We start from the raw sequence: 72,089 nt of genomic DNA on the forward strand, positions 1-72,089 counted from the left end.
AGCCCCTGATTGCGGCCTGTCTTTAATCCTTAAAGGGGATAGTCAGCACTTTTTGCTCTAGCAAACGCATGTACCGGAAAGCCTCATCTTCGCCTTCGAAAATGAAGAAGAGACGGGCAGCATTTCATCAGGCCGTGCCTTCTGAGCGGAGAGCAGTCTGGTTATGGTGGTGGTGATGATGATGATGATGATGGTGATGATGATGATGTCCTCAATGTTTTTTGCCCGTACCAACAATAGGGGATTCGCAAGGGCTAAATCACTTAGTGCAATTCGTTAGGACTTTAATCTAGTAATTTTTTTTCGGAAAGAAAGAGTCTGCGATTCGTCCTCGCCTTCCTTGTCGTCGTTGGCAGCGACAGGTTCTGGGCTTCTGACCTACGATCTGATGCCCTCAATACAGATCAAGGTCGTCTCGTAGGCGTTGTGAAATCCCTCCCCCCCCCCTACCCCGAGACGTCCGCCGTGAGAGCAGTCTGTCTTGATTTTGCCTAACCGGTCAAACCGCTTCCGCTCACTGACTAGCCAGACTTACTGTTAATTATTGATAGTGACGCTGGCTAGTGAGTGAGCGGAAGCGGTTTGACCGGTTAGGCAAAATCAAGACAGACTAATCACTTGCAGTTGCGAAACGACACCAGCTAGGATTGCTGTACTGGACGGAACAAGTCTGTCTTGATTTTACCTAACCGGCCAAACCGCTTCCGCTCACTCACTAGCCAGCGTCACTATCAATAATTAACAGTGACTCTAGCTAGTCAGTGAGCGGAAGCGGTCTGGCCGGTTAGGCAAAATCAAGACAGACTGCTCTCGCGGCGGCCGTCTCGGGGTAGGGGGAGGGGGGGGGGAGATTTCACAACGCCTACGAGGCACCAGCCTTCCAACTGGCCGAAGATGCCGCTCGCGCCCAACGGCTGCAGGCCGCCATCTGAGGGGGAGAAATTCAGGAAGGCTCCCACTTCCCCTTCCTCCTTTCACCCAGTTTTGAGCAATCTAAAGTTATCATCATCATCGTCGTCGTCGTCATTTGTCAGCGCTCAACATATACCCCTGTACTCGTGTCCTCATCGACTGAGTTCGAAAAAAAAATCGCCTTTCAAAACGCCCGTCATACAGGAAGTAGACTGGTTTTACCCTATTTTGCCTCCTCCGTTCAACACAGCCTTGTGTGTAAGCACAAGGTGCGTTACTCTGGCCGTGTGCCAAGCGCCAAGGCCGAAATACGGCGCGTAGTTCTAAATATTCGTGGCCCCATGGACTACTCGGGTTGTAATTAACGGGCTCCTTTATCAATCAATCAATCAATCAATCAATCAATGTTTATTATAGTGCCCAGGAACAGCGGAGGCCTTCGTGCTGGAGCACTCAGAGGGGAAAATGCAGCACTGTAGTACATCAACAATTTCCTAATAAACACTCAGTGAGCAAAAAAAAAAATGAGAAAAAAAGACAGAAAGACTTACAAAAAACGGCAAAGAAGATTAGTAATAAAATAGTGCAATCCAACCGACTTTACACAATCAAGTCATGCTGGCGCACAGAAAAGGTATAAGACAGCAATGAAATGCATCAACAGCTGGCAAAAGAACAGTGAGCGAGCAAAAAATATGAAGAAGCTACAACTTCAAAGAAGAATAAAAATACCATATTGTAATTTTAGGCAACATTACACAATCAATAGAAACTGTAATGTCTGGTCAATTGCAAGAATACATCTTACAATAAGCGTAACTATACGGAAGGGTGAGTGAAAAGAAGAAAGTAGACTTATAATAAAACTTCGCCGTTCGAATTATCCGGACATTCGAATTATTGAACTTCGAATCAACGAGCCTTCACTGTATTGCGAATAAGGAGCAGGAAGATAAAGCGGCGTTTCATTGCATGCTGCAGCCGCGAGGCCGCTATTTCTAGTGTAGGTATCGATGTCAGCAGCTGTATATTGCGTTATCTTGTCTCGATAAACGTTTCTTTGTTCACAACTTGAAATAAGTATGGCAATGTTTTGAATACAGTCGAGTCCACTTATAACAATATTGAGGTGCCATGAAAATATCATTGTTATAACCGATTATTGTATAAGCGGGTTATGCCGAAAATAACAAAGAAAACGTGACAAACAAGAGCATTTAATGAGGGGAACATGATAAACAAGAGCACTTAATGAGGGGGAAGTTGCTTAAACTTTTCAGTTTTTAGCAGGTAGAAAACCGTATGCAGTCAGCTTCGACTGCTTACTGGCCATCTTATTGACATCTTTTTGCAAAGCGTCCAACTGCTGCCCGTGGCCGAGCGGAAGGTTTTTAGCAAACACAAAATCGCGCAGGGAGTCGATCATTTGCAACGCTTGCTGATGCGACACAACCTGCATGGGTTCCGGTTCCTCCTCGTCGTCACTGCTGTCGTCTTCCGCGCCGGTGACCGCAGCGACGATCGCCTCGTCGGTGAGGGCCTCATTTGTTGCTACTGCGTCGTCGGCGTTCAAAAACTCCTCAAGTCCCGACGCGTCTCCATCACCACCGTTCACCGACGACCAAAGTTCGGTTGGGGTGGCATTGTCGCAGCGTTTTTGCATTTTTGTTTCGTTCAAGGTTGGTTCCAGTGCCCACATTTAATTGTTACAACCGATATTGCATCATGACAGCATTGTTATAAGCGGTTTATTTTGCCATAGAATACAATGAAAAGCTGACGGTGCCGTGGCTGTCCATTGTTATATCCGATATATTGTTAAAACCGGTATTGTTATAAGTGGACTCGACTGTATTTGTCTTTCGTATTTTTCTACTTACAGTTTTTATAGATAACGGCAGTGATGACAAATAAAACGCACGTTAGTTTCAAAGTTCTGTAGTACCAATATTTTGGAACCCTCGTAATATCACGGTGGTAGATTATGCTTAAATGATTAATCTGACTTGAAAAACGTTCATATATTCAAACTTGTTACACTAGAAGCTCGTTAATTCGATCTCGGAGGGAACCGTGAAATTGTTCGAATTAAGCGGAGTTGGAATTAGCGGGCGGGCGCTAGAATGAAGGGACACCGCGACACCCTCCGCGGGTAGAACGCGAAGAAGCCACCTCTGCACTCATTATCGTGAATTAGGCGTTACTACACGTTTGTGGCAGGTGATTTCGTGTACTATAATGTTCATAGAGCTCGAAGAGCGAACGAAATTAATTGGTGAGTTAGTTATAAGCCATATACAGGCACTGACATGCATTAATGTGAGCAACAAGCCGTAATGTAGAAATAAAGATGCTCCTTATGCTCGAAAACACGTTTATTTACATGGCAGAGTCGATATGCAACACAGTAATCACTGTGGACCGACGTATTCTGCACGGAGCGATGGAAACCAGGGAATTTCAGTTCGATTAACTGTTCTGAATACCGAAGTGTTCGAATTATCGGGAGTTTTCTCCCATCGAACTATACAGGGCTGTGCCGGCACAAGGGCCTCAGTTCGAATGAACTGTGAGTTCGAATTAAACGAATTCAAATTAACCACCTTTCATTGTACTCATTTGTGTGCAGCAGAAGTAGGTTAATGAATACAGGTATGAAACACTTCTTTAATTATTCACAAAGATAGTTCTCCATGCCGCAGAGCTTCATCTCTTCCTCACTTTTTTTTCTTAGGATTGCCGTTTATTGTTTCATCATTATTCTTGTTGCAGCAATTCTGGAACAAAATATTTGTACCACATTAAAACACTGGCTTTTTGCGAGTTCGCACTTGTGTTCATCTTACGATTGTGTACAAAACTCGAGTGAAAATTTTCAGTGGTGCATACGCGGAAGTTTATGTTTACAACTACGATTGATAATAATTCATGATATCGGCTAAGGTAAAACTCCCCACAGTTATAATTAAGTCGTTTGAGCAGTCACACGCCCCCTAATTCATGTCGAGGTAATATCTGTAACGCAGAAATCACAGCCACTTTATGTAACCGTGATACTCCCATACAATCCCTTGTATGAACAGGAGGCGGGAATTCTGAACTGCTTACACCTCCAGGGTAAACTTATTAACACAAGTAAAAGAAGTACGGCGTAATGACAGAGCCGTCTTAGAGGACAGTTGCAGTACGGTTTATTTCCTAGACTGACAACTACAAAACATTCGCGAGAAGGTTGGCTTTGCCGCAAAGCGTACTCTGCTGACGCATTACTATTAACCTTGTCGGTGAGAAGTGGAAGTGTCATCATTTCCCTTTCGCATGTCGTTGTATACGAGTATCCGCACAACCCAAGGTTGTCGCGGGAAGTGCCTAAATTTTGTGTTGCATCTGACGCGTAAGAACAGCCCCTTACATCTTATGGTCTGTATTTCCAATCATGTTTCATGAGCAACGTACAACAAATATAATTGCCGCGTTGCACTTTATGACGTAAACATCACACGCAATGACGTTGAACCAGTGCAGGCGTTCAAATGTTGCACAGAATTAGTGAAACGAGGCACGCAGTTTTTACCGCGAGGTTGTTCATGGCTATAGGGTCTCGTGAATTTCATCTTTGCGTCATCAAACACGATTCGCGGCCAAGTCAGCTTTAGGGCAAATGCTCAGCAAAAAAAAAACGGCTCCAACTTTTGTTTTTATCAAACCATCCCCCCAAACAATCGTATAATCCTATAACAATTTGCCGCAGCGATGACTGCGTTATTATTCTGAGTTTTGTTTTACATGTCATGGTTAGTTAGTTTCCAGTGACGTTGTAAACGTCACACATTTTCCGTGTGCTGTCAATACATAGGCTTCTACGGGATGAGCAAAGTTGCAGAAAGCGGCTCTAAAGTTTGTTTTATCGAAACTATCCCGCAAAAAAAGTAGGCCGCAAATGTCAACGAAGGCTACTATATCATTACGCCGCGTCTTACTTACTTTATTTCTCAAAATTGGCTAATTCACAGTGAAGTTCTAAACGTTGCAGAGTTTCCGTCGGCTTTCAATACATGCGCTTCGGCGGAAGGAAAACAGACAGCCCCATGTTTGCTGTCTACGGTAAAACAGGCGCCCCTCAAAGTTTCATGAAGCAATTACAAATCTCTAGCCACTAGCGTTGCCAGATAATAAGAAGCATAAATCCGTGCACATTCTCTAACCATGTGCGGGATCTGCATTTTATTCACCTTCACTACCTTTCACTTCCAAGGGGTACAATGGCTTGTAATTTCTTGTTACACAAGCAGTTAGTTTGAATGCATGTAGATTGATTACACCCTGCAAAGGCAGCTCGTACGCTACGCCTAGTAGCAGCCGCTAAATATCCTTAACCACGCCGCTTGCCTAACGACATTGAATTGCGCCATCCTTTAACGTGTTCAAGATCAGCAAAATAGGGGACGAAGTACGAGAACCTCGATAATCGAGAGCGGACAGACGGCCTACCAGCCTTGCGACTTGTCCTTGGAGTCGATGGTAAGGGACATTGTGTAGCTTCCGGGTCACACAGGTCAGACCTCCTCCCCGGAGAATCGCGGAACCGGTAGAAGCTTTTATCCACGTGCGGGTTATACGCAAGGACCTCACCACGTTTTTTTTTTTTTTTCATGCCTGCACATCACTTGCGTGCGGCCTTGCGCCTTGACCTCGCGCAGCCGATGTGCACGCGTGCCGAGATCGTGAGCGCTATGGCTACCTTGTCTAGATCGTGTGTCGCGCCACCGGTTATGTGCGCCAACTGGCATAAAAGCAGACTTGCCTTTATATTATAGCCCTCCCGCTCGCGTGCAAACAGGCAGCGAAGAAAAAATGAACATTTTTGTGTGTTATCAGTGCTCACTAAGGCCGTGCAGGTTATCACAAGCAGGTTGTACGGAACTTTTGTGTTCGTAAAAAACTGGTCCCGGATGTTGTCTTTTTTCCGTGTTGATTGGAAAATAGTGTCTGCATAGACGTGAAGTGGTAGTGTTTTAAAACTTAGCGGGAAAAAAAAACGTGGGGAGCCGATGAATAGCTTTCTAGTGGCTCACCTCAATCCCACTCAGGTTCCGCGATGCCGAAGCAAACAACGAAGGCGTTAAATAGCGAAGGCTGCCCATTTTAAACAACGTTGATGCAAAGTAGAGCGCTAAGAAAACAGCCTCAAACCATTTTGTCTTTCATTTCTGCGGTTAAAATTTTATCCAGCTAAGTGGCAACTGTTAAAGCAATATTTAAAAAATAAGCATTTGCGGAAACACACGAGACTTGCATGATACCTGTGAAGTTTTCCTTCCCACATGTTGCTACTAATATTCTGGTATCAGGTTCAATTCTACGCAAGCGTTCTTTTGTTCACTTCAAAATTACGTTTGCGGGGGATCGACTCGATGGCCATCTCGAATTACTGCGGGCACCGCGGCTGTGACAACGTCTGTGCTATTTTTATTATTACTTTAGGATTATTTATGTGATATCTCAGTGCCTTGCGGTATTAAATGGGGAGGGGGGGACGATACATACACGCACAAAAAACATTTGTGATATACAACAGCATATATTGCAAGGTAGACATAATTGTGACACAAACACAACCAAATATAAGCATAAAAACCATTAGTAGTGGGCCATAAATGCTTAAAAATATACAGCATTGTTGCTGTTTAAAAAAGAAAAGGTCCCTGTTGAATATGTATATATAATATATATATATATACACCCGTGTTTACACGCAAACACTCATTGATACATTTATACAGGCCAGGCCACGGCTGCAATAAATGTACACTGGTTCAAATATAAGGCATACATATTTCCATAGCTTATAGTGTTCCTCGCTAGTATTTTCCACTATCTATATGTTCCACTAGATGTGTTCCATTAGTTTAGTATGCTCCACTAACCATAGGTTAGCGTACCGTTGTGCTATAAAATTGTTTTTATGTACGACTCCTTAGCAAATTTGAGTGAAATGAAGCGATAACCGCCATCGCGGAAACAGAGCAAGATGAAGAAATACACTGGCTATACCTGGTGCATACTTCTCCGTCCCAGTGTGTGTGTTCGCTATCAGTTCCATAAATTTCAGTGGACTCCAGTCAACCCCGTCAGACTTGGTATCCAGGATTCCAGTCATATCTACGGTTTTTGCTGCAACTGTGGCACTTGTTAATTTTGCGGTCCCTCTTCTTCCATCCAGTTTGCGTTCCGATCAAACTGCGACCTGCGTCAATCATCTTGCGACTGCCCCGCCAGCATCTTTCATAGGCTGCCTTTGTGGCTTCGTGGTGGTTGGCACGTGGTTGCGGGTTAGCTGTTTTACTCGGTGGAGATGGTGGAAGCCACACGGCCTTGCGGTGCTCCATTCCAATGAATAATGACTCATAAACCCTCTTCAAAAGGAAATGTCGCAAGTTAACAACACCATAGGTTCCAGAGTTCACGTTTCTGCTCATTTCATGCGCTAACGTTCATCGGCTTTTGATGAGAGGCAAATTTACGCTATCGATCAGCATTTTGAGCGAATGTCTGAAATCTAGTAAAACCCATGTAAACTACGGACAACCATGTTTTTAAGGCCAGCGTCTGGTCGTGGTCATAGTTATGTTTACTAAATTCTGTAAAGTGGGGGCAACACCAACTAGCCAAAATTTTATCTTTAAAAAAGATTTAGCCCCCTCCCAAGGCTAGGAACCGCTAGGATACCGAATAACGCAGTGATCACCTGCTGTTTCTTCTCCTGTTTATAAAACAAAAACCGTAAAAAACGACGAAGTGCGTCATTTGGATGCATTATGAATGTAGCTAGCCAATCCTTAATACCAATTAAATGTGTAATAGGCGTCTATAAGTTTCTGACGTCGCAAAATTACTCTCCACGTGGGAACAATTCTGATATACCCGGGTCTTGCTACCGTTGATCATAGGTGTTTGGTTGTGTGCTCTCCGCGCAGGACTTGCTTGCAGCCTGCGCAATGCCCCCGACTGCACTCAGAACTACCGTCGTTAGGCTGCATTCTACGTCCTCGCTTTTATGTACGATTTTTTTGTGCACTTGGTTTCAACGCGTGAGGGATCCATTTGCAGCGGAAAATTCCCGCCCCATGTATCCGATTCCCTGTTCCGCTGTGAGTAGGCCGACCGGCGGATGTCGTGTGCTATTTAAGCGATTTGCGCAGATGGTTCCGTGTCGTTTTTGGTTGTTATTTAAAACTAGCTGTGCATGACCGTTGTTGTTCCTTCTCTATTTTGTGGATACGCCTAGTCTTGTAACAATTCATTCCCGTTTGAGGCTGCTTTTCTATGTACAAGGCTGTCTCCCAATAGCACCCTCAAGAGCACTAGGCTCCCAATAGCCGTGTAGCACGGATGTAACGAATTGATGGGTGATCGTAAGACGTTCCATGTCTCGATAATTCGATGCGCAAAATCTCCCTAGTGTCAACAAGAAATCCTTGGGTATCCCGTGTCATTTAGTATAAATAGAGAGAGAGAGAGAGAACAGACTTTATTGTCATCCCTTTTAAGACGAATGTACCGTGCGGAAAAGTCCGGTATCTTCGTCCCATTAAACGGCGGTCAGGAACCCGTGGTCCCTGGCGGCGTCCTCTGCCAGTTGGATGACAGCAGCTTGTATAACGGGAAGAGATCTGAGCAGTGCGGCCTCCCACTGCTCACTACTTTATGCCGGTACTGCCACCAATGTGATGGACTTCGAAGCGCCTACCTCATCCGAAGCTGTGAAGCGTCGTCACTCACGGAAGTACGCCCCAGAAGAATATGCAAGGCAACGCAAAAATGCCGCACTGAGAGCAGAGAGGCAGTCGCTCGCTGCAGAAAAAAGCACCACCGGTTAAAATAACCACCATAAAGCGTTTCGGAGTGACGATTATACGCCAGACAGATACCCCTCTCGTGACAATAAGTCTCTCTCTCTCTCTCTCTCTCTCTCTCTCTCTCTCTCTCTCTCTCTCTCTCTCTCTCTCTCTCTCTCTCTCTCTCTCTCTCTCTCTCTCTCTCTCTCTCTCTCTCTGGTGACGAAGACATTGCTGCAACAAAAGAGGACTTAGTCGCGCCAGACTTACCGTTAGCCATAGAGGGTTGCATAGCTTGAAATAAAAAGTAATGTTTTCGCGGTTCCGTACGCAAAGCACTCTTAAGGGTCTCCCGGATTTTAAAGAAGATAGTCTTCCTTGGTCTACTTAAACCCAGAAATTTTGGTCTGTCTGTATGTCTGTCTGTCTGTGACTCGATTCAGCCACCCGGCCAAAGCAAAACAGTGCCTGCGCAATAGTCTTATATAGTCACAGCTAAATCTACCCGCTTATGTCCGGTGTAATGTTCATACTTGTCAACATTTTGGCAGAAGAACAAGACATTACGCAAATATGAGACAACAAATCAATACAGAAGTGATATTTGCAGTGTTCCTTTATAAAAAATTGGCCGCGTATTTGCTCCTTTCGTTGCAAATGCCGTCAAAAGACGATAGCCTTTATCGGCTATTGCGAAGTAAATGCCTCCCTTTGCTTTGCCGCTCACCTCTCATGTTTTTCCTCTTGCGTCGCGCTCCTCCCAAGGTAAAGACGCCAAAGGTTTGCTTAAATCCTTTTAAATTTCCCGCGTTCCATTGCTCCAAACCGGGTGTCTCGATTCGAACGCTGCTGTACGGCGGAGACGCGCGTTAATCGAGGCGCCCTACTTCAATGTTTATAGAACCGCGTTTCCCTACTCCACGTGCGTTGCAAGCAGAACGTGGAATCTATCTAGTGGAACCTTGCGTAACTGTTGCCGGTTGATTTCTTAAAATGGCGCAAGAAGCTATGGTGGCGCGGGCGACAGTAGGCTACGGCGAAGTGATTTCTTTTTCTGCAGTTGATGAAGTATTTAATTTCGCAAAAGTCAAGCATGTATGATTTTTTAAAAAGGAACACTGCAAATATCACTTCTGTATTGATTTGCTGTCTCATATTTGCGTAATGTCTTGTTCTTCTTCAACAATGTTGACAAGTATGAACCTTACACCGGACATAGACGGGTAGATTTAGCTGTGACTATATAAGACTAATGGGCAGGCATTGTTTTGCTTTGGCCGGGTGGCTGAATCGACTCATAGACAGACAGACGGACAGACATACAGACAGACCAAAATTTCTGGGTTTAAGGAGCCCAAGAAAGACTATCGTCTTTAAAAGCCAACATGCTTGACTTTTGCGAAATTAAATACTTCATCAACTGCAGAAAAAGAATTCACTCCGCCGTCGCCTGCTGTCGCCCGTGCCACTATAGCGTCTGGCGCCATTTAAAAAATCAACCGGCAACAGTTACGCAAGGTTCCACTAGATAGGTTCCACGTTCTGCTTGCAACGCACGTGGAGTGGGGAAACGCGGTTCTATAAACGTTGAAGTAGGACGCCTCGATTAACGAGCGTCTTCGCCGTACGGCAGCGTTCGCATCGAGACACCCGGTTTAGAGCAATGGAACGCGGGAAATTTAAAATGATTTAAGCAAACCTTTGGCGTATTTACCTTGGGAGGAGCGCGACGCAAGAGGAACAACATGAGAGGTGATCGGGAAAGCGAAGGGAGGCATTTACTTCGCAAAAGCCGATAAAGGCTATCGTCTTTTGACGGCATTTGCAACGAAAGGAGCAGATACGCGGCCAATTTTTTTAAAGACGATAGTCTTTTTTGGGCTACTTAAACCCAGAAATTTTGGTCTGTCTGTATGTCTGTCTGTCTGTCTGTCTGTCTGTCCGTCTGTCTGTATGTGACTCGATTCAGCCACCCGGCCAAAGTAAAACTATGCCTGCGCAATAGTCTTATATAGTCACAGCTAAATGTGCCCGTCTAAGTCCGGTGTAATGTTCATACTTGTCAATATTGTGGAACAACAACAATACATTACGCATATATTAGACAACAAATTAATACAGAAGTGATATTTGCAGCGTTCCTTTATAAAAAATCGTACATGTTTGATTTTGGCGAGAATAATTAATTCATCAACTAAAGAAAAAAAAATGGGACCATCTCCCCGCGAGGGGGACTCCAGTAAATGCCTCGCATAGGGGGTGGGTGTATAGCGTTAACGTTTACTGTTTGGGGAGTTGGTGCTAGTGAATGCATTGTATCAGCAGCTTCTTGACGTAGTTTGAATGAGTCAAGGATATAAGGCGCGTTCGTAGCATTTGATTCTGTGTCGGTTTTGTGGCGCAGTGGGAAGAGCACCATGTACCTCGCGTTCCGCCCACAGGTAGTGAATGCGTTGTATCAGCAGCTTCTTGACGTAGTTTGAATGAGTCAAGGATATAAGGCGCGTTCGTAGCCTTTCATTCTGTGTCGGCTTTGTGGCGCAGTGGGAAGAGAACCATGTACCTTGCGTTCCGCCCGCAGGGTCGTGGAATCGAAACCAGGCGCCGGTAAGCATTATTTTTTTATATAGTGTAGGGGGAGGGGTGCGGACCTGTTGTTGAGAGCAAGGAGGGTAGCGTGATGCGGGAGAGGAGGAGTGGGGGAGAGGGCGCACCTGCGCGCTGAGCTGTTGCGGACGGACGGCGGACGCTACATGTGAGTTAAAGAAATGCTCTGCATTTAAAATATCACTCCGCCGTCGCCTGCTGTCGCCCGCGCCATATAGCATCTGGCGGCATTTGAAAAAATGAAGTGGCAAGAGTTACGAAAGGTTCCACTAGATAGGTTCCACGTTCTGCTTGGAACGCACGTGGACTAGGGAAACGCGGTTCTATAAACGTTGAAGTAGGGCGCCTCGATTAACACGCGTCTTCGCCGTACGGCAGCGTTGGCATCGAGACACCCGGTTTGGAGCAGTGGAACGCGGGAAATTTAAAATGATTTAAGCAAGCCTTTGGCGTCTTTACCTTGGGAGGAGCGCGACGCAAGAGGAACAACATGAGAGGTGAGCGGTAAAGCGAAGGGAGGCATTTACTTGGCAAAAGTCGATAAAGACTATCGTCTTTTGACGACATTTGCAACTGAAAGAGCAGATACGCGGCCATTTTTTGCCTGTTAAATCAACTAAGGTTTGCCCTATGATGGTTGGCATCAGTGTTGCCAGAAGCCAAATTGCGAAAGCCCATATGCTCACCCGGTAGCTTGAAGTTGTCTCAAAAGCGACCAGATGTGTGCTTGCGGCCAACGTCTTTAGTTGGAGTTTTTCTCGTTCTTTCTTACAATGCTTGGGAGTGGGCTAGTTGGTGTTTTAACATCTTGAAGCGCAGAGGTGCGCTACCTGACACGAAACGTAGAACAGGGTGAATACCATCCCTCAGGGTTGCGCCTCACCTTGTCTGTTTTTGTGTTATTCACCCTGTTCTACGTTTCGTGTCAGGCAGCGCACCTCTGCACTTAAAGATGTTCTTTCTTACGTCCAGAGTTCGGGATCACGAGAACTAGAATAATAACGCTCCTTCTCTTTCAGTTAGGGTGTTAAAGTGTTAAAAAATATTTTTGGGCTACTCCTTATCAGCAATCAGTGAGAATATCTGCGTGAATGTAAACAGGTTTGACTGTACTCGTTTCCTAGGTTATTTCGGAGATTTGGCCACGGCACGCTTTCCCTCTCGTAATTTTCTCCGCTTTTCAGCAGTACTCTAGACGCGCCAGCCGGCTCGTTGTTGTTGTAGTAACATTTATTTCAGCCGATACAACAATTTAAAATATAGGTGCCCGTTCGCTCTTTTCTTTTGGAAAGAAACTGACACCAACATTTATCCGACCTCACCGCACTTGAATTGTTTATACTGTACAGGGACGTTCGGGAAGTTTCAAACATTTTCTGCAATTATTTTATCAAAATTTAGTGACGTCATCTCTTAGGGTGCGTAATTTAACAAAACTGAGTCTCCTAGTTTGGCTATCATCACTAAATTCCAAAATAGTATTTTGGACAGAATATTAGAAAAGGCAGACGGGACAAACGCCACATATTAATACTGTCACCGTCTCAGAAACATTAATCAAGATGCACTCAATGCCTGAAAAGAAAATGTTGCTCAACACGGTAGCTATAGGCGTAAACATGACGCTGACATCCCAAATGCTTTAACTGGGCTTCACACCATTGCACAACTTGTTCGGTAGTCAGGAAATCTTCCAATAAAAAATGGTGATCAACTTTGCCTGAGAAACGCTTCCAGGGAGTGAACTTGGAACCAACCATACCGAGAAACCCGGCTAACAAGGAACTGAGCAGCTTTGCAAGCAAGCTAAGGAGTAGGACGAACCCGCTACCGACGGAGAGCTCAGCGAACGGGCCAAGCACTAAGCAAAAAAGTAGCCAATTAGGAAAACATGTGTACGCAAGCGTGTCCTCGAGAAGGCGAAGCAATGTGATAATCGATAGGCGTGTAGAAGCAGCATGTCTTTGCCGCAAGGGACAGAGCCGAGATTGGCCCACTGCGGTGGCAACGTTGACGCACGGACATTGGGGTGTTTAGGCGACCGGCGTTTCAAGTATATGGGTCATAACGCTTATCCGCAAATCAAACCGCGAAGTAGCATAGTACGATATCCGGCGATCGCGGTCAGGTCCCGTTCTTGCGGTCTATCCCCGCCGTAATTGAGCTAACGAGAACCACAAGGAACACAGTGGAGGACTAGAGAAAGAAAACGCGTAGCGCTGGGGAGAATGAATCAAGGGAACAACGAAGAGAGCACAAAAAGGAAATGGGAGGAAGAGGTTCTTCTTCGTTATACTACATTGTTGAAACTACGACCTTCTTATGCGTTCTGGGGAGATATATGAGGGCGATTCTGCTTCATTAATTCAGTGGTATAAGAAACCTAAAGAGCCGTGCCGACTGCCTTTAAAAGAGTGATATTTTTTCAGGGAGTTCGCAACATCGCTTATACAACAAACAAACAATACCAGGCCCAAAGCTGAGTTTTTAGGCGTGCCTTTCGAAATATTTTTGTTTTCAGACTTTTTAGATCCGCCACTGGAGGGCTGATGCAGTCGCCCGCGCCCTATTTCGGCTCCTGATTTATGCTGCCAAACTGCGGTTTCACAACACTACGACCCAAACACTTTCAACAGCGTCTGTACAACGACGAAAGGAACCACTGGACACCTCGGTGAGCCGCATTGGACCCCTGCTTCCCAAATTATCACCGGCCGAGATTTGCGAACACTCCGACTCTATTAGGCCTACATTCTAGGCCTAGCCACATCGTTTCCAACCAGCGCCGGCGCGTTTGGCCCGATATAAACGACGCGCTTCCTCCACATGCATCGCCAAGCACCCACATGGATGCTGACCATGACAGCGTGCGAACCCTCCAGCTAGACAACCCGTGGATTACGGTTCTGAAGAAACGCGCCAATAAGAAAACTGCTACTGCCACGACATCAAGCCAAGCCACCGGCCAACCCCAGGAACACAAAGTGCCGACTCCCAAGTCCTTGCCCCGGGAGCCGCCGCCACGTTTACCGCCTACCAACTGCACGGTCATCTTCAGCCCACCAGCCGGCCTCAAAGTTGCTACCTTGACCACCGCTGCACTGACCGAAGCTTTGTCCACCAAATGTGAGCTGCCGCTTCTGACTTTGTATTGACCCGTCACTCTGTTGGTACAACCCTCCCAAAGTACTCGTCGGAAGCACCGCGAATACCGCGCTGGCCATAAGGCTGAGCGAGATACAGCAACCACAAAATTTCAACTTTTTTCAATTTTTCAAATTTCAAATTTCAACAAATTTCAAATTTCAACTTTTGTACGTACATGAAGCCACCACCGGGAACCTGTCGCGGGGTCATCAATGGCCTTGACTCTTCGATAAACAAGGATAACTTAGGCACTTACCTCGCGACCCTTCTCCATGCGCGTCATAGGCAACACCCGCGCCGCGCTTCTCACGTTCCACGGGACTCGCGTGCCGTTCTACGTGAAGGGGCGCAGTATGCTTCTCCGCTGCCGACCTTTTAGCCGCTCTGTGCAAGTGTGTCGCGTGTGCGGTGAATTGGGGCGCCGCATGGATGTGTGCCCTAACTCTAACAGCCCAAAATGCCTCCACTGCGAACAAACGACTCCGTCAGCAGACCGTGTGTGTATCCCTGAATGCCGATTGTGGAACCCCATACCGCGGCGGGTAAAGAGCGTCAACGCCGCTTCATCCCCGACTCGCCGACAGCAAGACGTCCCCACAACCCGCCGACGAGGTAAGTGGTCTGCTCTTGCCTCTCGCCCTCCCACTGCTCAACTCGCTCCCCAACACGACACACAAAACTATTCGCCGCTATCCCCACTCACGCCACTCCCAACCACCATCTCCCCGGCACTCCTCGACCTGATCAAAAACCTACAACAAAAAAATGTCGGTCGACCTCCTACGCCGGGTAGAAGCCCTTAAAGCAGAGCGAGCCCCCCAGTCCGAACCATCCCTGACGTCCCCATGGTTACCCCTCCACTCACACAAGTCGACGTAGAGGAAATCATCGACGCGCAATTTACGGCCCGCAGCATCCCGCAAGTTCTGCAGCAGGTACAACAGTCTAGCGACTACGTAAGCAAAATGATAACCGACTACGCTAAAAGTATTGCAGATCTCCTTTCAGAACGCGTTTCCTTGCTTGAACGCACCCTGCTCTCAGGGCACCCACCTCAATCCAAGAAGTCCAAACCTGATGACCAATGGACCCGCAACGCAAGTGCCCCTGACCATCTACCAATGGAGTTGACGATCGTTTAAAAGCAAAAAAGCAGCCCTCGAAGTATACGTTCCCCAAACCCGCGGGATGTCATTGTATTGCAAGAAACTGACACCCCATTCCCCAGCCTTCGCGGTTATGATACTTACACAAATCCCCCTCTGACTGACAGCCACTGACAGCCCTTACAGCCCAGGACAGCCCATGTAATACCAATTACGTCGCCCATCGACCACGCCCTCCTTGAAATCCTCCCTCATAAGCCGCAAGCACCAAGCCTCTACATACTGAACGTCTACAGCCCGACCACACAACCCCTATCCGCAATTGAAGCCCTCCTCAGCGCGGCGGTACGGCACACTCGCAACAACCCATGCTTACTCCTGGACGATTTCAACGCACCTCGCGTTATATAGGGCTATCCCCACGCCTAAAAAAAGGCGTGGCGCTTCTACAAGCAAGACAGCACCACTAATTCACCCTGCAGAACGATTTGACCCAGCCAAAACGTCTAGGCACTAGCGTGACCCGAGACACCACACGGGATTTGACATTTAGCCGCAACCCCACCGACCTTGTATGGGATCTGCTACCAGATACTTTAGGCAGTGACCACTACATCATTGCTGTCACTGCCCCTCTCACGAGTATCCGTTGCAAGATGGGCACGGTGCAGCTCGGTGACTGGTAAGCCTTCCGCGAAGCCCCACTTCCAACCATTCTGCCGACCGATATCCTAGAAAAATGGACGCAACAACTCATTCATCTACAACGCTCTCACACCAATGATCTACCCGCAGTAGACAACCATCTCGACCGTCAATGGACGGCACGACGTAGCCTACTCAACCGATGGCGCCAAAATAAACACAATCGCGAGCAGAAACGTCGTGTTGCGCAGATGAGGCTCTTAAATACGCCAAATAACTGCAAGCCCAAAACTGACGCGGATTCTGTGACCAAATGAATGCACTCTCACAACCAATAAAGCTTGGCACATTATACGCCACCTACTGTGAAACACCCCTACCAAAACGCCACATCGCAAAACATAGCCCGACTTAACCACAACCACTCTCAACCGCCTGATCAACTACTCTCCCAAATCCGTCACAAATTATTCGTTCCCGCATCATCTCTGACAACTCCCTCGCACCCGGACTATGCCGGTACCCCTAATCCTCAGCTCGCTGCCCCCTTTAATAAGGACGAGTTCACGCAACTGCTAACCCGCAAAACAGCACCCGGACACTATTTAATAACGCACAAGCTACTTCGTAACCTTAACGACGACCACTTAGGATCCCTGTTTGCCGGTTACAACCACAACTGGACTAATGGCCACCCTATTGGCGCCATAAAGATATCACTTTACTTCCCAAGCCTCCCAAACCCATCACTTTTGACAACGTACGACCGATCCTCTCCCATCCTGTGTGGGAAAACTCTTTGAACATCTTGTGACTCGCCGTCTAATAGACTTCCTTGAAGACACCAACCTATTACCTCATAATATGATCGGGTTACGTACTCACCTCTCGCCGCAAGGCGTCCACCGCCAAGTCAAAGAACGGGTTCTCGACTGCCTTAGCAAAGTACACCCCGATTCCGTCCTTGCTGTCGATATACAAGGCGCCTTTGCTAACGTAACTCACACAGCCATTATCCGCCAACTTCAAACCGCGGGATGCGGATCGGCCACATGTAACTATGTGGGAGCATTTTTAACAAATCAAACTGCCACTCTCCACATTGGCCCTCACGAGACAGAGACCTTTCACACCCCGACAACGGGCACTCCCCCCCCAAGGTTCGGTTGTCTCACCACTACTTTTAGATATAGCGCTCATGGGACTCCCGACAGTACTTGAACAAATCCCCCACGTGTCGCATGCCTTATATGCAGACGACATCGCCATATGGACCAACACGGGCTCTCCGAACAACATCAAGATAGTCCTCAACAGGAAATCGACACTGCGCTTCAATATCTCCAAACCTGTGGTATTTGCTGCGCTCCATCAAAAACCGCCATACTCGTCCTCCGAGCACGAACCTGGGGCCGGCCACCGAACCCTACCCCCGACCCCTCACTCACTCTAAACGGGCATGCAATCCCCACCGTCAAACCCTCCGCATCCTGGGAGTCCACTACCACCACGATGGCTCCGGGGCCGCGTACCTCCCCAAACTTCTACAAACAGTCTCCCAACTTACGCACCTAATCCAACGAATATGCTCTCGCCGACACGGACTCAAGTAAACAGATACCTGCCACATCATGAAAGTAATGCTGATCAGCCGCATCACCTACGCGGCACCCTATCTTAACCCAAAACCACAAGAACATGCGAAGATTGATGTCCTAATACGCAAATCTAATAAAACAGCTCTCGGCCTGGCCACTTTCACTTCTACCAAACACGTATTGAAACTGGGTCTACATAACACCCTCTCGGAGATTATTGAAGCTTATCTCCAAAACCAACTTCTACCAACCGGATTTACGACGACCCGCTTTTTACGACGGATCACCGCGGTCCCGGCAAACTCCCCATAGAAACAATGCATTAAAAACCCCAATGATGTGACGCTCGGGACCACGCAGTCCGCTTGATGCGACGGATCCTGGCGGGGATAAACCGCGGTTTTCCCATATTTCACACCACTTCGCTGCCTCGTCCCGACCTTCTTTATAATGAACCCCCGTCTGACGCTGCTTGATGTGCAAAGGTCCGCAGGCAGGCCAGACCACTCGCTGAACAGACACAAGCAAACAGGCCGATACTCGGGATCGGGAGTTAACCTGCGACGGCCACACGCTGTAACAGTACGCCAACTCGCCAACCGCCAGAAGTCAAAGTTCAGGTGGCAGGCCGGCCGTGAATTTGAAGCTTCCGTCGAGCCGCCGACGAACGCGAAAACACAGACGACGCAACCCCACGGCGATGAACGAACAGCCGCTTTCCCCGCCCGCTCGATCCATGTTTCTTCCTTTCACGATGCTCTATATCTCAAATCACGCTCCTCCACAGACACGTGTCTGTTGGCACCGCCATTATGGGTCACTCGCTGGTTGCCGCCGCAAGTCACTGTAGCAACCGCGCTATAATTTTCGCCGCAACACGGTTTGAATCATCTGATCTATTTTTGCGCTGCTTGATCCTACATTACGTACTTACATTATATAATCTTAAGTACTTACATTATGATACTTACTTTATGTAATCGCACATTATTGGATTTTTTGAAATAAACTTTGAAACTTCGAAGCTTGTGGGAAAAGAAAACAGCTATGTATTGGGCACTTTGACCCAACATCGACGAATGTCGTTTTTTTTGAACTCCGCCTGGTACTATTGTTCGTTTTGCATGGTCTTGGCAGTTTCAAACTCGCCTCTTCTACTGTCAATATCCTCGACCACTACCACGTCAGCCTTATCTCGCACGTGCAAGGCGCGGCGCCGGCGGATTAGCTGGACGCCGTGAAAGAGAGGGGGGCACAACATAGGGGTTGCTTTTTTTAAACTTGGTATTTCAGCTAGAGGTTCGCAAATCATGCGAGAACGCATTAAATATAGTAGTTTAAATATGTTCTTAGCCCACCTGTCGCGTGAGGCCGTCTACTAGGCCGGTATTTACCGGCACCCCACTCGTACGACGCCCCGATCATACGACGCATTCTGGCGGTCCCTTGAAAGTCGTATTATCGGTGTTACACTGAACAACGCCTACAACTCACCCCCGCCGGTCGTCATCTGCCCAAAACGCTAGGCCGCCCAAAAGTTAGAACAAACGTCGGAGTTGCCCAAACGCATACCTCCATCAATGCGACGCAACATCCATGTACTCCCCATTCCGCGTCATATGCACCCTACATACAACGCCGGCCATCGTACACGCCTCCTCATCAGAAAATGCGGCAGCGACCCGACCACCCTCTCTACGGACGCTTCTCCATACCCTCAACGACCCGCTCACGTCGCTATACTCTTGCGCGCTTCGACAATGCCTTCCTCACCTCGGCAACTGTCTGCAAAGCCCCTATTACCACGGCAGAAGAAGCAGCCATTGCCAACGCAATGACCCAAGCCACAAGACCCAGCATAACATTTCTGTCCGACTCACAAGCTGCCTGCCCTCGGTTTGCACTCGGACGAGCCTCGGCTCTTACCCTGGCCATCCTTTCTCAATGCCCCACCCTCCCTCATGCCGCATAGAGTCGACACCAAGCCACACTGCCCTCCCTGGGAACGAAGTGGCACACGCCACCGCCCGAGCTCTCCTTCACCGGGCATTACCAGAAGAGGCCAACAATGCAGCCAGCATTGCAACCTACCTTACGCCCCACTCTCAAACTTGCACTGACATCGTTTACCACTATAGTGCAACCCGACGCACCTATCCCCCTCCCCACCCTTCCTTTTCTACCGCAGACGGCCGCATTTGGCGCCGGCTTCAAACCAGCACGTATTACAATCACCTCCATCTCCACCACATCTCTCTTACTAACCACCCACTTAACTGCCCCCAACGCGACGAGCCTAGCACCACAGCTCATTTCATCGGGACGTGCCCCAGCAACCATCCACCACCCAGATACCCTACCCTTGAGCAGTGAGAGTGCGCATTGCAGAGCTCCAAGCTCGAAGACCAGCAGGGCCTGATCTCTCGGGTGAGGATGGCAGCCGCAGCAAGCGGCCTACCGGACTAGGATGGCCGCTCACAGCTCCTAACTCTTTTTTTGCCCTACGCCGCCCCGGTTGCTTCAATAAACGTCCTCTCTCTCTCTCTCTCTCTCTCTCTCTCTCTCTCTCTCTCTCTCTCTCTCTCTCTCTCTCTCTCTCTCTCTCTCTCTCTCTCTCTCTCTCTCTCTCCCCTCTCTCTCTCTCTCTCTCTCTCTCGCTCTCTCTCTCTCTCTCTCTCTCTCTTTTACTTTTTATTGCGGTCGTGAACATGGGAACGTTGGGTGATTAAGTAGAAAGAAATTGTAGGTTGATCCTGGATTACCGTAATTGGTAAGATTATTTGTCAATAACTGAATGAAATACCTTGGCGGAATGGCATGAAACCACCTGGTTATTTAAACCACTGTTATTTATTGCTGTTATACGAAGGCACAGCAATACGCATAGAGTATTGTTTCAGGAAACCACGATGCATTATGGTTGAAAGCTCGTACTTTTTAAACAATAAGCATTCATGATGTTAGCAACAAGCGTTTCAAAAAGTGAATTTATTCATGAAAAGGCGGTGATCGGTCGATATTTGAAATGGTCAGTTGAATTACGCTCTGCTATATCAATATAACAGCTCGTGCATTTAACTCATCTGCGTATACGCTGGCGTTAACAAGGCTCACACTATGCAGTTCTTTAATTGCGGGCATAGAACATGATTGTTATTCTACAAAACGAAAACTGATAAACCACCATGCCCCACTGCTTTTTTTTACACCACCTATCTGTCTTGCCGTTTTATTTATACCTGCCAGCGTGATTTCGCGAGAGACAAACGTATTTTGGAATGATTTCATTGAGCGTTGATCACAAGAAATCGTCGCAAATTACCGGGCGTATTGAGAAAAAAAAAGCCGCTCAACATTTCAGCCAGTGTCGCCTGCTTACAGAGATAGCGGCGGAGCGAAGACAGCTGAGAACGCGCGGTCTATTGTAGGCGCAGAACGTCCCCGCTGTCCCACTCTCACATTTCCCTTGTCTGCAGCAGCAGCGGCAGCAGGCCATGGAGGCGCAAGTATAGACCTCGATGGTGTGTATCGAAATCTTCTCAGAAATAGTGCGCTCTCACAGTTTATTGAATGAAAGTACTCAAATCGCGCAGCGAATGCAGGTCCTGTGGTAGAAAAAACAGTGCAAGAGGGCAAACATGTACAAACGAAAACAATACAAGACGGGGGTACCCTTTCGAATCACATTAAGCGCATTCAAAGTTGAAGCGGTACAACCCAGCCCAACGGTCAGTCCCGTCGATGTTCAGCCTCCACCTCTTGTTCGCCCGAAAATGCCCCACAAAAGCACCTATAGAGGCAACATTGAGTACTAACAGCTCACCGTGAATTTCAAAACTACCCATTAAGCTGCTGTTTTTCATTGGGATGCCCTATCCAAGTAACTTTAGGTGACAGCTTATTTTCCTTTTGTTGCGTCTCTTTTTAACGGGGGCTATGACACTTCATACTACCGCATTCAAAAATATATCCGGGGAACACACCCTGCAGTTTTCGAGATGCGTCTTGACAATCGCATGTCACCTGGCATCCCCTTCTCAAGAATTTTCTGAAACCCTTTGCAGTTAACGAAGTTGCTCGTACTTTCTTGTTGACATCCTTTGCTTGTGTGTGTTCCACTAACCTACCGTACGTACAACTTGGTAGAAGTCTGCAGAAAGGTGCTGGCCGCGTTTACACGGGACGTCTGACAGGCTTCGCAGCGCTAGGTCATACATGAGTCGGTGTTGAGACCCGATTTCTCAGCAGGTAAATCAGCCAGCAGAAGTTCCAGAATGCGTTACCAGTGAAAGGTGTGCATCACTCACTTTGTAAAGTATACGTAAAAAAGCATAGGCGGAACGTCACTAACCAGTTTGTAAATCCTAGATTCCGCAAATATGGGCACCTGCAGTTGTTGCGCTAACTTTTGTAACAACAACGAGGTTTTAAGGGGGATACGCGAATGCATAACATGACAGTTTATAAAAATCGTGAAGAAAGCCAAAAACTCAAACCGCACAAAACGCAGAATTTACAACCGACTACCTACAACTACATTATTTGTTCTTCCAAAGTGGGCCACCATAGTGAAGACGTCAACGTGGTAACGCAGGTCGTTTGGTGATTATTCAACGTCGCACGATGGCAAATGACCCCCTGCTCCTACTCGACGTAATCAATGCCGCCTCGGGCACGCCCGTTCGTTTACAAAGAAGGCTCACGACGAGGGCGTCAATCACGCACTTTGGAATTGTCGGTAAAAGCTGCGGCAGCGGAACTGCGCAATCTGCCTCCGGGCTTCGCTGTTTCTCAGTCGTAATTGGCGAGTGGCGTGCCGAAGCCACGAGGGCAGGCCAGCGGCCCGTCCGGCTGCTCGGAAAGCCTAATCGGCATTGCCCTCGGCGCCCCTCAAGGTCGACCAGGACTCGGAAAGAAGAGTTGAGCCCGCATCCCTCTCGCTTTCACTCGCGGATGCCACGTTCGGGCCCCTTTCGGCCTTCGCCGGACAGGTTTTCGTCGTCTGGAGAGACGTGCACCGGATTCCGTGGCCAGTGGCACAACAAACGAGGGAAACGTTGTGGCGGAGAATGCCGCGCTGGGCTTCGGCTGTAGATCGTCGTCAAGCGGGGTTCAGCTGCCTCAGGTAGGGAAACTTTGACATATAGCCAATTTTGCGTGAGAGCGACGGACAAAGTATGTTTACAGTGTCGTAGCGTAAGATGTTTTCGATGTTTGTAGAGCAGCAGAGTCAAAAACAACAGTAAACCAACGCACCAAACTCGTTGCGCAATTAATGCAGTCTTTTGTCTGCTGGAATCGTGTTTCTCCGTTTCAAAAACAATGTTAACGAAGACCAGCGCGTGTAACGAGGATAGGTCAAAGAGCAGGCAACACAAGGGCTTTTGTTCTTTGGTCTTCGTCTTTTCTCCGCTATTCGTGCTTGTCTGTGCTAAAAAGTATCAACCAGCTAGCCAAAAATCGCACCTTACTGCAGTTTAAGAACATCTATTCCAGAGTGAAATAGTTACGCTCGTTCGTAGTCCGCCCGAATGCCAAAACGTAGCACCTGCCTTCTTTTACCACACCTTCACTTAAAGTGCTCAGGTTCTAACATTCACTGGTTAGAGTACATAGTGGTCGGTTGCGGGTTTTTACTTCTGTAGACTGATTATACAAATCTTCTTCTTTAATAAGGTTCTGCCATGTTAATTCGACCCCCTTAGAGTCACTGTGAAATGTATGCGCAGGATTGTCGAGGCCTCCTGATGTGTCGCCTTGTGCGGACAGCGTTCCCGTGTGTTGCATTCTCCACGAGTCACAATGAGGAGTTTCTTCATACTTTCTGTGCTGGCCGCCGTGTTCTTGACAGATGTGTACTGCTTCGAATTCGAATGCAACGCGACGCTTAGCTGGAATGTCACCCCCGACGACCACCCGGACATACCACGTGAACGCATCGAAGACCTCCTTCGGTGTCCTGAGGAGCTCCACGGCTGCAGTGACATGCGAGTTAATTGCTCGGAACAACTGTACGCCGTCACTTGTTCTTGTGCCGACAACTGTGAGAGCTACGGAGACTGCTGTTGGGACGCCGGGGTGACGCTCAGGTCTACGGTAGCAGCATCATGCATTGGGCGTAACGTGGACAAATACAACGGCCGGGACTTTTACGCCATCACTGGGTGCCACCCGAACTGGCCCGATGACGAGGTACGGAGTTCGTGCGAAAACGCAACGAACCTAAAGGAAGACTTTTATTTGATTCCAGTCACCACTGAGCGACACCTCACATACCTTAATGGATTCTGCGCCTTATGCAACTACGATTTGGACAACACCTCTGTGTTTTGGAATGCATCGGGAAGTGGCAGAAAATTTCAGGTAAGCCCGCCACAGTATGCACTAGACAACAAAGACGTATTCTTCTGGCCCTGTGATTCACACCTGGTGAACGTTCAGAGTTGCCCAGAAAATGCGAGCGCTGAAATGAGGCGAAAATGTTCCACTTATTTCGCTCCCGTCAAAACGGAGGACAACGAGACGGAGACAGAAACTGTTTACAAGAACGTGTACTGTGGCCTCTGCAATGGTGTGGAACTTTCTTCTATGAAATGCGCTCCGAAACAGGTTGTACCAGAAGAATGGCCGCGAGTTCAGCTCAGGACCAAGTTCAGGGTTAGTCTTGTTGACCTGGTAAGACCAGTGGTGAGCCAGGGTTCCTGCTTCTCGTGGCACAACGATAAGTGCTATATTAAGGCACCACAATATGCTTTCTCCAACACTTCCACGGTGGCCGAAAACGATACCATGGTCAATTCCACGAACATGACAATGACTGGCCATGAAGCCTACAATGTGCAGAGCTATCTCACAGTCATCTGCATCAGCCTATCGCTCATATGCCTTTTCTTGAAATTCGTGGTGTACGTGCTCTACAAGAGTTCTCGAACGTTCTCTTCTCGGTGCACCCTGTGTCTTTCTGGGACGCTGTTCTGGAGTCACCTGCTCTTCCTTCTCGGAAACAGCTTTGACGCACCCAGGCCTGTGTGTATCGGCGTGGCCATTGTCCTGCACTACGGCTTCCTGTCCACTTTCTTCTGGACCAGCGTGCTCTCGTTCGACATCTGGAAGAATGTAGCGGCCGTCCGACTTTCTTCAAGCAGAACCGGTGGATTTCTGCTGTACGCCCTCATTGCCTGGGGAGGGCCCGTGGTCGTGGTGGCCCTGTGTGCAGTGCTAAACTGGACTGTGCCGGAGTTTGTGCTGTCCCCTCGGTACGGCCACTTCTCCTGTTGGATCGGCAGCCTGTGGAGCCAGCTGACCTTCTTTCTGATGCCAATGGTGCTGCTACTTATACTCGACATCGGCTTCTACATCCACATCGTCGTTAAAATCCGAAATACGGCCAAGCGTGCAGCTGCCTTTGACTTCAAGGGTGGAGGCAACCAGTCACATATGGGACTGTTCGTGAAGCTCGCATTCATCATGGGCACGACTTGGCTTCTGGGCTTTGTTGCTGCCTTCGTCAACACTTTAGCATTGGACATAATTGTGATTGTATTAATCGGGTTACAAGGTGTCTACCTGTTCTTCGGATTCAAGGACTATCAGCATTTGCTTCCGAAACGATTCCGCAAGAGGAAAGCAATGGCTTCAGGAGTATCAACGGTGCACACAGAGATGTCATCTTCGGGGAGAGACCTCAGCGAGAGAGACGTCGTTCACCGATCGCCGGCTGCAGTAGATCCAGAGAAGACGAAATGACACTTGTGCAGGTCGCGTGGATTCTTCTCCTCCAGCCGGTTGAGTCAGCCAAAAACAAGAACTAATTGTCAATTTGTGCACTCGCGTCAGATGCATCAACCGTTAATGCTTTCATTTAACAACTTAGATAACAATGAGCGCTTCCACGTTCATTGTTTCTATACTAGTTCACTTGTTCCATAGTTCTGTCACGAAATAAAGTTAAGCTAATAAAACTGTCAAAAAATGCACAACGAAGTGGTAAAAATAGATATCATGCTACTGGAAGTTTTACGATTACTCGTTTAAGGTAGACAGTACGCCTAGCAACGCCAACTCTTCGGTGTCCTTTTGTTCTGCGAGCTCCGGCGAATTTCAGTTGAACCAAGCCTCAAAGGTACGCCCCCCATTAATCGAGCCTTGTTTGATACCCCTGGTGCACTCAGTTAGTGTCAATGTCCGGAATGAGCGAAATATTTTTTTGAGGAATGGGCGAGTATTCAATGTTTATTATGTGAATAATTTCTGTTTTACTCGTATTGTACCTAAGAATAAAATTTTCATGCATTTCTACTTATGGGCGAACAACCAAACGACCATGACAAATTACAGTGTTGTGTTCTTTATAAACTATCTTACTTCGAGTATTATGTCCTTTATTACCACTATACTTTTCTCATCACGTTAAGGATGTCTTGCTTGACGGATTACGCGGCTACGTGCAGCTTTATTTTGTTACCTCTGGAGTTTCTTGAACTATTCTGTTTTGTGAAACGTTGACTGTTTTAAGTCACGTTTTATTTTCGAAGTGCTGGCTCATCTGAGACATACATTTTCTTTCCTTTATGAAGTTGAAAGTGATTTTCTATGTTGGTATAACCATTGTCAAATGCAATTACTTCTAGTCATTTGGAGGTTCTGTCCTAATTTCCGGGTTTTGTTAAACACTATCGATAAAAGTTGTGAATTTTTTCAGCTGCTACTCATGCGCATTTCATCCAGTACAGAGGAATGCACGTACCTCTCAGCTACGACCACTTGTGGGACAGCACTCCGTCTGTTGAGAATTATAAATGATACTTTCCTTTCTGGTGTCCGTAACCGCTTTTCTGTGCCATTCATTTACTAAAAAACACACGTACATCACACCATTCGAATAATTTTTTTCTGTAATGCTATTTTAGAGGACGAAAATTCGCGCAATACTCCTTTGTGAAGGTGAAGCCTCCTCAGCTTGACGCAAGCTCGAGCTTGCGAGGCACGGAAACGTTTTCACGCATACTTACGAACACGTCTTTCGAGGTAGGAAAGCTAATGGCTGAGCCAACTAGCCTTTCCCTTACGTGGAAACAGAGATCAAAGAGGCAAGGGCCTTTTCTCGATGAAAATGTAGAGAACAAAAAAACAGCAATAAACACAAGATAAACGGACGGAACTTTAGTTCCCTCTATACTTCGTCTGTGTGTTGCCTTTTTTTTCCTACCCACACTTTCTTCGGCAACCTAAACAACCTTGTCCGACATCAAATATTGCTGAAGTGATAATCCTGCTTTCCATTCTATAGAAAAACGACATTTGGCAAAGCGATGAAAGTGTATAGACCGGCATACTATTGGCGCCTTTCACACTGAACAAATGCGAGTAGAAGTCAACCAAGGTAATTGGTTACAGAATAAATGTCTTCAGAGCGATAAGAGCTGTGCTGGAAAAACCGACAATTTTTTTGGTTATACGTAAATTCATAACCATTTCCTGTAGGTCATTCCTCCACCTTTATTCTTCAGAGAGCTCCCGCTCACAATTCGACAAAGGGTTTTTGACCAGTAAGCAGTTAGTTTCCGTGAGACATGCGTCAATCAAAACATAAGTTTTGAAGTCGTCCGCATGCCCAGATGACCTTAGGGCTGGAACACTTGCCGCCCGTTGTGTTGTTGTTCTATCAGAAATGGGGCGCCAACCAAAGATGCATACAATTGCTTGCTTTTATCCATGGGGTGAGGAAAAATGAAGAATACCGCTGGAGTTGTATACAAAACGAGCAAATTAGAACAGAAAAGGAGGAAAGAAGGTGCAGCACTTACTCATGAAATATGTCTCTTTTAAAAGTACCCAGCACAAGTGCTTGTTGAGCTGGAACCGCGACCCGGATAGAAACGGTGGTGCTAGGCTACAACCGCGCAGTCACAATGAACAGTCGTTTTACGTACACAATTAAATTACCCCTGCGACTTTGGAATCCATCATATTTTCGGATAATTTATATCTCTGTAACCATTGCTGATCGACAAAACTTGCTGAGGAGGTAATTATGTCACGTTATTTTCCCTTAATTTATTAAAATTATAACTAGCGCGCGATATCTAGTTTGTGCTACGCTGAAGGATGCCACAAAATTCAAAATTTCAAGATCTTAATTTATAGTTCAACTTAGTGAACCACTGGTACATTATATACACAAAGGATGTTTATTTTTAGCTTCACTGAACGCGTTTTGGTGACATCGAGCAAGTATTAACAAGGTTAGACCAAGTAGTAAAATTGTTACCATCTCGCTCAGGGTTAGAAACAGGCGTACGCAAGGGCACCCTGTAATATATTAGCCTTCTCCGTCGTCTCACGCACCCGACATATTCCAGATGCGGGGTATGATATCGAACCCATCTCTAACCACTCAAGAGGTCTGAATTTTTCTCTGTTGTCCAACCTTTACTACTTGCCTCCAATTCTCCGAAATGGACTTGCGCCGTGCGACCCGTAAATAAAAATTCAATTAACCAATTTTATATATATACGGAATTTTGATAATTAATGCAATTATTATAGTGTTTTATGCTGGCTGAGGAGACGCGTAATGCATGTATGTAGGCATGTATGTATGCATGCATGTATGTATGTATGTATGTATGTATGTATGTATGTATGTATGTATGTATGTATGTATGTATGTATGTATGTATGTATGTATGTATGTATGTATGTATGTATGTATGTATGTATGTATGTACGTATGTATGTATGTGTGCAAGTATGTATGTACGTACGAGTTTTCATCTCCCCATTGATTTCTTGCTTTATGCCAAATCACTTTCCTGAAGTAGTTTTGCTAGATTCCTGAGAGGTAGGAATTTTGAGCGAGAAAGCTGAGTATGTAACGACAGAAATTCAACGTAACAAAAGATTAAAACTGAAGCACAATAGCAAGAAATGAAGCACAATATTACTACAACATATCGACTTACCTAGATGAAGCGTTTCAGGGGTGTGTCAATCTGTGTAACGTAATATAATAACAAACATTAGGTAAGGATACATCGCACAAAACGTTCATGGGGCGTGCAGTGTAGAGAAGGGGATAGACACGTATTTCTAACAATATGGCTCAGGGAATTCGTTTACGCCATATCATTTGCATATTCCAACATACAATGCAATGTTCTTGTGGTTCAAAAAATAGGCACGAAACAACATTTCACAAGGACTAACACTTCACAGTGTACAGAATTATGCACGAGTACTGACTAGGCAGTTTCTGCATTCGCTTTTGAAGGGACAAATCAACTCTGGACATTTATTTTTATGTCAGCTGCTTTTCAGCATTTTCGTAGCTTCAATACTCAATACTTTTGTAGCTCGGCAAAGCCCCCATCATGGTTCCTTCACAGCAAATCATCGCACTCACTACGTCCTACTGATGCTAGCAAAAGCGGATGATTGCGCTGCGGTTGCTGCTAAATCTTAGAAAGAATGAGCGTTACGGTTGAGGCGATCCAAGATGTCAAAGCGATACTAATATTAATAAGATGGATAAAAAATACAATCGATACCATTTTACGGATTTGCCACATAATACACAGCTTGAGCAATTAGCTCTACCTGCCCAGCCGCATGCAGGGATTCTGCAGGGAAACTGTCTAACCCGTATTATTAGTCGTTATTTTACCGCATTAAATAATCTGCGCATCTAGAGTCATTCCTATGCAGGATCAGTGAGGCGATTTCTTAAAACGACGGTTGCGGTCGTAAACACTATCGCCTGATGCTTCAGTTACTACAGAAAAGGGCCCAATAATTTATTCGTAAAAGAGGCCAGCCCCGGCAGCAAGTCGCTTATGATGTTAACGCCCCACGAAGACGTAACGGCAGAGTTTTGCCTTCGGCACCCCTCACCCCCCCCCCCCCCCCCTCCCATCTTTGCTCGGCTACTTCTCCTTCGTAATTGGCGTGCCGTTGCCACGGCTGGAGGCTGTACACCAGTTGTCTTCCTGGGATGGGAGGACTTTGATCTAGTCTACCTATATCCCGCTTAGAAAGGACAAACGGCTCGTGGGAACGAGACTCCGGTGCGAATCGCGCTCACTTTCTTTCAGATTTCTCGATATTTCTTTTCGGCCTTCACTTAACAGGTTTTATGTATCGTGGAGAAAACTGCCGGGCTGTGATCCGCCGTACCCGCGTCCCATGGGTACAGTAGACCTAGGCAAGCCTCGGGTAAAGTCCTGTGAAGTCTCAGTAAGGTTGGGTTAGGATAGAATAGGTTGCATTAAGTTGGTTCAAGCTAGGTTAGGTTAGCTCCACGATGAAGACGAGGTCGTTGAGGTCCCTCGTAGTCTTTATATGTGAGGTGAAAGCCGTACTTACATGGTTTTCATGACGTGCATGTTTATCCCGGCACCAACAAAGGTTTATTTGACAGTTACCGGTGTGAAGAAAGCATCGGATGATAGTACAGGCTCGTTTCAGGAGGAAGCTACTTCTCTGTTTGTCGCAAATAATTAGCCAATCCTCACGGGCAGGGGCGTAGCCAAGTAGTTGGGTTTTGGAGCCAGAACACCACCTACATCTATGCATACAGAAAAAAGAAGTGTGTTGTCCGTGCATCCGGCGTAGTCTTTCTTTTTATTGTTTTAATTTCCCTGGTGGCGTATAACACCCCCAAAATATATTTCTGGCTACACCACTGCTTGCGGGTGAGACGAGATGCACCCGTTGTATGCGCTCATTGAGAAGGGCTGAGCTATGGAGGTTTTCGGTCTCCTGCAGAGCTTGTTGCGTTTTTAGAGCTTCAACATACTGCTCCATGCATCCCACATGTACAGTAAGCGCGTGTTCAAACGACAAAGTTGTCAAAGGTTTCCCAGTGTGAACCACTCACGGGTCACTCTTTCTTCAAGGGATCTCGGCCTAGTCAATTTTTAAGCTTCGAAAACATGTGACCCCGGTTGCTTTGTTTGGCCATTCACAAGAGACAAGAAGCCTTACTAGTGAAAGGAAGGAGCCCTTAGCACCTATTCGTTTTTGATTTCCACTCACACTGTGCACTTTATGTTTTAGCGAGGGGTTCGTAAGTAATAAGATATGCATCAAAGCAGCTAACTCTGCGTCCAAGTGGCGGATTATCGGCTCAACCATCCGTCTTGTTGGGGCGCCGCGGTTCGCACCTTCAATTGTGTGGCGCAAAACTATGGGTCCTACCACCCAGTCAAGCACGCGGAGTAATCAAGCACTTCTTGTCATTCTGCCTGCAGCGTCAAAAGAAGTACCACGGGGTGTTTCTCTCACGAAAAGCATTTTTTGGCACCTCACTATACTTGAAAGCGAGAAGGCTTTTCTTTGTTACTCGTATACTGTACGTGAAAACGTACGCCGCCCTGATTATAATATGCTGTCTCTTTAACATCCACTGAAACTGCTGGTAGCTTTAGCGTGAATTCGCGTATTTTTTTAATTGCTATAAAGTTCCCGCAGTGCGCTAGCTCAGAGGGCTGAGTTGAAAGATTTCCGCCTGACATATAAATGTAGCTTTTTTGGAGGCTGTTTTATTGCGGCGGTGCTGGACATGACAATTCATCAAAAGTTAAAATGTATAACAAGCCACTGTAGAAACCGCTCCCACTTGGAGCGCTGATCTGGCCTGTTCTGTTGCCATTAAACAGAGTGGTTATCCGCTGGACGCGACCACTACCAGAAACTTCCAATTTTTTCTTGTACCCTACTGCTTGGCACCAATTTGCTGTTGTCACCTATCCAGCTGTCTTTCATAAGATGTGGCACATGCGCTGTTCGGAGCATAGTTACATTGTGCTAGCTGCTGCGATAGCGTGTTTTACGTGCACCTGGATGAACTTGGTTCGAGGTGCGAGAACAGGAATGAACAAGACATGTTTGGTCATGGCATTGTGAATTCGGTGCCTCGGTGCAGGAGCGACCCGTTTTTAAGACCGGATGCCCTCTTCTTGTAGTTTGAGTGTGAAAGAACTCATACGGCCACTAGTTTATTTGTTCGGCCTCATGTTTGTCTCTTGTTTAAATGCTTGAAGGCGTTGTTGAAGCTCTGCTCACTAACCTTCGCTACCTCCACTCGGGCGTACTTTTCTCATGCACCTGGATAAAAATTGTTACCATGAGTGTCGAAAAATTAATTGAGTAAGACTTATTTTACACTGGAATGATGGAAGCATCAGGGCAGTGTAATCAGTCTTTCCCGCGGCGTAATCCATTCATCATTTTTCGAAGGTTCGCTAGATGGAAATGACAATGCTTCGTTTTTTGCATCCTGACATCCCATTTCGTTCCGTTGGAATAGAGTCACTCTTAGATGACCTGCATCTGAGAGACTTCCGCACGCAATTCGTCTACACCAAAACAATCGTTCGGTAGGCTTTCCATAACATCCACATTTACTATTTACTAAACTAAAGGCTACAGTGTATTGAAGGACTATTTTGCACTTGTTTTCCATTTCTTCGGGATAGCTGTCTGTTTTCTCGCCTCGGATGTAGCTTGGGCAGCCATTAAGACATCTTTTTTTGCTGCGGGTCAGCATGGCTATAAATGTTTGTTCTTATTCCGACGGGTGCTCCGAGACCCGTCGTGAGACTGTCCATTAAGGCGTGGCGACAGAAATACGCCTCCTGGGTACCCAATGTCATATGTGGGGAAGGCTGTGTCCTGCCGTCACAGTCGTTTCGTGCACACATCTACACCTGGACCAGTAGAAGCTAAGAAGTGTTTTTTTTTTAACTGGGCGTTTTGATTTACCGTGATTTTTTTAGAGGAGAAAATCAGCTTTGGTTTCGGTTTCCAACTGTTCAATCAGAACTGAAAGTTTAGGTAACCAAAAACCAAATCTATTTACGCTTATTTATGTACGTAGCACAACTAGGCACATATTTTTAGAATATAAGTTGGATATCTCCCTCGAAAGAATAATAAAGGCATCTTTTTGAGTTGACAGCCATGGCAGCAACAATAAACAGCGGGTATCTCCCCGGTAGCTAAAGAGCGAGGACGGCTCCACCACTGGTGAAGCTAACTAAACAGAAATCCGCGTTCGTTAGGCTTACTGCTGAACGGGAATTAGTCAGTTAGTCAGACCGTAGTTAGACCGAAAAGGCCCAGCCGTTAGACCGAATAAACGGTACCCTGAAAATTTAGTTATATAAAAAGCAGCATATCTACAATGCCAATCTAGTATTTATGTTCCAGACAAACTTTAAAAAGGCAGTGCGCGAAAAAATCACAAATGCCGTTCAATTATTGCGTAGTTTAAGGTACATAGGAATGGTGTCTTTGAGCAGATATTAACTTGCATCGTTAATTGAAGATGAAAGTATCAGAGATATTTCAAAGAGTATTAACCGTGAGAACAAAATCGGTGCCGACCAGAGCGGCCTAGCCGAAGAAAACCACACCTTTTTAGCTTCTCTTGGTTTAACTGTGTACGAGAACTAAATGTGTGCGAGGCATACGTAACGTCATGAAACACTCTTTCCTAAGTATGGGGTAGAAACGAGAAGTATTCCCATCACGACGCCTTAATGCATACCCTCACGGTTCGCGGCGGGTCTAAAGCACTCGTCTGGGAAAAGCCGACAGGTCACAGTCACGCACGTCTGACGCTGACGTCTTTTTCCGGTACCGCGCTTCCAGTCGCGCGCAGTTTGTGCAAATACTGTTGTTTGAACAGCCGACTGTTTGCGAGCCTGGTCACCCGATTTCCATCTGCTCTAGGGATGATTGCAATATCCTAATCGTGCTCGTGCATTTGGAAGGAAGCTGCCTCAATGTAGCGGTTGTCGACAAAGAAATATGGTCTTATGACAGACGTTGCGTCGCACTGGGCGTCGCACTGGGCGTCGCATTGCGTCGCACTGATTTGCGCACCGAAAGCGACTGTAACTGTATGACACCCGAAAAACTGTTTCCTGTGTTTTCGAAAGTTACCTTCACTCGCACTCTACAACGTAGCCGAGAGCAGTGGCTGCATTGGGAGTCGTGTGGCTTTTAAGCGCAGTAATCAGCTTTTTGCCGCACTTGCTGCTCCTTCGCCAACACGTGTACGTCTACCTCCTTGCGTCTGATCGCATTTTTATCTACTCGTATTTTCTTATTTCATCTTCATTGACTTTAACAGCGAAGCTTTCTAGCAAATCGTAATTTTTCGTGTCCGCAGTTAAAAATTCCAAGAAATTGCAGAGCCCGTGCACGTGAGCGAGGGCCTCGCGGCAAGAGCCTTAACAGTCAACAAAACCAAGCAAATGCCGAGCGCTCGTGTGTGCGTGCCTTGCGAAGACCGCCCAACGTCCACTGTGCACGTTTTTCAAACCAAGCATATTCACTTAAGGAGGCTGGCCAAGATTCCGGCGACCCCCCGGCAGTTAACAGAACTAAGAAAATGCCGAGCGCTTGTGTACGCGTGCCTCGCGACGACCCCTCAGCGTCCCCTGCGCACGTTTGAAAAGCCAAGCATACCCACTTAGGGAGATTGGCCCAAAACAATATTCAGCGTTCGCCGTAATTTTGGCAACACTTGCTCACAACCAGAAAGACACGTCGTATCGTACGCGCCTCCAAGGTTATGTCAAATGATTATCACTTCCAAAAAAAATGAAAGAAGCTCTCACTTATAGTGGCAATGATGCAGTAAAGGTCGTTGCGGCAGCTAAGAAGGGGAAATCGGTGGCGACCCGCCGCGGTGGCTCAGTGGCTAAGGCGTTGCGCTGCTGAGCACGAGGTCGCGGGTTCGATTCCCGGCCGCGGCGGCCGCTTTTCTGATGGAGGCGAAAAGCGAAAACGCCCGTGTGTACGAGATTTCGGCGCACGTTAAAGGATCCCCAGGTGGTCAAAATTAATCCGGAGCCCTCCACTACGGCGCGCCTCATCGCCTGCGTTGCGTCGGCGCGTTAAACCCTACAATCAAATCAAATCAAATCAAATCAATCGAAATCGGTGGCGATCGTGGACTTAAACTCTAGTGATGGTCGTGAAGGTTGCGTACAGCTTCGCTACCTTCAAGTCTTAGGCGTTATTCTGAGCTTCCTTCATTTTTTTTCACGGACTCACTATTGCAGAAAATGCGTGAATAGTTAATTGGCACCCATCAATCTCCAGGTTCGGAACATCGTAGTGCGTCCGGTGGCGCCTGGGTACCAATAACTCACCATTACAAGACCAGAGTTTCCGATATTCCTTCTCATTTAGATGGCATCGCGTTGTTAAAGAGCTACACGTAGATGACCTTATATCCTCCTCGTCGAGTAAGTGTTTCTATTGTAGCTACTACAGTTTCGCTAGTTCGAATTTTGAGCATTGCCAGACTAGTGTCACTAGATGAGCAATGCTGGCCATTTTTGTGTTTATCAGTGTTGTCAGATTGCTGCCTTCTGCGGCTTCACCGCCAAATTTGGCGAGGACATTTGAAAACAACTATACCGAAGGCAAAGCACCACGGCATCTTCGGACACACCTCTGCAGCTGAAATTCTGCGGAGCGCGTTGTCTTTTATTCGCGTTCGAAACGACGCCAGTCGCGCGCAGCGGCAGAGCAGGCAGGACCAGCTGAAACTACCACAGTTGACAGACAGAAAATGTGTAAACAACAAAATGGCGGTGCCCGTGAACCTGCGGTACGCACGATCCATGAACCATGAAACCTTCCACACATAAACAAAGTTTCTTCAAGTGTGAAGCCCCTAACCTACGCAAATTTGCGCTTGCTCTCACAGTATCAGCCCACAACCTTCCCAAATTTGCGATTGTTTTAACAGCATCAGAAATCCACACAGGCCGGCCAGTGACGCCGCCCAGTGGCACCATTTGTGAATGCCGGTATGTGCCTCGATGTGGGGCTAATCATGTCTAATGTTTTACTCATTATCTAGCCTTAACAAAGGTTCTTTGCACTATGCGGAGGTATGTTATTAAAGTAATGGAATGTTTTATGCCGCCCTCATGCCGGTATTTGGCTTGATGTGGCGCTAATCCTGCCAAATTTTTTACTTATTATCTAGCCTTATCAAAAGTAGTTTGCAATAGACTTGCCAGGTATTTTACTAAACTAAAGCTAGGTTGTAAGCCGCCCTCGCGGTCTCTTGAAAATGAATAAAGTCGGCCCCTGACCGGGGTCGAACTAAGGCGTCACGTTCACAGTAGGCACTCAATTTTACCCCACACAACCTTTACGACGCCTTAATACATGGCCTCGCCATTCCTGAATGGTCTAAAACACCCGTCTGGGAAAAGCCGACAGGTCATAGCCACGCACGGATGACGCTGACGTCTCTTCCCGCTCTCCCGCTTCCAGTCGCGCGCAGTTTGTGCAGATACCGCTGTTTCAGCAACCGGCTTTTAGCGAGCCTGGTCACCCGATTTCCATCTACTCGCGTGACAACTGTAATATTCGAATCCTTCTCGTGCATTTGGAAGGAAGCTACCTCGAGGTAGCGGTTGTCGTCAAAGTAATATCGTCTTATGACCGACGTTGCGTCGCACTCGGTATTTCCGCGATAAAATGTTGTATTCTAGGAAGTCGAGGCACCAAACGATTCGGGCACCGAAAGCAACTGTAACTGTATGACACCCGAGTAACTGTTGCCTATGTTTTTGTGTCACCTTCACTCGCAATCTACAACGGCGCCGAGGGCAGTGGCTGTATTATGAGTCGTGTGACTTTTCAGCACCACTCGCAATCTACAACGGAGCCGAGGGCAGGGACTGCACTATGAGTTGTGTGACTTTTCAGCACAGCGATTAGTTTTTTGCTGCACTTGCTGCCACTTCGCCAACACGCGTACTACGTCTACATCCCTGCATCTGATCGCATTTTTACCTACCGGTCTTTTTGTATTTCATCACCGTTGATTTTTTTTTTTCATGACTCAGTATTGTAGAAAACGCCTGTTTTGTAGAAAACGCCGACATCAATCTCCAGGTTTGGAAAAGAGTAATAGAAGCGTCCGATGGCGCCTTAGTAAGAATAAGTGACCATTATAAGACCCGAGTTTCGGATATTTTTTCTCATTTAGATGGCTTCGCGCTTCTAAAAGAGCTACACGAAGATGACGTCATGTAATCAACGTCCTGTAAGAGTTTGCACAGTAGCCAATGCACGTTCAGTATTTCAAATTTTGAGGAAAGTTAGTTGTAGTTTCTGGGTACGCAGCAACTCCGTATGGTGTTCCTCGCGCGTTGTGATGACCGTGCAGTGACAGACAGACAGACAGACATTGAACTTTATTAGGTCCGGAAGGTCAAACCTAGCGGCCCAGAGGACCGTCTAGAGTAGACGCGGGCCGCACCTGCGCGGGTGGCGGGAGGTTTAGGATCTCCGCCCTAACGCAGGCCTTCTGGACAGCCCGGAGTTGTGTGTAGTAATCTTCGCTGTGGAGCGCCATGGTCCATTCTTCCTCAGTGAGCGCGCGACGAACACAGATAGCAATGTCAGCACGTTCCGGTGTGGTGAGCAATGAGCGCGCAGCGAACACGTGTTTAGGCCGCATCAAACCCGAAACATGCGCACAACTACCGAGTCTCGCATAAAAGCGGCTCTCACGAGTACAGCAGGGCAGGTTGGACGGAGCAGCACGGCGACAGAGGAGAGCCAGGATTGAAACAGCAAGGGGCACACAGGCGCAAGCACGTTCCTCGGGCTGCTTGAACTAACCACCACATGAGGTGGGAGCCCATGGTTTGGCCTGTTTTAGCACTAGGACATCATTGTGAGTGTCCGTGGAAGCACTGTATTATTTTCTACACAATCGATGCAGTGCGTTATTCAGTAATGCGGTGCTCCAATTACCGTTATGTGTTTCCTCTATTTCTGCGCAAGTCGTTTTTTTTTTGTTTGTTTGTTTTTTGCTGTCCACGAACAAACCGGCGATTTTCGCTTCTTGCGTGTTGGCGTAGCTTCGTCTGGCGGGTCACGCTCGCGACCCCTTCGCACATAAAAAGAAGGTTTCTTCATGTTGGAAACCCATAACCAGCGCAAATTTACACTTGCTTTAACAGTATCAGCCCACAACCTTCCCAAATTTCCGATTGTTTTACCAGCCTCAGCAGGCCCACAGAAGCCGGCCAGTGACGCCTCCCAGTGGCATCATCTATGAATGCCGGTATGTGGCTCGATGTGGCGCTAATGCTTTCTAATTTTTTACTTATTATCTAGCCCTAACAAAATTAGTTTGCACTAGACTTGGCAGATACGTTATTCGGCTAAGTCAGTGCCCTGACCAAAGAAAGGTTGTAAGCCGCCCTCATAGTCTCTTGAAAATCAACAAAGTCTGCCGCTGACCGGGGTCGAACTAAGGCGTGGCATTCACGGTAGGCGCCCATATTAAGCCCACAAAACCTGCCTCCTGTCTACGCTAATAACGACGGCTACTATTCCATTCAGAAGCGCTATAGATCAGAAGTAGGTTTACAGGGCAATATTAGCCCATGTACACAAACACACTAAAGACGTCTTAAATTCGCCAAAAAAGGGAGATAATGCTTCAGAGTAACACTTACTTGGCACTTAAATCAGTTACGATAGAGTTAGCTAGACAAACATCCACAATTACAAAAACCACCGAACCTGTATTAAGACTGTCTTTACAACAACATCCTAAAACTGTAACGTGGCCTGAGCTCAATCGATCTTCTACAAACCACAACAGAATAAGCTTATAAAGACGCGACCAAGGTGATGTGCAGATCAGTCACAATCAAACAGAGGTGAATGTATCTCCTGTCATTGGCGTCATGGTTGTCACGCTCAAGTACACTCCTGAGTTCGCAAGAACAGCAAAGAAAAGTGCCGATTTTGTCGTTCCTAATGGACGTAGCAGTGAACTGTGAACTCTGCTATCGGCCATTCCTGCTTTGCAGAAGAGCTGTGTGTGTCTAATCCCCCAAATCTCGCGCCCGTGTGGAACGAAAACTCGAGACTTGTGTACGGCATACAGAAAAATACATAATTGAAAACGTCAGTGCATCATGTTGTGGGGCTTGTTGGTGAAGCATTTCAAGAAAAACTGCGCCTAGCGGATGGCACTATTTAATTCCATCCCGGAAAAAAACTCCGCCCATCCATTATCTCTCCATAGTGTCGTCCTTCACACGCAATTTTATTCTTAAAATGAAGAAAAGTTCTGAGGGCCTCCCTCTTCAAGGGGAGGCCCTTAGCCGACTTCAAGGGGATCGGCGTTGCTTGGTCTTGTATGCTGGCTTCCCCACATTTGCTATTGCGCAGGGTAGTATTACCATCTACTGGGTAACCATTGTTGTAGCCCTACGAAATACTCCACTCCAACGACCCCGTCTCTTTAGCGAGTCATGTACACCGCTGGCTACACACGGCGTCTATCTCCCCCTTCCCCTCTGACATTTTTATGCGGCCGCGTTGACGCGCTTGCCTTTGACATACCCGTTCTGCGGGGGGTATTTCAACATGGACGTCTCATGGCCGGATGCGAATTGACTGCTGCCCGAGGTGGAGTGGTTTGGGTTGATGTGTTGAACTACAGCAAGATGCCTACGACGCAAAAGGGATGCGGACAACCCCATGTTTGGCCCCTGGAGTAAAAGTATAGTCCTTGGAAGTTTAAGCCAGCTAATTAGCCAGGAGGCATGACTAATCGCAAATTACAAACAAAAACTTGTTTTGTTTCACGCACTCCTTGCACTGCGCCCGGTTCATATCGTTTGTATTTGATAAGCAGTGTGCTATAGCAGCAACGTGAGCCAGCACCCAGTCAGCCTACCCTTAACTTAGGAAGAACAGCAATCACATGCAAAGGATTTACCCCGCATAAGTTTAGCGTTCCCCTTGGATATCACATTCTGGCCCTATTCAGATTCGGCAGACAAGTTGAGAGAAACCGTCAGCCGAATTTAAATAAATTTAAGTAAAGAAGGTTTATTAACAGCGGGGCTCTTGTTAGTGGCCGTAAGTTTGCCGTTGCAGGAAAAAGCACCAAGAAAATGCCGAGCGCTCATGAGCACGTGCCTCGGGGCAACGGCCGAGGGTTCTAGACATGCGAAGTGGCTTTATCGAAAAAAATAAAAACTCCAGCGCTCCCGTCAAGCGTTACCGCCCATGTAAAACGAACCTCCAACGCTAATTCTATAAATACAAATACACACCGCTCGACAGAAGTCACCGCATTCTCTAGAAGCCATTGCAGATAATCGGAGACATGACTACGAGTGTGCATATCCTCCCCGAGACGACTTGCACATACCGCCCCCGGTGCCTCGAGTTGATGACGAAGAGCTGGTGAAAGTCTGCAATACGGAGGACGACTTTGCATCCACCACTAGTAGCGAAGAAGACAAAGACCTCTTTGATGCATACGACGACGACGACGATTACTAGCACCACAACTCTGCAGATAAACAGTGGTGCGGAAACTTAACTATGTGTCCGGCAATGCTCACCTACAACAGCTTCGTCATTCAAGTCTTACGCTTGAGTGCAAGCTGCCTAATTTTTTTTAATTACAATAAATATAAATCAGCCTTTCCCGAGAAATGGTAGCTGGATAGCGCGGCCTGTGGTGAACCACGAACAACCTGTAACGGTGTGGCGGACTACACGCATGCCTCGACGTTTCTCGGACGGAATTTCACGTACCGGTGGCTGCAGCTGGCTCAGGTAGGGTAACTTTATCGGATTTTCATCTGTGGAGAAGAAAAACTTACTTATGTTAAAATATAATTAAATATTGGGAGTAAAATACTTCGTACACATACGCTGCAGTGGTTGGCCAAAAAAGGCAGGTGGAAAAGTAAAGCTACGCATGGTGCAAGTTACTCTCCATACCACGTGCCGCTAGATTTAAGTATTTCCTTCCATTTAAAGCATAGGAGCCTACGACGTGAGCTTTGTCCACGTTTATACCATGCTTGCATTCTAACTATATATCGTAAGATTACAGTTTAATATTACGGTTAAGCTCGTGTACCCACTATGCCACGTTATAATCTTTAATGCAGCATTATCATAATCAACCCCATACTAGGTCCACTGGAGGACGAAGCACTCTGCATCGACCTCAACTGCCCGTGTCTGGCACGGCTTGAGTTCATTCTTTGCCTCCGAATTTCCTTATGTCGTATCTTCATTGAGTTATTGGCCTTCCGCTTCTTCTAGAACCGTTTCTCTATCCACTCTGTTACTTTCTAGGTCAACCGGTTGTCATTTCGGCAAACTACGTGGCTAGCCCAAGTCCTTTTTTTATTTAATTATGCAGTGTGTCGAACCAAAAAAAAATACCAGTCTGGTTACGGTTCGGGTTCAGGTGACTGTATTTCTTTCCAGTTCCGTTCCGATACGATTACGCAACAAGGCTAGAAACTAAGGGGGGTGGGGGGAATGAACCAGTGACAATGTACCACCTACTTTCCCACCCAACCCTTACGTTGTCCAAAGGACTACTTTAAGCATCCACCCAGGCTCATGCGGCCTGCGCAATATACTTTCTTCTGCTTCCTTTCTTTTTGTTGAAAATGCCATCCTTTCTCTGTACTCGGCCATCAAATTCAACGTTAAGCCCCTAGAATAGGTCTCGGTACTGGTGATTCACCTCCAGATATTTGCAATGGACGCGATTAAATACCAGCGGCGTACTTTTTCCGTCAGTTATAGTATAAAAGAAATCATACAGCGGCCACGTCAATGCTACCTGTGAATTGGGTTGTTTGCCCACCTAGGATCATTTTTTAGCAGTCGCCTTCTCAAAAGTGTAAAAGAAAATCTTGTTAAAAGTGAGCTTGCGTTACGTTAAGTCACTGCACCTTGTTCTCATCAAAAGAATGCATTTTGAGATACAGAGCTGCTATTACGGATGTGTGCGTCACCATGAATCCGCATACGATCCGCCAGACCCCCGCCATCATTCCGTCCGCTACGTGGTGGAACCTTAAATCAGGTTATGCGATTGCATACTGTAAGTGCGATTGGACGCGTGAATCAGGGCATACAACTCCTTTGTGAAGACGCTGTTTAACCCACTTCCCCGCCTTTGCAACAAGTAGCAGGAGCAGGACAGTAGCCACCTAGGCTTGTTAGTCGAAGGGTATCTTGCAAAACGGAGCACCGCTGAAACAGACGAAATAGCAGATCAAGCAGAAAAGATGACCGCTGATCAAATGGTGCGAAACGGGACGGGGTTGCCTTTTCGCATGTGTAACGTACTTTAGTTCCGTTTTTTTTTTCCAAGACATCATACGTAGTGCCGGCAAGTTTAGGTGATACATTCTCTTGCAGAATTATGAAGTGCCAACGATACGGTACCTGTTTTCTGTGGTTTATCTATTATACTTATTTGAATTCGTTAAAAAAATGAGAACACTGACCATCATACCAGGCATCACAGCACTAGCTGCCTTAGCAGTGTAACATGTTTGGTTGTGGAAGGTCGGATACAGAAATTAACGCCTAGAGCAATATCTACCCTTTAGTGTTTTGCTATAGTTGCTCGAAGGCAGCAAAAACGAACAGGAATTGTTCATGTGGCAACTTGGCACGGAATTACTTTAAACGATGGGGTGGCCCATGTCATTTGTGTTTTCCCGTAGAAACGTAGTTTGTTCGTTTTCTCGTAGTGCTTCCAACTTCCTAAACTTTATGGCTGTATTCGATGTCCCAACTCTCAAAAACCACTCAATAACTTGTCAAAACAAATTCCTGCTCGTGAACGAAGGGAACAAGGATAGCGCAGATAGGCTAAATGAGAACATAACCACGGCAATCACAGAATCTGCAGCTGCCGTGGCCGAAGCAGCATGCAAGAAACAAACTAGACGGCTAATGAAGGAAACGAAGGAACTAATTTCGAAATGTAAGAAGGTAAAACTATCATGTCCGGGGGATCAAGTTCAGTTCGCAGAACTGTCTAAATTAATTAACAGAAGTAAAACAAAGTAAATTCGTGCATATAACGTGGCAGTGATCGAGGAAACGCTGCAAAAAGGAGGGAGTTTGAAAGGAACTAAGTCTAAGCTTGCCATCAGCAAAGACTGAATGTACGCACTCAGAGATGGGCAGGGTAACATTACGCACACCTTCGACGAGATAACAAAAGGTAGCAGCCCGATTCTACACCAGGCTCTATGCCGGCGACATTAGACGAGGAGAAACGACTGAGAGTACAAGCTCCACTTGCGATGTCCCACTAGTAACTAAAAAGCTGGTAAGAAAGGCTCTCAAGGTCATGAAAAGAATAAAATCTCCAGCTGACGATGGCATAACCGTAGCCCTTTTAAAGGAAGGAGGAGATATTGTTGTAGCAAAATTTCAAAACTCGCTCGACTATTTTCGGAAGAGATGAAGGCGCAAAGAGTGTCCTTACCGTTGAAAAACGTCAACATTATTTTCATTCGGACGAAGGGAGATGGGAAGGACCTCAAGGATTATAGACCTATCAGCCTACTCTCTGTCGTGTACAAGGTTTTTGGGAAAGTTATAGTTAGCAGCACAGGTGGCAGCCTGGATTTCCAACAACCCCGAGAGCAGGCTGGGTTTAGGAAAGGGTACTCAAGCATAGATCACACCGATATTGGCAATCAGTGATAGAAAAATCCGCATGAAGCACTAAACCTTATTACATGGCATTTATAGACTATGAGACAGCGTTTTATTTTGTACTCACCGAAGCCAAGATAGAAGCTCTGTAAGACCAGGGTATAGAGTACAGGAGACCTACATAAGACTTTTAGAAGACATATATTAGGAATTTACTGGCTGGATAACCCTTCAGAAGCAAAGCAATAAATTTCCGATCCGAACGCCAGTAAGCCAGCGAGATACCATCTCGCCAAAATTATTCACAACATGCCTGGAAAGGGTGTTTAGAAAGCTTTACTTGGAAACGGTCAGATTAAGGCTAAGCGGGGAATGCTTGAGCCATTTCAGGTTTGCGGACGGCATAATCTTGCTAGGTGAAACCGTAGAACACCTGCAAACAACGCTTGAGAAACTACAATCAGAAAGCACAACCGTGTGGTTAAGAATAAATATGAATAAATCTAAAGTAACGAGGAATAACCATGCCAAAAACGTCCTCTTAAGATTAGGAAACGAAATGCTAGAAGAAGTAAACTGATATAACTACCTCTGATGGTTTGTGCTGACCCCAACCACGAGAGAGAATCCGGCTCAGAATAGGTATGGGTTGGGGAGCACTCGGCAAGCACTCCCAAAATTGAAAAGGTAATTCTATCAACCAAAAGAAACATCTACAATCTGTGCACACGGCCGATGATGACATACTAGAGCTAGAAAACTAGAATTTGGCACCCTACTACGCAACTAGATAGCAAACTTAGGTCTGCTTAGGGGGCCGTGGAATGAATAATGTTAGGAGTAACATTCAGGGACAGGAAACGATCTACCTGAGTCAGAAAACAAATTTGGGGAGGTGATATCATAGCTGAAGTAAAGAAAACACCTAGCTTGCACTCATGCGCAAGACTTGGACCGCGAAGCTGTTGGGGTGAGCATTGACGGACACATGGTTTGAATAGCACGCCCTGTCTTTCGGTTCGCGCTCTCCTCCCCGGCCATGCGTACTATCCGCCGCTGGGCCATGCCAACACCTGTACGTTGCGCGCGAGGTCTATTGCACTATACTGAGCGCATGCGCACGACGATGCGAGCTCCCGCGCGAAGGGCTCTCCTACGATACTGAGCGTAAGCACACGCTCCTCTCTTGTGTGGCGGTGGCCGCTATCACTTTTCTTTTAAGTGCGAATGCACTTCTTAAGCGACCCTGAACCTGCGTCCACCGGCGATGTCCGCGCTCGTGCGAATGCTCGTGCCTGGCCGCTGACATGGCACATACCCACGTGGGGGATTGGCCAGGAATCTCCTCGTCTTCCTTGGCAACGGGGGGAGATGGGCGCGCGCTGCCTGGCCGCTGACATGGCACATACCCACGTGGGGGATTGGCCAGGAATCTCCTCGTCTTCCTTGGCAACGGGGGGAGATGGGCGCGCGCTGCCTGGCCGCTGACATGGCACATACCCACGTGGGGGATTGTCCAGGAATCGGGCGTGAGAAGGGCTAATGCACCTGCTTAAAGGAGTACTGACACGAAATTTCAAAGCTGAGATCCGCTCTAGCAATCAAGTACAACGACAACACAAATAGGTGTCTGTGAATAAATGCATCTTTCTTTCTTTGTAGTTGTGTGTGTGTGTGTGTGATCTCTCTTTCGCGAACATCACCGAACCGCGCAAATTCAACTCGTGCATTCGCACTTTCACATTCTTCCCCTCGGGGAAATGCGAAGAATTTTTCATTGTAGAGTGAATAATGCGACAGCTGCGTGGCCACTACGCGATAACGTTCATCGCGGGGAGTTTTCGGCGCGCACGAACCCCGAACATACGGCCAGTAACAACAGCTCCGCTGTTAAAAGATATGGACTTGGGCTTGCCATGTAGTGATACGGACAGAGAACCGGTGGACAAGTAGGGTAACAGACTAGACACCAAGAGATGGGTCTAAAAGAATGAGAAGGCCAATAACACGACGGGGGGATAAAATAGGAAAATTCGGGAGCCAAGACATTGATGGAGGAGTGCTTGGAAATCAATGGGAGAGGCCTTAGCCCTGCAGTGGACATGATAGGCTGTTGTTGATGATGATGATTATGACAATGATGACGACGACTACTATGATGATGAGTATTAGTATGACAACGACGATGGGGATTATGGTGATTGTGATAGTGATGAGGATTATGATGATGATGACTGCTGTTATGGACGACGTGGCAATGCACTTACAATATTGTTTCCGGAAATCACAGTGCATTATAGTGAAAAGCTTGTGCCTCTCAAGAAAATACCCATGCTGTTAACAACAAGCTTCTCAAAAAGTGAATTCATACATGAACAGGCGGTGATCCGTCGGTAATCGAAAAGGTCAGCCCGATTACTCTTTTATATATTAGTACAGCAGCTCGTGCATTTAACTCATTTGCGTATACACTGACTATAAAAAGGCGTGACGAAGCATTTTTTTCTTTGCGGGCATAGAACTTGAATGTGATCCTTGAATGCACAAATTCATATATCGCCATGCCCTGCTGCTTTGTTTGACACCACCTAGCTGTCTTGCCATTTTAATTATTTTTGTCAGGGTGATTTCGCCAAACACGAAAGTATTTTGAATATTAGGACACTACTTCGTGTAGTGTTGATCACTAGAAATCGTTGCAAACTAGTGCACATATTGAGAAAAAAAAGTCCTTCAACATTTCAGCCAGTGTCGCCTGCTTACACAGATAGCGGCGGAGTAAAGACAACTGCAGAAGGCGCAGTATCCTTCCGGCGCCGAGTGTCACCGCTATCGCCCTCTCACATTTCCCTTGTTCGCAACGAGCCAACCGAGGCACACGATGTCATCGGATACAAGCAACAGCGGATACATAAACCTTGACAGTGTGGCTCAAAATCTGGGCAGAAATAGCAAGCTCTCTGGAAAGGCTCTTGGATGGAGGTACCAAGTATATACCAAGGCCATGGTGTATATAGAAGAAACAATGCAAGAGGGCGAATGCGTACAAACGAAAAAATGCAAGGCGGGGGTTCTCTTTTGCCTTAAATTAGGCGTCTACAAATAGATTGACCCAGCCCAACGGTCAGTCCCTTCGATGCTCAGCATCTTGCTCGCGCGAAAATCACCCAAAAAGCGCTATAGAGGTAGCATTAATGACTGACGGCTGTCTCTGAATTTTGAAACCACCCATTGAGCTGCTGTTCTTCGTTTGGTTAATTTCTGCTGCTAATTTTGGCCATCTGGGGATCTCTAACGTGCGCCGCAATATTGTACAAACGGGCGTTTTTTAAGTGCGAATGCACTTCTTAAGCGAGCCTGAAGCGTCCGCCGCCGTCCGCATAGCAACAGCTGCGGGTGCGCGCGCTCCTCGTCTTCCTTGGCAACGGGGGGAGATGGGCGCGCGCTGCCTGGCCGCTGACATGCCACATACCCACGTGGGGGATTGGCCAGGAATCTCCTCGTCTTCCTTGGCAACGGGGGGAGATAGGCGCGCGCTGCCTGGCCGCTGACATGGCACATTCCCACGGGGGGGATTGCCCAGGAATCGGGCGTGAGAAGGGCTAATGCACCCGCTTAAAGGAGTACTGACACGAAATTTCAAAGCTGAGATCCGCTCTAGCAATCAAGTACAACGACAGCACAAATAGGTGTCTGTGAATAAATGCATCTTTCTTTCTTTGTAGTTGTGTGTGTGTGTGTGATCTCTCTTTCGCGAACATTACCGAACCGCGCAAATTGAACTCGTGCATTCGCACTTTCACATTCTTCCCCTCGGGGAAATGCGGGGAATTTTTTTTTTACTTTTAGCCTCCATCAGAAATAACGCCGCCGACGCCCGGAATAGAAGGCACGTCCTCGTGCTCACTATCATAAGTAGGCAAATCATCCATCAGGAGTGCCGGAGTGCACTGCAGATGAGAAGCATATATCATCCTTGTTTAGAGCAGACGTAAAAGGTATAGGAGCACCACCATTAACCAATTTGTAAGTCCTCGATTTCACAAATAGAGCACTTTCAGTGTTTATTGTGCTCAACTAATGTAACAAAACCTATTTTTAAGTGGGATACGCGAATGCATATTTCAATTGGACAGAAAAATACAGTGAGAACGAATGTCTTTACTCTCCTGACAATTCTGGAAAATCGTGAAGGAAACGAAATACACATACAGCACAAAACGTAACATTTACAACAAACTCCCCAAAACCACAAACGAGATAATTTCTTCTTCCAAACTGGACCTGCAGAGGGAAGACGTAAACGTGATAACGCAGGCCGTTTGCTGATTATTCAACGTCGAACATTGGCAAATGACCCCCTGCACCTTCACGACGTGATCGATGCCTCCTCGGCCATGCCAGTTCGTTTACAAAGCAGGCCCACGACGAGGGCAGAAATCTTGCCTTTTCGAATTGTCGCAAAAAGCCCCCGCAGCGGAACTCCGCAATCTGCCTCCGGGCTTCGCTATTTCTCCGTCGTGATTGGCCAATGGCGCGCGGAAGCCGTGAGGGGAGGGCAGCGGCCCGTAGCACTGCTCGGCAGGCGTAATCGACATTGCCCTCGGCCCCAGCCAAGGGGTCGATCACGACTCGGAAAGGAGAGTTTAAAGCGTATCACTCTCTCTTTCACTAGCGTATGCCAAGTTGGGCCGTTTTCGTCGTCTGCAGAGACGCGCACCGGACTCCGTGGCCACTGGGCCAAAAGAGAGTGAAGTGCCGTGGCGGAGAATTCTGCAGCGGGGTTCGGCCGAAGTTCGCCATCAGTTGGGGTACAGCTGCTTCAGGTAGGCGAAATTTAACATATTGCCACTTCGCCGTAAGAGCAAGGGACCAAGTATGTTTACATTGTCTTAGCGTAACATATTTTTGGTATTTGTACGGTAGTTCTCCGCAGGATGAGCCCGAACGAACAGTAAACCGCAAACTCTACGCAATTTCTACAACCTACTGTCTGCTGGCACCATGTCTCTCTGTTTCAAAAACAGTCTTTGTTAACAAAGACCAGCGCGGGTAACGGGGACAGGACGAAGCGCAAACAAACAATTGTTCTTTCCAATTCGTCTTGCCCTCGTTACCCGCGCTGGTCTTTGCTAACAACGCATAAACCAGTTAGCCCACAATACCCCTTACTGCAATTCAAGAACAATAATTCGACGGTATAATACTTATGCCCGTTCTAAGTCCGCGCAAAGGCTACAGCGCAACATCTTTCTTGTTGACGACTCCTTCACTCAAAGTGCTCAGGTTCTAACGTTCCCTGGCTATAGTTAGCTTTCGGTATTTATTACTATATTTCGATTTTGCAATACATCTGTTTTAAAGAAGTTCTCTGACATTTAGATGGCCCTAAGATTCCCTGTGAAACGTATGCGCAGGCTTTCCGAGTCGCCTTGCGCGGACAGCATTCCCGTGCGTTGAATCATCCACGAGTCACAATGAGGAGTTTCGTCATACTTTCTGTGCTGGCCACCGTGCTCTTCACAGATGTGTACTGCTTCAGATTCAAATGCAAGGCGACCCTCAGTTGGAATGTCGCACCCGAGGATCACCCGGACATACCACGCGAACGCATCGAAAACCTCCTTCGGTGCCCCGAGGAACTGCACGGCTGCAGTGACACGCGAGTTAATTGCACGGAAGACTTGTACGCTGTGACTTGTTCGTGTGCCGACAACTGCCAAAGCTACGGAAACTGCTGTTGGGACGCCGGAATAACGCTCAAGTCTATGGTACCAGCAGAGTGCATCGCACGCAAGGTGGACAAATACGATTTTCGGAGATTTTACGCCATCACTGGGTGCCACCCGAACTGGTCCGATGACGAGGTACGGAGCTCCTGCGAAAATGCAGCACAACTTAAGGAAGACTTTTATTTGATTCCTGTCACCACTGAAAGACAGCTCACATACCTTAATGGATTCTGCGCCTTATGCAACTACGATTTGGACAACACCTCTGTGTTTTGGAGCGCATCTGGAAGTGGCAGAAACCTTCAGGTGAGCCCACCACAGTATGCCCTCGACAATAAAGACGTATTCTTCTGGCCGTGTGATCCATACTTGGTGCACGTGAAGACTTGCCCAGAAAATTCGAGCACTGAAATGAGGCGAAAATGTTCCACTTACTTCGCTCCCGTCAGAACGGAGGACAAGGAACTGATGGGAGAAACTGTGTACAAGAACGTGTACTGTGGTCTCTGCAACGGCCTGCAACTTTCTTCGATGAAATGTGTTCCGAAGCGGGCTATATTTCCACTTAGTAGTAAAATCCCTGTCCAAAGGTTCGTTTTCCGGGGTAATATTGTCGACCTCGTGAGACCTGTGCTGAGGCGGAGTTCCTGCTTCGCGTGGCACAACGGCGAGTGCTACATTCAGGCACCTCAAATAACTTTCTCCTATGCATCTACTGCGGCCGAAAATAAAACCATGGTAAATCCCTCGAAAATAACACTGACCAAACATGAACCCCACAATCTGCAGAACTATCTCTCAGGCATCTGCATCAGCCTCTCGCTCATATGCCTCTTTCTGAAATTCGTGGTGTACGTGCTTTACAAGAGTTCGCGAACGTTCTCTTCGCGGTACACCCTGTGTCTTTCGAAGACGCTGTTCTGGAGTCACCTGCTCTTCCTTCTCGGAAACAGCTTCAAATCGACCAAGCCCGTGTGTATCGGCGTGGCCATGGTCCTGCACTACGGCTTCCTGTCCACATTCTTCTGGACCAGCGTGCTGTCGTTCGACATCTGGAAGAATGTAGCAGCCGTCCGACTTTCTTCAAGCAGAACCGGCGGATTTCTGCTGTACGCCCTCATTGCCTGGGGAGGACCTCTGGTTGTGGTGGCTCTGTGTGCAGTGCTAAACTGGACCGCACCGGATTTTGTGCTATCCCCTCAGTATGGCCGCTCCTCGTGTTGGATCGGCAGCCTGTGGAGCCAGCTGACGTTCTTTCTGATTCCAATGATGGTGCTCCTTATGCTCAACATCGGCTTGTATATAAACATCATTGTTAAAATCCGAAACACGGCCAAGCGTGCAGCTGCCTTTGACTTCAAAGGTGGAGCCATACAGTCACACATGGGACTGTTCTTGAAACTAGCATTCATCATGGGCATGACCTGGCTTCTCGGCTTTGTTGCTGCCTTCGTTATTACTTTAGTGCTGGATATTTTTGTGATTGTATTAATCGGATTACAAGGTGTCTATCTGTTCTTCGGGTTCAAGGACTACCAGCACTTGCTTCCGAAACGATTCCACAAGAACAAAGCTCTGGCTATAGGAGTACCAACGCCGCTCACAGAGGTGCATCTTAGGGGAGAGACCTTAGCGAGAGAGACGTTCTTATAAGAAACCAGCGTGTAATTAAACAAAGACGAGGAAAGGTGCAGCACAAGAACAGCCGCTTCCAATTCCTTCTATTTCCTTCGTCTTTGCTTAAAGGGCTACTGAAGCGCTTTTAAAACTGGGCAATACTTTACTTTTTACAATTATTATGTTGGTCAGTTAATGCCTGTAAAGTTTTTTCGTCATTTGTACCTTGGGGACAGCGGTATTCGTCGTTAAAGTTGACCCTACGCTCCGCCCACTGCTCCCTGTCGCATCGCCGGAAGAGCGAGAAACTGAAAGGCAGCGACCGGAAGTAGCGTCATATTCGGAAGACGGCCGGCGACGTGCGCCGGCGCTTCGCTGTGTCCCACTGTTCTGGGCGAAGCTCCGAATTAAGCAGGCGTGTAATCTGCAGTTTATAAATCTTTATTGTGTAGAGTTGCTTCCGCGTCGATTTTTAACCGTAATGCTACTGTGTGATTCCCTAGAGCGACTCCTAGATACCAGAGATTCCCTACCCGAGCGCCCCTGCCTACTGCATTGCCTTCAACGAGTAGTCGCGGGGCCAGCCGCGTCGTCGGGTGCTCTGTGCTTCATACGGTGCTCTGTGCTTCATACAAATACGGAGGTACCCCAAGTTCCTGGTTCATTATTATAACGGAATTAGAAAATTTGTGGGACCACAGCGCTCTGGGCTTCCCGAACTTCTTGCTCGTTTTCCCGATCAACGTTGTTGGCTGTGACGACAAGCTTAGCTGAATAGCTAGATTTTAAGAAGAAATCAAGCAAGCTGAAAACATGAAGCGATTTCTGCGCGCGGAAGCACTCCGCACACTCGCCGGTCGTGCATGCCGTACGGTGCACGAAACGGCTCGCATCACGCATGCCGTGCAGCGCGCTCTCCGCTGCCGTCCGGAATCAAGGCCGTCGCGAAAAGCAAGGTAAACATGCAAGAGAGGATGATAGTGTGGTGAAAGAATTGTGCTAGGGATTGTCATCCAAGGTGATTTCGAAAGAGGTGTTCGAATTTGCATCGCGATGCGGAGCGCCGACCGGTCGCGGAGGTTCATCGACGGCAGCAAACGAACCTGCCCGAGCACGAGATGCGGCGAGAGGCCGATGGAGGGCGTTACCTGCGCGTAAGAATGAGCACAGCACCGATCGCTAGAATGACTATCAACGTAGGAATAAGGTTCCACATGCGAGAAAGGGGATGACAGTGTGGTGAAAAACTGTGTTGAGGATGGTCATTCGCAATTGTAGAGATAGCAGCGAGAAAGTATCTTCCTTAGTGCTAACCTAAAGTTCCCAACATCACCGGCAATCCGTGCAACCTGAGCCGGCTGCAGCTGTTGGGGAAGGCGTTCTAATGTTCGTCGGGGAAAGGCGTGCTGAGTTTTGGTTCCTCTACCTTTTGGGGGACAAGCAGCGTTCGGTTCGCCTATGTTAAATCTACATATGTGAAGCAATGCCACGTTCCACTGACCGGCCGAGCAGCGACTTGGCACCAGCACCTCCGCGCGACGCGGCGACCGGCGGCGGCCGCGCTGCCCGTGCGCATCGCAGGCCGCTGCACAGCGCTTGTTGCCGCGTGTCAAAATGTAAAAACAAAGTTCCACATTCGAGGATGGGGATGATGGTGGGTTGAAAAATTGTGCTAGGAATTGTGACTAACGCTCGGAGTGAAAGCGGCGAACAAATATCTGCACAACTTCCCTGCACCCGAGAAAGAGAAGTCGGCCATGAGTCGTCGGGGGAGAACCCCTTTCTAAATCTCACCGCGAGCTAACCTGTTGCGTTTATACTTCCCTCAGGCTTTCCTATTCTAAGGAAAGATTGTGTGAGCCCTCCATTCACCAGAAGACCTTCTGGCCCGTATCTGGACGGGAACCGAATCAGATCTTCAGGCCGAGCGGTCACCGCAGCACCGGCACTTCCGAATATGACGTCATCTTCCCCAGCCAATCGCGAAAGGCAGCCAGGGCTATCACCCTCTTTCTCGCGTGTGGAACCTTATTTTCACGTTGATAGCCATTCTAGCGATCAGTGCTGCGTTCATTCTTGCGCGCAGATAACGCCATCCATCGGCTTCTCGCCGCATCTCGTGCTCGGGCAGGTTCATTTGCTGCTGTCAGTACTGCCGTCGACAAGCTCCGCGACCTGTCGGCGCTCCGCATCCCGATACAAATTCGATCACCTCTTTCGAAATCACCTTGGATGAAATCCCAAGCACAATTTTTCACCACACTATCATCCACTCTCTTGCACGTTCACTTGCTTTTCGCGACGGCCTTGATTCTGGGCGGCAGCGAAGAGCGATCGCTGACGCGGCATGCGTGGTGCGAGCCGTTTCGTGTGCCCGTACGGGCATGAACGACGGCCGAGTGTGCGGAGCGCTTTCGCACAGAAAACTCTTCATGCTTTCAGCTTGCTTGGTTTCTTAAAATCTACCACTCAGCTAAGCTGTCATCAGAGCCAAAAGCGTTGATGGGGAAAACGAACAAGTTCAGGAAGCCCAGAGGGCAGCGGTCCCACAAAATTTCTAATACCTTATAATAACGGATCAGGAACTTGGGGTACCTCGTTATTTGTTTGAGCCCGTCGCTTCGCGTATGAAGCACAGAGCACCCGACGACGCGGCTGGCCCCGCGACTACTCGTTGAAGTCAATGCAGTAGCCACGGGCGCTCGGGTAGGAAATCTCTGGTATCTAGGAGTTGCTTTAGGGAATCACACAGTAGCATTATTGTTAAAAATCGACGCGGAAGCAACTCTCCACAATAAAGATTAATAAATTGCAGATTACACGCCTGCTTAATTTGGACCTTCGCCCAGACAACTGGGACACAGCGAAGCGGCGGCGCACGTCGCTGGCCGTCTTCCGAATATGACGCTACTTCCGGTGGCTGCCTCTCGGCTTCTCGCTCTTCCGGCGATGCGGCAGGGAGCAGTGGGCGGGGCGTAGGGTCAACTTTAACGGCGAATACCGCTGTCCCCCAGCTAAAAATGTTGAAATAAAGTTTATAGGCATAAACTGACCATTGTGATAATTGTAAAAAGTAGAGTGTTGCCCGGTTTTAAAAGCACTCCAGTAGCCCTTTAAGTTCGCGCTGGTTTCTTATAGGAATGTTTTTCCAACTAGCTTGCAACCCTCCGAGAGAGACGTTGTGCACCGATCGCCGGCTGCTGTAGAACCCGAGAAGACGAAATGACACTTGCCAGAAGAACCAACCAAAAATAACGGGACACTTGCGTCCCGTGGTTTCTTCTGCTCCAGACGGCTGAGTCATCCAAAAAATAAGACGTAAATGTCTATTTGTGCACACGCGTCAAACGCATCAACCGTTCATGCTTTCAAGTAAGAGCTTAAATAAAAATGTGGGCTTGCATGTGCATAGTTTTTATACTATTTTAGTTGTTCCATAGTTCTGTTACGCAAGTAGGTTAAGCTAAGAAAGGAAGCTGATAAAAATTCCTACAACAACGTGGTAAAAATTGATATCAAGCAACTCTAAGTTTTATGATTACTCGATTTCGGCCTGCTTTTGTACTGCTAGCTCCCGAAAACGTTAGTCGAACCTAGCCTCGAAATACGCTCCTCCTTAATTAAGCCTTCTTTGATACCCCTGGTGCACTCAGTTTAAGCGTCCGGAATGAGCCAAAAATCTTTTAAGGAATGTGCGAGTAGTGTTTATTATGTGAACCATTTCTTCTTTATTGGTTTCTACATCAGAATTAAATTTTCAGCGTTTATTTATTTGTACTTAGCAGCGAACCAAACGACCAAACGACCATGACAAATTATAGTTTCTGTTCTTGATAAACTATCATACATCGTGCGCGATGTTTTGAGTATTATGTCCTTCATTATCAGTATGTTTTGGCCACCTCACTAAAGATGTCTTGCTTGACTGATTGCGCGGCTATGAACAGATTTATTTTGTTACGTCAGAAGTTTCTTGAACTCTCCGTTTCGTGAAACCATGACTCCTGTATGTCACGTTTTATCACCGAAGTGCTAGCTCTTCTGAGACAAGCATTTTTTTTCCTTTAGAAAGTTCAAAGTGATTTTTATATTGATATAGCCATTTGTCAATTGCTGTTACTTGTAGTCATTTGGAGGTTCTGTACCAATTTCCGGCTTTTATTCAACGCTATCGGTAATAGTTGGGAAATTGTTCAGTTGCTACTCATGTGCATTTCATCCAGTACTGAGGAATTAAACAAACTCTCAGCTCCGACCTCTTGCGTAAGGGCAGTACGTCTGCTTACGATTATAAATCATATTTTTCATTCCTGTGGATCGGACCGGCTTTCTGTATCATTGATTTGCTCAGAAACACATATGGCATCATTCGAAAGAAGCTTTTTTGCGATGCTATTTTAGACGTCGAATATCCGCGCAATACTACTTTATGAAAGATGAACCCTGCAACAGCTTGACGCAAGCTCAAGCTTGTGAGGCACGGAGATGTTTGTACACATACCTAGAATAAGGTTTTCAAGTAGGATCGGAAAGACAACGACAGAGCCAACTAGCCTTTCCTCTACGTGGAAACGCACATCAAAGATGCGGGAGCCTTTCGCGATGAATATATAGAGAATAAAAAACGACAATGAGCTTAGAAAAAGCCGACGAGACTGCAGGTCATTCGATACTTCTACTGTATGATGTCTTTTTTGCAACCTACTCTTTCTTTCGCAACCTGAACAAACTTGTCGGCATAAAATACTACTGTGGAACTGATTGTCCAGTCCTGCTCTCAATTCTATTGAAACACCGCGATAAAGGTGACAAAGCGATGAAGGTGTCAATGTGCCTACTGTTGGCGACTTTCGCCCTGAACAAGTGAGAGTAAAACTCAACCAAAACTATTGGTTCCCGAAAAAATTATCTCCAGAGCTATAGCAACTTTTCCAGAAGAACCAACCATCTTTTTGGTAATGGATAAATTCATAGCCGGTTCCCGCATATCATTCCTTTGCCTTATTTCTTCAGAAAATTCTCGCTCACGATTCGACAAATGCGTTTTGATCAGTACGTAGTTAGTTTCCCTCAGACATGCGTCAATCAAAACATACGTTTTGAAGACGTCCGCATGCCGAGATGACCTTAGGGCTAGAACAGTTTCCGCCCGTTTTGTTGTTGTTCTTTCAGACATGAAGCGCCAACCAAAGTTGCATACAATTGCTTGTTTTTATCCATGGGGTGAGGGAAAATGAAGAATACCGCTGGAGTTGTATACAAAACGATCAAATCAAAACAGAAAAGGAGAAAAGAAGGTGCAGAACTTACTCATGAAATATGTTTCTCTTAAAAGTACCCAGTACAAGTGCTTGTTGTGCTGCAACCGTGACCCGGATGGAAACGTTGGTGCTAGGCTACAACCGCGCAGTTACAATGAACAGTCGTCTTCCGGACGCAATGAAATTACCCCTGCGAATTTGGCATTCATCATATTTTCGGATTATTTATACCTCTGTAACCATTGCTGATCGACAAAACTCGCTGAGGAGGTAATTATGTCACGTTATTTTCCCTTAATTTATTAAGATTATAATTAGCGCGTGATACCTAGTGTGTGCTACGCTTAAGGATGCCAGAAAATTCAAAATTTCAAGAACTTAATTTGTAGTTCAACTTAGTGAACCACTGGTACATTATATACACAAAGGGTGTTTATTTCTAGCTTTACTGAACCCGTTTTCGTGACATCGAGCAAGTATTAATAACAAGGTTACACCAAGTAGTAAAATGGTTACCATCTCGCTTAGGGTTAGAAACAGGCGTGCACAAGGGCACACTGAAATATATTAGCCTTCTCCGTCGTCTTACGCACCCGACATACGCCAGATGCGGAGTATGATATCGAACCCATCTCTAACCGCTTAAGAGGTCTGAATTTTTCTCAGTTGGCCAACCTTTAATGTTTGCCTCCAATTCTCCGAAATAGACTTGCGCCGTGCGACCCGTAAATAAAAATTCAATTAACCAGTTTTAGGTACATACGTAATTTTGCTAATTAATGCAATTATTATAGTGTTTTATGCTGGCTGAGGAGACGCGTAATGCACGTATGTATGCATGTATGTATTCATGTATGTATGCATGTATGTATGTATGTATGCATGTATGTATGTATGCACGCATGTATGTTGTGTACATGTATGTTTGTGCGTACGAGTTTTCATCTCCCCATTGACTTCTTGCTTTATGCCAAAAATTACTTTCCTGAAGTAGTTTTGCTAGGTTCCTGAGAGGTAGGAATTTTGAGCGAGAAAGCTGAGTATGTAACGACACAAATTCAACGTAACAAAAGATTAAAACTGAAGCACAATAGCAAAAAAAATGAAGCACAATATTACTACAACATATCGACTTACATAGATGAAGCGTTTCAGGGGTGTGTCTATCCGTGTAAAGTAATATAATAACAAACATTAGGTAAGCATACATCGCACAAAAAGTTCATCGGGCGTGCAGTGTAGAGAAGGGGATAGACATGTAATTCTAACAATGGGCTCAGTGAATTTGTTTACACCATGACTAACCTATCATAAATATAAGTTGCATATTCAAACGTACAATGCAATGTTCTTGTGGTTAAAAAATGGGAACGAAACAACATTTCACAAGAAACAACACTTCCCAGTGTACAGATTTATGTACCAGAACTGACTAGACAGTGTCTGCATTCGCTTTTGAATTGGGCAAATCATCTCTGGAAATTTATTTTTATGTGGTTGCTTTTAAATATTTTTGTAGCTTCAATATTCAATACTTTTGTAACTCGGCAAAGCCCCCGTCATGGTTTCTTCACAGCAAAGTATCGCACTCTAGCAAAAGCGGATGATTGCGCTGCGGCTGATGCTAAATTTTAGGAAGAATGATTGTTGCTGTTGAGGTGATCCAAGATTCCAAAGCGATACTAATATTACTAAAATGGATACAAAATGAAATCGACATCACTACGGATTCGCCACATGATACACAGTTGGAGCAATTAGCTCTGCCAGCCCAGCCGCATGCAGTGATTCGGCGGGGAAACTGTATAACCCGTATTATTATTCGTTATTTTGCCGCAATAAATAATCTGCTTGCATAGAGTAATTCGTATGTAGGATCACTGAGGCGATTACTTAAAACGACGGTTGCAGTCGTAAACACTATCACCTGATGCTTCAGTTACTACTGAAAAGGGCCCAATAATTTATACGTAAAAAGGGCGAGCCCGAGCAGCAAGTACCTTACGATGTTAACGCCCCATGAAGACGTGACAGCGAGGCTTCGCCTTCGGTATCCCCCCCCCCCCTCTCTCATCTCTGCTGTGCTGATTCCCCTTCGTAATTGGCGTGTCGTTGCCACGGCTGGAGGCTGTAGACCAGTTGTCTTCCTGGGAGGACTTTGATGTAGCCTACTTTTCTCCTCCTTGGAAATGACAAACGGCTCGTGGGAACGAGACTCCGGTGTGAATCGCGCTCGCTTTCTTTCGGATTTCTCGATATTCCTTTTCGGCCTTCACTTAACAGGTTTTATGTATCGCCGAGAAAATTGCCGGGTTGTGATCCGCCGTACCCGCGTCCCGTGGGTACAGTAGACCTAGGCAAGCCTCGGGTAAAGTCCTGTGAAGGCTCAGTAAGGTTGGGTTGGGATAGAATAGGTTACATTAGGTTGGGTCAGGCTAGGTTAGGTTAGCTCCGCCATGAAGACGGGGTCGTTGAGATAGTAGGTGTCATTTGCTGGTCCCTCGTAGTCTTTATATGTGAAGTGAAACCAGTACTTACATGGTTTTCATGACGTGAAAGTTTATCCCGGCACTAACAATGTTTGTTTTCATAGTTACCGGTGTGAAAGAAACATCGGATGAGAATACAGGATCGTTTCAGGAGGAAACTACTTTTCTGTTCGTCGCAAATATTTAGCCAATCCTCACAGGCAGGGGCGTAGCCAAGTGCAAGTTGTGTTTTGGTGTCAGAACACCACCGATATCTATGCATGCAGGAAAAAGACATATGTTGTTCGGGCATCCGGCGTAGCCTTTCTTTCTTTTTATTGTTCTAATTTTCCTGTTGGCGTATAACACCCCCAAAATATATTTCTGGCTACGCCCCTGCTTTCGGGTGAGACTAGATGCGCCCGTTGTACGATCTCATTGAGAAGAGCGGAGCTATGGAGGTTGTCAGTCTCTTGGAGAGCTTGTTGCGTTTTTAGAGCTTCAACATACTGCTTCATGCATCCCACACGTACAGTAAGCGCGTTTAATGTACTGTGCGGTTTTTTGTATCACTTGATTGACGAACTGGATTTGATCGATGGTTGAGTACCGTATCCTAATCACAGCCAGCTCTCTGGGTTGTTCCGAATCTAGACTGTCACCTATGCGGCTAACTATGACTTTAGTAAACAGCTTGTAAAAAACTGAGCGTAGGCTCATGGGTCCGTAATTCTTGAGGTCCCTGAGATCCCCCTTCTTAGGGATCAGAATTCTTTTGGTGTTTTTCCAGGCAATGTGACCTCTTTGAATCTTCAAGCATTCCGAAAATAGTAGAGAAATATTTTCAAGTACAATATATCCTCCCTGCTTCAATAGATCTACGATGATGCCGTCGTGTCCTGCAGCGTTTCCTATTTTCATGCCTCTGAGAGACCTTCCAACTTCCTCTTTATTTAGTAGTGGGACATGGTAATTTGAGTTTGCACTCACAGTAGTTTCTCCTGATCTACCTTCGATGGCGTGCAGCCTGGCATAGAGTCATTCTGCTGCCTTTGTTACCTCGCCCAAGTTGTGCGTACAAAAAAGGAAAGAAAGACAGCATTGATAATTATAGACAGATTTCTATTTTGTCTGTTATAACCAACTTAATGGAAAAGTATCTGGCAAAAATCTTGATCAGCTCTTGTTAAAATAATTTTTATTGACGCCCACCCAATATGGTTTCAAAAAAGGGCGAAGTACCCTGACGTTGTTAGATTTCTGTGACCATGTACAAACCAAAATTTACTAGATTGAGGTTGCCTTAACTTTATTTTTGGATCTCACTGGAGCGTTTGACACCATTGAACGCGACATTCTAATTTGTAAACTTGAAGGACTGGGATTTCGAGGACCATTCACTGCATTGTTTAAAAATTATTTGTCCGATCGGAAACAAACAGTGAAAATTGACGGTAATTACAGCGAATTAAGATTGACAAAATACGGAGTACCCCAATGTTCCTCAGTGGTACCTTAGTTAATTAATTTGTATGTGAACGACCTCGGATTGCTTAACCTTCAGTCCAAAATATTTCAATTTGCTGATGACACTGCCCTTGTTGTAACACATCATACTTTGGAGTGGGCAGTAAAGTATCTTCAATCTGAGATATATAAAATTTTGCCATGGTATGAACAAAACTGCATATACGTTAATGCGTCGAAAGTAAAACTGGTCTGTTTTCACAATCCTCATAAAAAACTTTATGAGTTGAAACCTGTGTTGCTGTATTCTAAAAATTGCAAAGGCTGTTCGTGTGCTCAACTGGAACTAAGTGTTACTGCGACATATTTGGGATTAGAATTGGATCAGACGTTGTCGTGGCGCGTTCATGTCGAGAGCATATGTAAAAAGTTACGTTATGTTGCCGCTCAGCTGTATCAAATTAAAAGCAGTACGAGTGTTAAGTTAAGAAAGATTGTTTATCAAGCACTCGGGGAGTCGATTTTAAGATACGGAATTTCGCTTTGCGGTTTTTGTTCTGAAACACTCAAATAACAAATAAATAAAATAATCTTGAAGTGTGCAAAGTGTATATGTTACGGTACCAATTCAAATGATCTAGACAAGAAAAGCCTATTGAAAGTGGTGGATCTTCTTACAGTGGAAAAGTTACGCGATTACGTAATTTATGTAAACCATTATTACGATAATCGGTTTAAAGTGGTCACGCCAAAGAGTACGTTTGTTTGAGAAAACGAGAATATTACAGCGTACCACGGATTTTCACTAATTATGGGAAGCGATGCCGACTGTATCTTGTTCCTTCCCTTTTTACTAAGCTGCCAATTGACGCATTGCATATCCCATCATTGAAGCGAGCAAAGCGCACGTTGAAAAATGTATGCCTGGAAACAATATGAAATGTACTCGCTGCATGTACGTGTCTGTTTTTTTGTTTTGTTTTGTTTTAAAGCGTCTCGATGGAAGAATGTGAACTGTGTACGGAAATGTTAACTGTGATTTTCGAGTTAGTTATGTTTTTTTAATAAGATAAGTATAACAAGATATCTATGACAAGTGCTTTATTTGTCAAAGAGTTTATTAATCTGCATTATGTACAGTTGTGATATAATTTGAGTATTGTTATTCACCGCTGTAGGCAATTCTCACACAATGCCTATTTGTGTTGCGTTCTTTTTATGTGTGTTATTGGGGCATATGTTAAAGTTTTTGGTGCTTTCAAATATTTATTTGTTCAAAAGTTTCGCACTTCATTATGTACGTGAGTGACCGTGTTTTATTGCACTGCTGTTAACTACGCCGGATGCCTGTGCCGCACTCAAGCACGCTAGTGCTTAAGCGGCGCAGAATTAGGAACGTCTGTAATTTACAGTGCACGAATAAACTTACTTACCTACCTACTTACCCTGCTCATCTCTGAGCGCATGCATCCTCTCTTTGCCGATGGCTAGCTTTCTCTTAGTTGCTTCCAAACTTCACCTTTTTTGCAGCGTTTCCTCGATCACTGCCATGTTATACACACGATTGCCGTTTGTTTTCCTTCTGTTAATGAGTTTGCCAGCTGGTGCAACTCAATCCGAGTTGCCCTACTTGACACGTTCGTGTTCTTATGTTTGGCCATTAGTTCCTTCGTTTCCTTAGTTTTCCAGTTTGTTCTCTACTTGTTGCCGCTCCCACAGCTGCTGCTGATTCACTGAGTGCCGATGTTAGGTTGTCATTCAGCCTGCCTACACTGACATCGTTCTGATCGTTCAGAAGCAAGTATTTGTTTTGAACAGTTATTGTTGAAGCGCTTCTTTGTTTTGTCGAGTTTCCTTCTTTCTCTCTTGACATTCAGCCTTAGCTTGCATCTCACCGTCCTATGATCGCTGCTCCGAATCTTACTTGGCACCTCTACATCTTCGACGATACGGGGGTTCTCAATTAAAATGAAGTGAATTTCGCTTTTGGTTGCACCATCGCGATTTTTCCATGTACATTTCCTGTTCTTTTGCTTGTAGAAAAATGTGTTCATCAACCTCAGGTTATTCATGCGTAGCATTCTTTGCCGAGTACCCCCCCCCCCCCCCGCCATGACCGTTACTCCCTGCGTTTCCACAATAATGCAGGCAACGCGAAAGTTCCACGTGTGATCGCTATAATGGCGTAAATAAAAATAACTATAAATAAAAATAGAGGCGCCTTGTCTGTGTCTACGTGTTTCTTTGGTCCCCGTTGTTTAGCGCCTCAAATTTATTCAGTTTATTCAAAAATAACTGGTCGCAAAAAATTTTGAAAAACGAAAAAAAAAATAAAAAATACCGAACACGGCGAAACTTGTAACGCCCTGCATTTCCACACTAATGCAGATTTCGCGAAAGTTCCACCTGTAATCGTTATAATAGCGTAAACGCAGACAATTGGTCGCACAAAATTCTGAAAAACTTAAAAACAACGAAAAATATCAAATAAGTACGGAAACTGGCGAACCGTGCGACGCCCGGCCTTTCCACAGTAATTCAAATTTCACGAAGGTTTCAAATGTAATCATTATTACGTTAACGGAGATAATTTATTGAACGAAATCTTGAAAAACTAAATAATAAGAACACTATAAAATATTTGCAGAAAATGTCAAAACGTATAACGCATGGCATTTCCACTCTAATGTTCATATTGCGAAAGTTACGCTTGTAATCGCTATAATAGCGTAAATGGGGATAATCGGTCGAACGAAATTTTGAAAACCTCGAAAATAAGAAAAATATAAAATAATTGCGAAAACTGGCGAACCGTGTAACACCCTGCATTTCCAAAATCAAGCAGATTTATAGAAAATTCCAAATGTAATCGTTATATTAATTTAAATGGGGAGAATTGATCGAACGAAATTTTGAAAAACTAAAATGTAAGAAATATATTAAAAATTTACTGAAAATGTCACGGGCTATAACGCGTGGCATTTCCACAATAATGCAGATTTACCGGAACTTCCACCTGTAATCTTTATATTAGCGTAAATTCGATAATTCATAGAAAGCAATTTTCAAACACTGCAAAATAACAAGAATATAAAAAATACGGAAAATGGCTAACCGTGCCAAGCCTTTCATTTCCACAATAATGAATATTTCCCGAAAGTTCCAAACGTAGTCGTTAAAACAGTGCAGATGGAGATAATTTGGGGAACGAAATCATAAAAAACTAACAATACGAAAAATATGAAGTAATTACGCAAAATGGCAATCCATATAACGCCCTGCATTTCCCCAATAATGCAGCTTTCGCGTATATTCAACATCGAACCTTTATAATAGCGTAAATGGAGATAATTGTTCAGACAGGATTTAAAAAACCAAAAGCTTTGACTGTAAAAACTCACACTCGAGACAAGCAGCATAAGAATTCTACGCATTATTAGGTAATTCTCGAAATTTCTGCAGAATTTTTTTCTCCCTGCAAATTCCACCAGTGTACTTCCTCGACGTGATTGTCTATTCCGAAGTTTCCCACTGACCTTTCTCCGTACTAAACGCAATCTAATGAGATTTTCCCCCAGTCACCACCCACCTTGTCTTTATCCCCAAGTAATCAGCAATACCCCACTCACAACAGTTCAAACGTACAAACACCTTTGCATTCCCATCAGCCGCAACCTTTCATGGCAAACTCACGTAGATTATGTAACTCACAATGATATTCGCATGTTTGGCTACTTGCGTCGTAACTTTTCCCTATGTCCTCTTTCCTTGAAATTACTACTCTAGAAGCACTTTTTGGGACTAAACTCGAATACACTCTGACTGACTATCTTAGATCCGCATTTGTCATCACTTTCGTCTTCACTTGAATGTACTCAGAACCGTCCCTCCCATTTCATCGTTCCCAAATACTTCCGAACAGTTAGCGTATCATCAATGAAAGCAAACCTTAACCTTCCCGCTTTAACACCTCCCAGGAAGCTTGCACGTTTAAGCCTTTTTCACAAAATATACTACACTAATTCCGACATTAAAACTGTCATTGTTTCCTCACCAACTTACATTACCCCACGCTTTGATCATAGGTATAAAAGTTGCACTCCCCAGTTGCCGGAATAATTTACCTTCCAAGTCGTTTTTGCCGGAGACAGCATCGGACACGAATAGTCTTCCCGCCTCCATTGCCAGGAACCCTGATCATGTTTCTTTTAAAACTGCCATAACCGGCGTTATATAACCTTCCAGGACTCTCTGTAACGCCTTTCGGGGGCTTGAGAGTACTGAAATGAACAAAATGAATAAATACTTCTCCATGCATCCCAAAAGCGCGTGTTCACAACGATAAAATTTTCACATTTTCCACTGTGAAGCACCCATAGCTCACCCTTTCTTCAAGATTCTTCGGCTTTGTCATTTATTCTGTGCGCTGGAAAATTTTGAGCGCCAGTGTGTTGGTTGGTCATTCAGAAAAGCCGGAAGTGTTACTAATGTAAAAAAACTGCACACAGCGCCGATGTGTTTTTAATTTCCACTCGCGCTGTGCGTTTTATGTTGCAAGCGAGTGGTACGTAATCAAAGCAACTACGCATCAAAGCAGCTAACCCTGCATCCAATTGCGGATTCATGGGTCAGCCATGTCTTTCCTGTTCGCACCTTCCCTTGTGTTGTACCAACTCTAAGGTCCTGCCATCTAGTCAAGTACCCGGAGCAACGAGGCACTTCTTGTCAGTCTACCTGCAGCGTCACGAGAAGTACCACGTGCGGTTTCTATCACGAAAAGCATTTAATTACACCTCGCAATACTTCAAAGCGAGAAGGCTTTTCGTCGTTGCTAGTATACGGTACGGGAAAACATTTGCAGCCGAGATTCTAACATGCTGTCTCCTTAACATCAATTAAAATTGCTGGCAGCCCTAGTGTTAAATTTCCGTGTTCTTCAATTTCTGCAAAGTACACACAGCGCGCTTGCTCAAAGAGCTCAATGAAACGATTTCCGCCAAACATTGAAATGTACCTTTGGTGAACACCGTTTCGGTGCGGTGGCGCTGGACATGGCTATTCGTCAAAAGGTCAAACATATGACAATCACTATACGAACCGGTTGCACTTCAAGCGCTGATTTTGCCTCTGTTGTTGCCATTAGGCACGGTGATGATCGGCTGGACGCGATCACGACCAGAAACTTCCTCCCTAAATTTCAATTTTTTCTCATGCTCCACGGCTTGGAACCAGTTTCCCGCTGTTATCCATGTAGCTGTCTTTCAGAAGATGTGGCACATGCGCTATTCGGAACATTGTGATATTGTGCTGGCTGCTGTGACAGCGCTTTTGAACTGCGCCCATATGAACTTGGTTCGAGGTGCGGAAGTGGGAAGGAACAACACTGACGTACACTATTCGTTTTAGCATTGTGCATCCGGTGCCTGAATACAGGAGCGACACGTTTAAAAGAACGGATGTCCTCTTAGAGTTGGAGTGTGAAAGAATTCCTTTTGCCACTCGTGTATTTCTTCGGCTTTAGCGTTGTCCTTAGTTTAAATGCTTGAAGGCCTTGTTCAAGCTTCACCGAGTCACTTTCGCGACCTCCACTCGGGCGTACTTTTCCCATACAAAAGTACGTCCTGAATAAAAACTGTTGCCATGAGGGTCACAAAATTAATTGAATAAGACTTATTGTAAAATGGAAGGACGGAAGCACCTGAGCAAAGTAGCCAATCTTTCCTCCGCCGTTATCTATTCGGTATTTTACGAAGGTTTACTTGATTGAAATGAAAATGCTTCGGAGCTCATTTTTGGCATGCTAAGATACCATTTCATTCCGTTGGATCTGAGCCACTCAAGATGACCTGCATCAGAGAAACTGCCGTAGGCAACTCTTCTACACCAAAAAGAAATCGTTCGGTGTGCTTTCCATGACACTCCCATTACTATTTACTAAACTACAGACTATACTGAAACCCTATTTCCCGCAACGTGTCATTAATTTCTTCGCGGTAGCTGTCTGTTTTCTTGCCTCGGACGCTGCTCTCAAAGCCGTCAACGCATCCTTCTTTGCTGCCAATTAGGGCGGCTATGAACTGTCGTTTTGCTTGAGACCCGTCGTGAGACCGTGCATGAAGGCCCGGTGGCGGAAATACGCCTCGTGTGCACCCACATGTGGGAAAGAGTGTGTCCTGCCGTCACCCTCGTTGCGCACACATACCTACAGCTGAAGGAGTAGAAGCTCAGTGTTGTTTTAACTGGACCGTACTAATTCGCTGTGCTTTTATTTACTGCAGAGAAGCAAGGTTTTGGTTTCCAACTGTTCAGCAAAACTGAAAGTATAGTGCACCGAAAACCAAAATCTATTTAGCGCTTATTAATGGAGCATAACTAAGTAAGTATTCTCTGAGACTAAGGCGGATATCGGGCGTGAAATAATTAGGAAGGCTTCTTTTTCAAGTTGGCAACCATGGCACCAACAATAAACAGCGAATGGCATTCCGGTAGGTAAAGCGCAAAACACTCCACCACTGGTGAAGCTAATTAAACAGAAATATGCGTTCGTTAAGCTTACTGCGAAATGGAAATTAGTTAGTTATACCGCAGTTAGACCGAAAAAACCTGGTAGTTAGACCGAATAAACGGTACCCTGAAAATTTAGTTATATAACAAGCAGCATATCTACAATGCCAATCCAGTATTTATATTCCAGACAAACTTTAAAAAGGCAGTGCGCGAACAAATGACGAATTCCGTTCAATTATTGCGTAGTTTAAGGTATATAGGAACGATGTCTTTGAGCAGATATTAACATGAATGTATTGTGGGTCATTAGATACTGATACCATACACTGCTGCTTAATGGAGTATCTAAGATATTCAATGCGTATCAGCTGTGCCGACGAGGGCGGCCAGCTGAAGAAAACCACAACTTTTTAGGTTATATTTGTTCCACAGTGTACGAGCGCCAGATCTTAAAGGAGCCATGAAGAGAAAACACAAGTTTGGTTCATTCAAAAGATTGTCTCGTTAGAATCATACTGACACCACTTTTAACGTAAACTTCGCTCAAATAAGCTACATAATTAGGAAAAACGGGATTGGTCATGCGACCCACCAGCTCATTTCCCGCAACAGAACCTGTGATGTCACATGGGCTAAGCTCTGCGATTGGCGGAGGCTGGCAGAAGCAGACGCAAATTAGGTAGAGCTTACAAACTAGACGAACGAGCGATTTGCGCTTAAATTTAGGGCACATTCTTAACAAAGCAATAGGAATGATGGGACAAACAGTGGAAGTTATGAAAGCACATGTAAACATAGAAGTACTGATGCGTTCTGCTGTTCGTACTGCGCACAGCATGCTTTGGTTTAGCTGCACAGCACTATGGGGCTTGGGGTTGTCTCAGACGACACTGGCCGATTGACGCAAGCAACGGTGTCTTACGTGACCCCATTTGTCGAGCGAGCACTGTTTCAGGGAACGAATATTTTCTCCCAGAACAAAAACAAGCCAGGTTTAAATGCGGGCAAAAACAAACCAAACGCTTGCCACGGTATGGTGGCGCCATCTAGGTTACGGAACGTAAAGAAACGCGGGAACAAACCAACACCGCTACAGGGTGGAGACAACCTTTGAACGGTCCCGTGCCGCCGCAATTGGGCCAACGGGCTCAACGCGTTATTCTTTTCGTTTCCCACGAGACCTAGCAACGCGAAACAGACAATATGATTCAAACTTCTTCAGTAAACCGCGTTGCGGCGATAATTTTAGCGCGGTTTTGACACAATGACTTGCTGCGGCGGCGAGCGAGCAACCGAACATGGCGGCGCCAGCGTTACGTGTCTCTACCCTGTACGGCGGATGCGTGAATGAAGGTACTCTAGGCTGCAGAGCGGTCGGTTCCCGTGATGTCACTTGGGACCACGAAAACGCACGATTGAGCGGGAAAATCAAAATTTTAACCTAAATTGTTTAATTTCTCAGTGAATAAAGCACCGTTTCTATCCGGACAAGCGCTGGGGGCACTATAAAACACGAAATCTTTCGAATAAAACCAACTTGCATTTTCTCTTCATGGCTCCTTTAAAAGGACTAGGACATCGTCGTGAGTGTCCAGGGGAGCACCGTAATATTTTCTACACAATGGACCTCTCCCTGCATGTAAACACCGTGACGTCACGAAGCGCAAGTGCGCGACGGGTGGCGCCTGCTGGCGGCCGCGAAATGCGGTGGCGGTTTGCAGAACGCGCCTGCACCGACGCCCCGGCCTGGCCGCGCGGCGCCCGAAAGGAACGGTTGGGACCGTCGCTGGCCGCCTACATTACAAAAAAGGGGGGGGGGGGGGGGGGGGGGGTCTCGCTATCTTAGCTGCGGTCGTCGCACCTCCATGTAGCTTTCTGCACCAACAACCTCCGCAACACTTTCGTGTACCGTACGGTCAACTGATGAGTGACGCTTTCGGTTAATCAGTGCGCGACAGAACAGCCTAAACGAATCATTCTGAAGGTTCGTTCTCTTGCGACCTAATCTTGCTCTCTTTGCGTCGCCCGGAGACAGTGGCGTACGCACAATTTCATGTCGAGGGAAAAAAGCATGAAAGGATTAAAAAGTAAAATAAGCAGCAATGAAACAAAAATATAAGCAAAGACCAAAAATTGTTCCAATAAAAATCTCGCGATGATGTCGTGCTCCACGTAAGTGACCGATTTTTTGTTACCCTTTCCTCAGAGAAATTGCGAAACGGTTCATCGTCCTTGTGAGAGTAACATAGCAGTCACATATGGTAAGTGCGTATAGATTGCGACAGTGCATGGCACTGAAATAATTATCGGTAGTCATTATTTCATGATGGTTAATGTTAGTATCCTTGTACGCCCGCTGCTTACGCCAGCGTCGGCGGCGAAGGCGCGATGCTACATGTGAGCAAAGCAAGCATCTCGGTTTTGCCGCACCCTGATCAAGGTAAAAATGTATTGCGCTTACAAGCAATAAATTTCGTTCGTTTCGTTCGACCACGACCCAACTTGTCGTGGTCGATCTGGGGCAGGCGCTATCGCGGATCGCTCGTCGAAACATTTATTTCGCGTCACCTAAGCAGGTGAGGCCTTCATTGTCTTTTTAATAAAGTACTCTACCTCGTCAAAACATGGCAATATTTCGCAGCAAAAAAATTTCCCTCTGCCCTCCACCCCCGGCACTATCTCAGTGGACCACTGCAACTTTCTGCTGGTGCTGCATGACAGCAGATGCTTGACAAACGCCATCGTTTCATGGCACTGATCAGCGCGGACTGCCAATGTAGACAGTATGACTGCGCTTTGAAGAACAGCAGAAGCTCAAGAATGGGAAATGTTGCTATGAGTAAAAGCCGTCCACGCGGCTTTGGCTGCTCTTCGTCGCATTTCGCGCATCCACAATACCCGCCGAATTTACCTCTTTGGGGACGCGGAAGTGTCTGATGCCGCTGATTTTGCTCGCACGATTTGCGTAGCCGAGAGCACAGCAGCCCACCGGCATCAGCAAAGCCAACACATAAACAAAAAATTGGCCGCGTATCTGCTCCTTTCGTTGCAAATGTCGTCAAAAGACGATAGTCTTTATCAAATGTTGCCAAGTAAATGCCTCCCTTCGCTTTCCCGCTCACCTCTCATGTTGTTTCTGTTGCGTCGCGCTCCTCCCAAGGTAAAGACGCCAAAGGTTCGCTTAAATCATTTTAAAATTCCCGCGTTCAACTGCTCCAAACCGGGTGTCTAGATGGCAACTCTGCCGTACGGCGAAGACGCGCGTGAATCGAGGCGCCCTACTTCAACGTTCATAGAACCGCGTTTCCCTACTCCACGTGCGTTGCAAGCAGAATGTGGAACCTATCTAGTGGAGCCTTTCGTAACTGGTGCCAGTTGATTTCTTCAAATGGCACCAGAAGCTATAGTGGCGCGGGCGACAGCAGGCGACGGCGGATTGAATTTTGTTTCTGCAGTTGATGAATTATTTAATTTCGTAAAATTCAAGCATGTATAATTTTTTATAAAGGAACACTGCAAATATCACTTCTGTATTAATTTGTTGTCTTATATCAGCGTAATGTCTTGTTCTTCTTCAACAATGTTGACAAGTATGAACAATACACCGGACTTAGACGGGCACATTTAGCTGTGACTATATAAGACTATTGCGCAGGCATTGTTTTACTTTGGCCGGGTGGCTGAATCGAGTCACAGACAGACACACGGACAGACAGACAGACATACAGACAGACCAAAATTTCTGGGTTTAAGTAGCCCAAGAAAGACTATAGTCTTTAAAACTCCACTTTTGCGTGTGTCTAATGCAGCCTCACTGCATACGCGCCGCGCGCCGGTCCGAATGTTTTGCCAACCACCCGCCCGGCCACACCCAGCACGTGCGCTCGCCGTGACGTCACGGCCGCCGCGTGACTACCCAGGGAGAGGTCCATTGGTGCAGCGCGTTATTCAGCATCGCGTTGCTCCCATGACCGTTGTGTGTTTCCTCTATTTCTGCACAAGTCATTTTTTGTTGTTGTTGTCCAGGAATAAGCCGGCGATGTTCGTTTCTTGCGTGTTTGCGTCGCTTCGTCGGGCGGGGTCACGCTCGCGACCCCTTCACCCATTAAAGTTTCTTCAAGTTGGAAGACCAAATAAACTAAAGCCGACGCAAGTTTGCGCTTGCGTTAACAGTATCAGCCCACAACCTTCCCAAATTTTCGATTGTTTTAACAGCCTCAGCTGGTCCACAAAGGCCGGCCAGTGACGCTTCCCCGGGGCATCATTTGTGAATGCCGGTTGTGTGGCTCGATGTGGCGGTAACCATGTCTTATTTTTTTTACTTCTTATCCAGCCTTAAAGCCAGTCTGCACTAGACGGCACAAATTTGTTATTCAGCTAAAGAGTGTCCTGACTCAAGCAAGGTTATAAGCAGCCCTCGCGGCCTCTTGAAAATCAATAAAGTGTGCCCCTGACCTGGGTCTAACTACGGCGTCACATTCACGGTAGGCACTGATATTCAGCCCACAAAACCTGACTTCTGCCTATGCTAATAACTGCGGCTACAATTCCACTTAGCAGCTCTGTAGAAAAACCCGCCGCGGTGGCTCAGTGGCTAAGGCGTTGCGCTGCTGAGCACGAGGTCGCGGGTTCGATTCCCGGCCGCGGCGGCCGCTTTTCTGTTGGAGGCGAAAAGCAAAAACGCCCGTGTGTTCGAGATTTCGGCGCACGTTAAAGATCCCCAGGTGGTCAAAATTAATCCGGAGCCCTCCACTACGGCGCGCCTCATCGCCTGCGTTGCGTCGGCGCGTTAAACCCCACAATCAATCAATCAATCAGCTCTGTAAAAAAGAAGTCGATTTAGAGGGCGGTATTATCCCATGCGCACAAATGCACTAAACACGTATTGAATTCGGCAAAAAAAGAGAGATAAAGCTGCAGGGTAACGCTTAGTTCGCACTTGAAACAGTTGCTGCAGGGGTAGCTACAAAAACATCCATATTTTCAAAAAGCTCCTAACCTGCATTAAAGACTGCGTTTACAACAGCGTCCTATAAATACGATGTGGCCTGAGCTCAATCTATCTTCTGGAAACCACAACACGATAAGGCGTGACGCAGGCCATGTGTTGATCAGTCAGCATCCAACAGAGGTGAATGTGTCTCTTGTCATTAATGGTCACACTCAAGTACACTCCTAAGTTCGCAAGAGCAGCATTGAATATCGCCAATTTGGCGGTTTCCTAAGGGCATAGCAGTGAATAGTGAAGTCTGCTATCACACATTCATGTTTTATAGCGAAGCTGTGTACGTATAATCCCCCCAGTTCTCGCTCCCGTGTGGAACGAAAACTTGGGTCGTGTGTTCAGCATACGGAAAAATTCATAAAAATAAAAACCACGTCAGTGCACCATGATGTGGGGCTTGTTGGCGCAGCATATCGAGAAAAACTGTGCGTAACGGATAGTACTATTTATCCCGCCCGGGCATTCCCATCCAAGGAGCCGGCGAGCCGGACACCTCAGTTATCCTCACCTGACTTACTCACACCCCTCGACACCACTTCCAATGCCCTTCTATCTCACTATACCCACACACGAAGAACATACCCTCCTCCTCATCACACGCTCACCAACTACGAATGTTACACATACCGCCGACTACAAACTGGCACATTCTTCAATCACGCCATCCTAC

General features: G+C 46.4%; 2 protein-coding genes across 2 annotated transcripts; both read left to right on the forward strand.

Moving 5' to 3' along the window:
* The first annotated feature begins 22,760 nt into the window (after window positions 1–22,760).
* Window positions 22,761–26,983, forward strand: LOC144179293 (uncharacterized). The gene is made up of 2 exons (XM_077707592.1): window positions 22,761–22,978; window positions 23,583–26,983. Exon 2 carries the CDS (start codon window positions 23,656–23,658, stop codon window positions 25,597–25,599), a length of 1,944 nt encoding a protein of 647 aa, XP_077563718.1. The 5' UTR covers window positions 22,761–22,978; window positions 23,583–23,655; the 3' UTR covers window positions 25,600–26,983.
* A 21,551-nt stretch (window positions 26,984–48,534) lies between these two features.
* On the forward strand, window positions 48,535–50,747 carry LOC144179949 (uncharacterized). The gene has a single exon (XM_077708365.1). It carries the CDS (start codon window positions 48,840–48,842, stop codon window positions 50,745–50,747), a length of 1,908 nt encoding a protein of 635 aa, XP_077564491.1. The 5' UTR covers window positions 48,535–48,839.
* Window positions 50,748–72,089: the final 21,342 nt, after the last annotated feature.

This window comes from Haemaphysalis longicornis, unplaced genomic scaffold, assembly GCF_048455015.1.
Source record: "Haemaphysalis longicornis isolate Haplotype H1 unplaced genomic scaffold, Haemaphysalis longicornis Haplotype H1 scaffold_4, whole genome shotgun sequence".
Lineage (NCBI taxonomy): Eukaryota > Metazoa > Arthropoda > Arachnida > Ixodida > Ixodidae > Haemaphysalis > Haemaphysalis longicornis.

Coding starts and splice junctions, on each gene's coding strand:
- LOC144179293 (XM_077707592.1), top strand. CDS start 23,656: ATGAGGAGTTTCTTCATACTTTCTGTGCTGGCCGCCGTGTTCTTGACA.
- LOC144179949 (XM_077708365.1), top strand. CDS start 48,840: ATGAGGAGTTTCGTCATACTTTCTGTGCTGGCCACCGTGCTCTTCACA.